The 72089-nt window shown below is 39.0% G+C and overlaps 3 protein-coding genes across 5 annotated transcripts; all 3 read right to left on the bottom strand.

Annotated features, from left to right (window-relative positions):
• Positions 1–34887: 34887 nt before the first annotated feature.
• On the bottom strand, positions 34888–36469 carry LOC142163716 (uncharacterized). Its single transcript, XM_075220890.1, has 3 exons — positions 36092–36469; positions 35607–35979; positions 34888–35411 (listed from the first exon to the last, which is right to left on the bottom strand). Exons 1-3 carry the CDS (start codon positions 36467–36469, stop codon positions 34888–34890), a joined length of 1275 nt encoding a protein of 424 aa, XP_075076991.1.
• Positions 36470–40257: 3788 nt separating this feature from the next.
• On the bottom strand, positions 40258–43232 carry LOC107787363 (pentatricopeptide repeat-containing protein At4g19220, mitochondrial). Of its 2 annotated transcripts, XM_016608920.2 has the most exons (2): positions 40770–43232; positions 40258–40670 (listed from the first exon to the last, which is right to left on the bottom strand). In XM_016608920.2, the coding sequence occupies exons 1-2, from the start codon at positions 43102–43104 to the stop codon at positions 40267–40269; spliced, it is 2739 nt and encodes a 912-aa protein (XP_016464406.2). In that variant the 5' UTR covers positions 43105–43232; the 3' UTR covers positions 40258–40266. The 2 variants fall into 2 exon arrangements, with proteins under 2 accessions (XP_016464406.2, XP_075109200.1); XM_075253099.1 differs by having other exon boundaries at positions 40258–43232.
• A 784-nt stretch (positions 43233–44016) lies between these two features.
• Positions 44017–54968, bottom strand: LOC107787362 (arabinosyltransferase XEG113). 2 transcript variants are annotated; one of them, XM_016608919.2, is made up of 13 exons: positions 54498–54968; positions 52166–52462; positions 51853–52058; positions 50109–50214; positions 48474–48730; positions 48165–48300; positions 47296–47390; positions 47147–47200; positions 46722–46835; positions 45662–45760; positions 45460–45576; positions 44669–44755; positions 44017–44553 (listed from the first exon to the last, which is right to left on the bottom strand). In XM_016608919.2, the coding sequence occupies exons 1-13, from the start codon at positions 54670–54672 to the stop codon at positions 44386–44388; spliced, it is 1911 nt and encodes a 636-aa protein (XP_016464405.1). In that variant the 5' UTR covers positions 54673–54968; the 3' UTR covers positions 44017–44385. The 2 variants fall into 2 exon arrangements, with proteins under 2 accessions (XP_016464405.1, XP_075109214.1); XM_075253113.1 differs by lacking the exon at positions 47147–47200 and having other exon boundaries at positions 54498–54962.
• Positions 54969–72089: the final 17121 nt, after the last annotated feature.

The following is a 72089-nucleotide window of genomic DNA, read 5'->3' as shown; positions in this document are numbered from 1 at the left end:
CCGCAGACTCCTGAATGTACTTCGGACATGACAGCCATAGCCTGTCTAGCGTCTATGCATCTTAACAGTCCCAGGTCTGGTGTTCTCTTATACAGAACTCCTCCACTCAAGAAAAATCCACTTACCAACCGTCGAATTGTTCTCTTTTGATCCCCCGTGGCTTGCACAGGGTATATCCCCATTCTGATGTTTTCCTTGATATCGTGAAACCATGGTTCGCCATCCAGTTCTTATTCAATCATGTTACAATAAGCATGCTGATCTCGGACTTGAATATGCAAAGGATCGACATAAGCTTTGTCTAGATGGTGCAACATCGATGCTAAAGTGGCCAGAGCATCGGCGACTTCATTATGAACTCTTGGGATGTGTCTGAACTCCACTGATCGAAATCGTTTACTCAGATCAAGCAAGCATTGTCGATATGGTATGAGCTTCAAATCCCTTATTTCCCATTCACCCTGAATCTGATCAACCAGGAGGTCCGAGTCTCCTAAGACCAAGACGTCCTGGACATCCATGTCCGCAGCTAATCGTAAACACAAAATGCATGCTTCGTACTCAGCCATATTGTTGGTACAATAAAAACGAAGCTGAGCCGTAACAGGATAGTGATGCCCTATTTCAGAAATAAGCACAGCTCCTATTCTAACTCCTTTCATATTAGCAGCCCCATCAAAGAAAAGTTTACATCTTGGTTTTTAAGCATGTTCTAGTTCATCAATACGCATCACCTCTTCGTCAGGTAAATAAGTCCTTAGTGGCTCATACTCTTCATCGACCGGGTTCTCGGCCAAATGATCGGCCAATGCCTGTGCTTTCATCGCAGTCCGAGTCACATAGATTATGTCAAACTCTGTGAGCAAAATCTGCCATTTTGCAAGTCTTCCTGTCGGCATAGGCTTTTGGAAGATATACTTCAATGGATCCAAGCGTGAAATAAGGTAGGTAGTGTAGGATGACAAATAATGTTTCAACTTCTGTGCCACCCAAGTTAAGGCACAACATGTCCTTTCCAGGTGAGTGTACTTAACCTCATAAGCTATGAACTTCTTGCTAAGATAATAGATGGCCTGCTCCTTCTTGTCGGTGACGTCATTCTACCCTAGTACACATCCAAATGAATTTTCCAAGACTGTCAAGTAAAGAATAAAAGGTCTCCCTGGTTCTGCCGGAACCAACACAGGTGGGTTTGTCAAGTAACCCTTTATCTTATCGAACGCTCCTTGACACTCATCAGTCCACTTGATCGCAGCGTCCTTCTTCATCAACTTGAAAATAGGCTCACAAGTTGTCGTGAGATGAGCAATAAACCTGCTGATGTAGTTCAACCTTCCTAACAGACTCATCACTTCCGTCTTGTTCCTCGGAGGGGGAAAATCTTGTATGGCTTTGATCTTTGATGGGTCCAACTCGATGTCTCACCGTTTGACTATGAATCCCAACAGTTTTCCGGATGGAACACCAAATACACACTTGGCGGGGTTGAGCTTGAGGTTGTACCTGCGAAGCCTCTGGAAGAATTTCCTCAAATCCCTGACGTGGTCGGCCTGATGCTTTGATTTTATGATCACATCATCTACATATACCTCAATCTCCTTGTGTATCATATCATGAAACGCCGTAGTCATTTCCCTCATATAAGTTGCCCCAGCATTCTTTAAACCAAATAGCATTACCCGTTAGCAATAAGTTCCCCAAGGTGTGATGAATGTCGTCTTCTCTGCATCCTCTTCATCCATTAGAATCTGATGATACCCGCATAGCAATCCACAAAAGATTTGATCTCACACTTAGCACAATTATCGATCAAAATGTGGATGTTGGGTAGTGGGAAGTTATCCTTCGGACTTGCTTTGTTGAGATTGCGGTAATCGACGCATACTCTGATCTTTCCATCCTTCTTCGGCACAGGCACAACATTAGTCAACCAAACAGGATATCGGGTGACCCGGATAACCTTTGCATCCAACTATTTGGTAACCTCTTCTTTAATCTTCACACTCATATCAGTTTTGAATTTCCTCAACTTTTGCTTGACGGGAGGGAATGCTGGATCAGTGGGCAATTTGTGGACCACTAAATCAGTCTTAACCCTGGCATGTCGTCATATGACCACGCAAAAACATCTTTGTACTCAATGAGTGTTTTGATTAACTCCTCCCGGATTTTTGGTTCGAGGTGGACACTTATTTTAGTCTCTCGGTGTTGTCTGTGTCCCCTAAATTGACGGCTTCTGTGTCATTCAAATTGGGTTTGGGTTTTTCTTCGAAGTAAATTAACTCCTTACTAATTTCTTCGAACTCTTCATCCTCATCATCATATTCTGATTCGTAATCGCAATTTACTTCTTGAACTATCATTTCGGAATCAGATAGATTTTTAAGACTGGGCTGAGAATTCCTTATGCACGCCATGTCATTAAGACCAGTATAAAGAGAACTGTACAGAAAAAGAAAAGAAGAAAACAAAATTAAAATGAAATAAGGAATGAAGAAGAAACTTTTTATTTTATTGAATTACGGGATAACAAGGTTTCACACTTCGATGAACACAACAAAATGAAAGAAATCTGGACTACAACCCTGGAATAATCCAGAAAACGGGAAGGAAAATCAGATCCAACTACCAAGACTCCCTCCAAATGGGAAAAGGAGTAGTCATCCAATTGTTGATTTTTTCCTTTGGCCCCACAAACTGCACATCCGCCTTGCTGGACCCCTCCCCAACTTCTACCATGTTGATTTTGGTAAACAATCTCTCAAAGCCTTCATTTAAATCTCCATCTGCACCAATCAATGGCCCTGTAATCATGGACAGCAATTGCTTTTTGATGCTTGGCCTGACAAAAGATCTGGATAGGCGTGGGATTGGCTTGGGAAGGACCCAGACTCTTTTCTTCAACTTGCGGGCCCGTCTCACATCCGTCACGGTAGGCTTGAAACCTAGCCCAAAGGTATCCAAATTTTTGGGCAAAGAAACCGGTTGAACAATACCCTGAAGATCAGCCCCTAAACCTTTGCCTGGCACAAACCCGTTTTTCAACATCTCCGAGGCTACCATGACAGTTGCAGCTGCTATTTTGGGAAGTGGGATACTTTCACCCTCGGGAATTTTGTCCACTGAAACCGTATCAAAAACTTGGTAGACCTACGGCCCCTTGTCATCGTCAGTCTCTATGAAGGGTGCGATGGCATCACTTACGGCACTTGTATTGTCTTCCCCATGTACTACGATCTCTTGCCTATCCCACTCGAACTTGATTATCTGATGTAATGTAGAAGGCACTGCTTTGGCGGCGTGGATCCAGGGTCGCCCCAACAGAAGATTATATGACACTGCCACGTCCAGCACTTGAAACTCCATGGTGAACTCGACCGGACCAATTGTTAATTCAAGTACGATGTCACCCACTGTGTCTGTACCACCACCATCAAACCCTCGAACATAGATGTTGTTCTTGTGAATTCTGTCACCATCGACCTTCAATTTGTTCAAGGTGGTCAATGGACAGATATTTGCACTGGAACCATTATCAATCAGTACTCGAGTGACTACCGAGTCTTCACACTTCACAGTCAAATAGAGGGCCCTATTATGTTCTGTACCTTCCACGGGCAACTCATCGTCTGAAAAAGTGACCCTGTTGACCTCAAAAATCTTGTTTGCTACTTTCTCCAGATGGTTCACAGAGATCTTATCCGGGACGTGGGCTTCGTTCAGAATTTTCATCAAGACCTGCCGATGCTCATCTGAATGGATCAACAAGGATAACAATGAGATCTGTGCCGGGGTCTTTCTCAACTGCTCCGCAATGGAGTAATCTTGTGCCTTCATTTTCTTTAAGAATTCTTCCGCCTCTTCCTCGGTAACTGGATTCTTTGTTGCTATTGGATTGGCCCTTCTTAACTCTGCGGGAGCAAAACACCTCCCCGAACGAGTTAGACCTTGGGCTTCACACACTTCTCCTTTGACTTCTTTCCCTTTGTATATCACCGTCGCTCGTTCATAATTCCAAGGAACAACTTTGTTGTTGATCACTGGAAGCTGAGTTACCGGTTTTATAATAACATGCTATGTGCGAGCACCCTTCACAACCACAACAGGTTTACTTGCAACCCCTGATACTACCACTTTAGCTTTCTCTGGTTTCACTGCAACACTGCTTGATGACCCCCTCTCAGCTACCACAGCTGGCTTATCATCTACCCCTTTCAACTGGACCGCGGACTTCCCACTCGTTATTTTTTCCTTTGAGCTGGTTTTGCTGGAACAGATCATCATTACCGTCTGTGAGGGCTTCCTGGGCTCCCCCTCTTTGTGTATCAACTCAATCATGTGTGTCTCATGGTGAGTTGGTAGTGGATTCTGATTAATATTCGGTGCTTCTGGTGCTTGAACCTCGATCTGATGAGTATCGATAAGCTCTTGCACAACTGTTTTCAGCTTCCAACATTTCTCTGTATCATGCCCTGGGGCCCCTGAATAGTACTCACAACTCACCGAATGGTCAAGATTTCTAGGGGGAGGATTTGGAATTTTGGGCTCAACTGGACTTAACATGCCCAACTGCCTCAATCTGTGGAAAATACTGGTATATGATTCCCCCAGTGGAGTGAAAGTCTTTTGCTTCTGTGACCTCTCATTCTTGAGGGCTGGGTTTGGTCGAAAACTTGTCCCGGGGGGATTTCTGTAGGCCCTTAGGGGTGGATATGTGTTTTGTGGAGCTAGGTATGGATTTTGTGGAGCCGGCGTACGCCATTGTGCATGTGTTGGGGTTTGGGTATAGGCTTGTGCATGATGGACGGAAAAATGGGAATCTAGCGGTAGATAGTAGTGCTGTGGAGGGATATATGAAGTGTGGGGGTAATTTTGGTGGTAGGGTCGTGATTGGCTATAGTAGGGTGACGGGCCTCTAGATCCGAACTAGTCTCCGGACTCAACAGTCGTGACATCTTCTTTCTTCTTCTTCCCAAGTACACCCCAGTGCCGCTTTGAATGGCCTGAGTGGTTGCCTTGATCGCTGAATAGCTCATGATTTTGTTGGACTTAAGCCCCTCCTCGACCATGCCTCCCATTTTCACAACCTCATTAAAAGATTTGCCAATTGCGGACACCAAATGACCAAAGTAAGTCGGCTCCAGAGCCTGCAAAAAGTAATTGACCATCTCGCTCTCTTTCATTGGGGGATCTACCCTTGCTGCTTTCTCCCTCCACCGGAAACCATATTCTCTAAAGCTTCCACTGTGCTTCTTTTCCAGTTTGGTCAGGGACAGTCAGTCCGAAATGATCTCAAGATTATATTGAAAGTGACAAGCGAATTCTTGGGCCAAATCGTCCCATGTGTACCACCTGTTATGCTCTTGCCTGGTGTACCATTCTAGCACTGATCCACTCATACTTTGGTTGAAATATGCCATCAGTAATTCATCTCTTCCGCCCGCTCCCCTCATCTTGCTACAAAAACCTCTAAGATTAGCCACCGGATCGTCGTGTCCGTTGTACAAGTCGAACTTGGGCATTTTGAACCCTGCCTGTAGTTGTACATTCGGGAATAAACACAGATATTTGTAAGCCACGCTTACCTGACCTCCTAGCCCTCTCATATCCCTGAAGGATTGCTCTATGCTTTTCATTTTTCTGAACATCTCTTCCTGTTCAGGATTTCTGGCCGATTTTTCTGCTTTCTCCGGTAGGTCAGAATGTGGATCATGTAGGTAAGCTCCAGGCGCTTTGAAGATAAGCTCTGGGGGATAATACTGGTTGTCCTATGCTTGGAACAAAGTTTCACTCGAGGATTTATGGAGTGCAATTGGTGGAGATGTCACAAAGACAAGGGTGATTGGCTGAGGAGGGTATAGGACTGATTTTGGTGGTGGAGCTTATGGCGTATGAGAAGTAGTGCCATGGTAGTGCTGATAAATGGGAAAACCTGGATCGGTGGCGGGAGGATCCTGAGACTGAGCTAATGGTGGGGTAAGAGTCGGGTTGGCAGGGTAAGCCGGCGGTGATTGCCCCTTAGACCAGGCCTGGTACATTTCGGCCATCTGTTGCTTGAGCTTGAGCATCTCCTCTTTCATTTTGTAGACGTCCAACTCTTCTACTTCAACATTAGTATCGACATCTGGAATAGACATGTTATCCGGTATTGGTCCCTTCGATCTGGTTTGGTAATGGTAATGTGCCAGTATCCTCTAAATAAACTAACTGCTTGAATTCTCTGGAAATCAACAAACTTGTTAGTTTTCAGAGTTTAACACATATGCGATTACATGTTGGGATGCAATGCATCTAGTTAATTAACCATTTCTATCATGCATTTGCTTCGGTTGCATGCGTCATTCCAGCCTCTCATAATTGTGCCCCTTTTTTAAGCTTCCTTTATTCTATCCTTCTTTATTCATTTTCATTTTCCCTTCTTTTTTCTTTTTTAGTGGTGGTCGAATCCTATAGAGATTGCCTACGTATCATGTCCCCGCATGAATCAGACCGGGCGTAGTTCTGCCCTACAAGTGCGAAAAGCAAAAAAAATTTGGAAATTTTCGATTTTTCATTAATAAATATTCTATTACAAACCAGACGCTTTTTGGAAAGGAAAATAACAGACTCGAAACCAAACCAAGTACGAACTCGATAACTACTGACAGACTCTGACGCGAAAGAAAGACAGACTTTAACAGACAACAGGCTCTAGGAAAGAAAGAAAAATGCAGATTCAAACTATGAACACATTAAAGTTTTAAATTTGGGTGCCCGCGGGGCGTCATTCGGCCTCGCCACGGGTTTAGGTGTGAGGTTCCTTTCCAGCTGTTCCAATTCATGCATGATTTGCTTCACAAATATCATCACCGCCAAGAAGAAAGTAGTGCGGGTCATGTTTTCACACACCCGGCATTTCCTGGTAATGGCGTGAGCAATAGTCAGAATCTTGTCCCTGGTTCAGTCTTTCTCCAAGAGTAGGCGTTCTACCTGATACCCTCTAACCTTCAAAACCCGAGAGTCATGCAGATGTTGTTTCTGTAACTGCTGTATTTCATCTTCCATCGAGGCCATTAGATTATAGCAGTGTTTACTTTCGGTTTCAAAAGCCTTGGCTTGTTTAGCCGCCTTGCTCTCTAGGGTGGTTACCTCTCTTTTTAGACCGGCAATGATCTTTTCATAATCCTTCCTCGCCTGCTGTAATTACTGTGTGCGCTCTTTAGTTCTTCTTGCCCATTGCGCCTGGAGTTGTGCTATGGTACCCTCGGATTGCTTCAAATCATTTCGACATTCACTGATTTCTTTTTTCAACCCTTTTATTAATCGTTCATCCGATCGACTTCTTTGTTGGTTGTTAGCGTCTATCCTCATTTGTCAGATTTGGGCTTTCAGCGCCTCATTTTCTTGGGCCAATTTTTTCTTTTCTCCCTGATCGGCGTCAACTTGCAGACTATTTTCAAATCCCAGCTTTTTAATCTGTTGCTTTAGCTGGCCTATTTCTGCCCTGTAACTCTCTTCTTTAACCAACCAATCCCACTGTTCTTGTGATGCCTTGACGAACTCCTGGAGATGGGGTTTTTTAGCCGGCCTTTCATGCTCAAGTTCTCTCCTGTACCAAGCAAGGTATCCTGGTGCCACTTCGCTTTTGGCCCGATCCCGCACGTAAGTATCCGCTTTTAAATATTGGCATTCACTCCATATTTGACGGACTCTTGCTTCAGGGAACTGTCCGTCAGGGCTAATCTTAATTACTTGAGCACTAAGATCTTCCTCCTGTGGCACTGTTTGGCATCTCCCGAGTTGTCTCAAAACCTGATATGGCACGTAAGGCTGAATGCTCTTAAGCCTCATCAATAGAAAGTGGGTTCTAGCTGCCGGCATATGGATGAACTCGTCAACGGGCAACCATCCTAGTGTCCATTGTATTTGGCTGGCGGTGAGGGTCCGAAAGAATGATGTCCATGCCGTAACTCCCTCGGGTAGACTGACCTCCTTGATTCTTTTGTAGAACTCTTCTATGCAAGTTTTCTTCGAGGAACCATAACTCAAGAGCTGGGAACGGTGGAAGAGATGCTCAGTTTTCCATATTTGTAGCAACAAGTTACACCCCTCGAAAAAGTTCCCTCTGGCTTTGCAGGCTGTGAAAGCTCGGAAGATATTAGATACTATCATAGGCGAAAGAGTGCTTTCGGCTTGAATGAGCAAGGTACTAACGACCCCGGCTATTTTCAGATCAATGTTTCCGTCCTTCCTTGGAAATACCAAAAGGCCCAAAAAGGTTATCATAAAAGCCACTCGTCTATGCTCATCCCATTTCTGACGGTTACTTTTGTTGTATAACTTGTCACCCGGGTTGTTGAATCCTCCAACATGACCGTATCTGTCGTATATGAAGCGCGGATTACAAAACCCTGCGGCCAAATCTGGGTTATGGACCATCCTGGGTATCTTTAACGAATCTAAAAACTGATGCACAGTGATAGCTCTTGGAGCAACCAGGTATTTTTTCCTCAACGGAACTTCAGCATTTCCGACGTACCCTGCTATTTCCTCCAAAGTCGGGGTGAGTTCAAAATCGGAGAAGTGGAAGACATTGTGTGCCGGGTCCCAGCAGGTGACCAAAGCTCTTATGATATCCCCCCGAGGTTGGATTTCTAATAAACCCGTAAGACCTTTTAGATATTTCTTGACCTCATCTTGCCCTTCACCACCTAAATCATCCCACTATAGTCGCAACTTGAAAGGGATTTTAGTCATCATTGAAAAAGGTTCATTTTGCATCGTGTTCATCCTGCACATTTATTTAAGGTGATTTGAGCAAAAAATAAAATTTATTTGACTCAACCAATTGGCTATATTTTTTTTTAATTTTTCACAGATTAAAAGAAAGATCCGGCTCCGCACACGGCTTTTCAGCACTTCGGGAACGAAGATTTTAAAGCTGGGTGAGTCAACCGGTCAAAAATCCAAAAATGACTAAAAGTGGCCGTTTATGCAAAGTTAGCCTTCCGGCGTCCCTTTCGAGAACATTCGGCTATTCCTGCCAAAAACGGCGTCACCCGACTTATTTATGACGAAACTTAAAATTTTTGACATTTTCTGGGTATTTGCAAAAAGGGAAGTTGGACCCGATGAGGGTTGCCTATGTATCTCACACCCGGTGAGAATCAAACTGGCGTAGTTCGGGTCGATAAAACAAAATTCTTTTTGAAAACCAGACTCTTTTCATTGGTAGATAAAACTATATATTTTTTATATATATATATTTTCCCTTTTTTCTTCATTTTCTCAAAAATTCGGCAGAGTTTCGACACTATTTGGACATTGGTTTTTTTCCAAAATAAGCGATTAACTCTCTTTAACCCTCATAAAAATATTCAAAAGTCGGTCAGCATGCAAGTCCGAAGCAAATGAATGCATAAGTAGCAAGTAGGATGCATCAGGATGGTCTTTTCATTTTTGATACACCTGTCCTAGACAGACCCAACCCCTGTGTTGAGCCTCCAAAGTTAAATGCACGTGATGCAAACGAACGTTCCTACTAGGGATCCGGCATGAAGCTGAGTTATTCTAGGTTTATAACCTGGGTATTTGTTCTAGACTGTGTACCCGAGCAGACAACTCGAGTCGAGGAGGGGGCTACGTACCGGGGACCCGCGGGATCGTCCGGCTTTGTAACTTGTCTGTCCTCTTTCTTATTTCAAGGTATGACACTAATAGAATAGGGAGTCTCGACCAGCGAGCTCATCCCCGAAGGTAAGAGGAGAAGGGTTTCGGCACAGTTTATATACAGTTCAGATAATATCAAAGCGGTAAAAGCAGCATTTAGCACATTAGGCCCAAACATGTAACAAAAATCAGATAAAACCAAATACAACAATTTATCTAAGCTTGAATTCTAAACCCTGAACCAGAGGTTCTGGGCTGATCCCCAGCAGAGTCGCCAGAGCTGTCACACCTCCTTCTTCGGTTGTACCCCACAAAGGGGCGTAAAGGGAGTTTTTCCAATTAAAGTACAATCGAAACGGGATTTTATTTAAAGATTCAGAGTTGCCACTTGGGAGATTTGTGGTGTCCCAAGTCACCGGTTTAATCCCGAATCGAGGAAAAGATTAACTCTGTTTAACAGTCTGCGCACCAGAAATCTGGATAAGGAATTATGTTAACCCGGGAGAAGGTGTTAGGCATTCCCGAGTTCCGTGGTTCTAGCACGGTCGCTCAACTGTCATATTCGGCTTAATTATCCGATTTTTATACAATTATGAACTTATGTGCAAATTTTAACTTTTAACCGCTTTTATCATCATCAGTATTATTTTAACAGAGAATTGCAACGTTGCGAAAATGTATCTCGAGCCACGTCACATCAATGTACCCGTGGTTATCGACACATGTTGACTCTGTTGAGATTCAGATTTGGGCCACATAAATGTACACCCGAGTTTAAGAAAGTAAATTATTAAAGGCGCGCCTAAAACGACTAGCGTATCGTCATTTTGGGGAAGGCCGTGAACCTTTGCTAAACGACCCATCCCGAAGTCTAAGGACTTTTACAAATACTTATAGAGGGCCCCGCAGCTTATGTATTTCGTTTGTCGGGGCTCGTCTCATTCATTATTAAAAAAAAGAATTGCAACGTCATGGAAATGCATCTCGAATCACGTCACAATCAATGTACCCGTGATTGTCGACATATTTCGACTTCATTGAAATTTGGATTTGGGTCACATAAATGTGCACCCGGGTTTAAGGAGGTAATGTTATTAAAATGTGCGCCTAAAGAGGCTAACGCGTGATTATTTTGGGGAAGACCACGAAATTCACTAAATGGCTCGCCCCGAAATCTAAGTATTTCAATTATACATTTGAAGAGGGCCCCACGACTTATGTGTTCTATTTATCGAGGCTCGTCTCATTTATTATTTAAAAGGTAAACCTAAAAGCGACTATGATTTTCTATTTAATATCATTGTCTCTAATAATAAAAAAACTTAGTTAATTTATGAATTACTATATTAAAATAAACCTGCGTGTTTAAAAATGCCCAATTTTGGGGCCTTTGATCAAAGCATCGGGCTAGCAAGCATGTTAGAGGCCTAAGGGGGAATGGGGTTGTTACCAAATTCGAATGATCCATACAATTGGGTCATGGTATGGCCCAGATTGCTCATATTAACTTAAACGATCCTGAATGACGTTTCTAAGCCATTAGTTTAATACCAATTCACTAATTCATTACCTATTGTAATTAAAACGAGTCAATAATGCACTGAAAGCAGGTAAACAACTCGCAAAATGATTTATATTTCTAAAACATGCAATTGACACCCCAACTTTGTTTTTAACTAATGGACCAGCCAACGTTTTATACCACTGCCATCCTAACATCTAGTTCGACATTTACATGCCTACTATTAACAATTTGAACAACGGCCCTTAATGCAAACACAATATCACAGGTTCCAAAACAGAATGCTAATTCCAGTTATTTCTAGCTTTAAATGTTTAAACTGAACACACGCACTAAACTAGCTATAGCTAATGCCTACAATCGGCGCTTTAACCGAATTCTGATACTATTTACATTCTACACTTTCCTTTTCCTTTTAATTGATGTGGTACTTTCCAGAATTAGCCATTGGCATAAAAACTGACATTCAGACTTAGTCGAACAGAATCCAATGATCCAGTAATCTAATAGTCACAGTCCCAATTAATTTAACAGTCCATCAAGCTCATTTTTAACTACAAGGATTAGTTACCATATGCTAACATGTTTCAGTATGAACTATATTAAAAAAATTCTCATACAACTCCATTTTAGTCCACTTACTACATACCAACAGGGATCTATATACTAACAGCAGTGACTGACTAATTTAAATACATCAGTCATATAGAAACCAAAATAAAATTTCAACTCTTCACGTATATTCGAACTCCATGTTTTCAGCTTACAAATGTCAGAGTTACAGTTGTGTACCTGGAAATCAGTTACAATGGAAGAAGAAGAAGAAGAGATCAGCCACAGCAATACAACAGCAGCAACAACAAACAAGGCCAAGCTCAAGACCAAACCACAATCAAAGCCCAGGAAGAAAGAAGCTTAACCCAAAACACTGAATCTACTAGGAATTAGACTAGACAGTAATAGAACACCTTTCAACAATCAGACAATACCCAGCAACCCTCAAATAAATCACCAAATTCCTTCAAGTGTCTTGAACACCCAAGTACAGAATAGGAACAGAGAGATTTGAACTATTTCTGCTCTTGCAATTAATGTAACAGCGTGAGCTAATTGTCTAAAGCACTCTCTCAAGCTCTTAAGGTTCTAAAGTGTAGAAGAATTCAGTTTTAAAAGCTCTCAAGACAACTGATCCTCAAATCTTTCTTTGAGTTCCAGTTCTCAGAAAATGATTCAAAAAACGAAACTCTCTCCAGATTTTTTCCAATCTAAGGTTTCTCCCCAGATTTTCAGAAATTATCCTATTCTCCGGTGTAAAAAAAACATCCCCCAACTCTTTCCTAAGTGACTCTATTTATAACCAACTGACCCTGCCCATGATATTCCCTTACAGCCCATTATCAAGTGTTTTGTGCCCAAAGGTATGGGCAGCCCATAATATTCAATTAATCCCCCATGCTTTTATGTTTTGTTCCCCACTAATACTAAATAATTTATTAGTTTAATGGTACTCTAATACTTAGTGGACAGAACACTCAAACTACCTATTTCTTTCTGTTTTCAATTCCCAAATTACCCCCTAAAGTCCTGAAATTACTGTCCTAACCACTCCCTTTCAATTTGTACCTAATCCATCAGCTATAACCAATTCAATTCGAATTCAAATGACCGTTCAAACTAGCATTTAAATCAGATCAAATGGCATCAACAGAAGAACCATGATTCAGTCAGAATTGAAGCAGTACGAATCACATTATTATCAAGTTATTTAATCGGAATTGAAGCATGTAAAAACTAATCGACGACACTTATTCAATCGACTACACGAATTACAACACATACAATCACTACCAAATAAGAATTGAACATGCACACAGGTGATTCGAATTGTATTGATGGAGACAGGGATTCATAATAAAACTTAACTAATCGACGACACTTATTCAAATCGACTATATAGTTTTATCACATTCATTAACCATGACCAGAAAAAGTTTGACCAAATAAAGAGTCATTGAAGATGGGCAGAATCAGTCGACAAAAGAAATTGAAAAACCAATAAAACTAAACTGAACAAATAAAACTGAACAAATAAACACAAAAATGGAAACAAACAGGAAAAGGGAAAATACCTTAAGAACTCAGAAACTGGACGACCCTGACTTGGACTCTGACTCGGACCTTTAATTGAGGTCGAACGGACCTTAATCGAGTGTTCTCAACTGAGAACACTTCGACTAAGGTCCACTAGACACCCAATTTCCTTTAATTTGGACAGATTTCAGCCTTTGGTTTTCTAGGGTTCTTGGGGGGTTCAATTTGGGGTTTGAACGGTTCTGGTCAGATTTGAACCAAACCAAGTGTGTTTTGGGCATGAGGGAGGTCAGGCACATGTCCGGTATGAGTTTGGGACTGGTTGGGGTAGATCTAGGTCCGGCTCAAATCTTCGATTGAAGATTCGAGAAGCTGGAGGTTGATTCGATGCAAGCGGTTAACAGATTTGTAACGAGGGTGGTCAGAGGGTGTCTTGGTGTGAGTTTGGGACTGGTTCGGGTGGGTTTCAAGTTTGCTCGAATCTTCGATTGAAGATTCGAGAAGCTACAGTCTGATTCGAGCAAAACGGTTAAGGGATTCGTGGAGAGGATGGTTAGGTGCCCTAGGGGTGTTAGTTTCAAAGTCATCGGCGTCATTGCTACTGGCTTTCAGGCGAAGGGGTTTCAAGGCGGCTAGGGTTTGGAGGGTTGTTTGGCTTGGTCTCTGAAGGAGACAATGAACAGGGGTGTGGCTCATACTCTTCATCGACCGGGTTCTCGGCCAAATGATCGGCCAATGCCTGTGCTTTCATCGCAGTCCGAGTCACATAGATTATGTCAAACTCTGTGAGCAAAATCTGCCATTTTGCAAGTCTTCCTGTCGGCATAGGCTTTTGGAAGATATACTTCAATGGATCCAAGCGTGAAATAAGGTAGGTAGTGTAGGATGACAAATAATGTTTCAACTTCTGTGCCACCCAAGTTAAGGCACAACATGTCCTTTCCAGGTGAGTGTACTTAACCTCATAAGCTATGAACTTCTTGCTAAGATAATAGATGGCCTGCTCCTTCTTGTCGGTGACGTCATTCTACCCTAGTACACATCCAAATGAATTTTCCAAGACTGTCAAGTAAAGAATCAAAGGTCTCCCTGGTTCTGCCGGAACCAACACAGGTGGGTTTGTCAAGTAACCCTTTATCTTATCGAACGCTCCTTGACACTCATCAGTCCACTTGATCGCAGCGTCCTTCCTCAAAAACTTGAAAATAGGCTCACAAGTTGTCGTGAGATGAGCAATAAACCTGCTTATGTAGTTCAACCTTCCTAACAGACTCATCACTTCCGTCTTGTTCCTCGGAGGGGGAAAATCTTGTATGGCTTTGATCTTTGATGGGTCCAACTCGATGTCACACCGACTGACTATGAATCCCAACAGTTTTCCGGATGGAACACCAAATGCACACTTGGCGGGGTTGAGCTTGAGGTTGTACCTGCGAAGCCTCTGGAAGAATTTCCTCAAATCCCTGACGTGGACGGCCTGATGCTTTGATTTTATGATCACATCATCTACATATACCTCAATCTCCTTGTGTATCATATCATGAAACACCGTAGTCATTTCCCTCATATAAGTTGCCCCAGCATTCTTTAAACCAAATAGCATTACCCGTTAGCAATAAGTTCCCCAAGGTGTGATGAATGTCGTCTTCTCTGCATCCTCTTCATCCATTAGAATCTGATGATACCCGCATAGCAATCCACAAAAGATTCGATCTCACACTTAGCACAATTATCGATCAAAATGTGGATGTTGGGTAGTGGGAAGTTATCCTTCGGACTTGCTTTGTTGAGATTGCGGTAATCGACGCATACTCTGATCTTTCCATCCTTCTTCGGCACAGGCACAACATTAGCCAACCAAACAGGATATCGGGTGACCCGGATAACCTTTGCATCCAACTGTTTGGTAACCTCTTCTTTAATCTTCACACTCATATCAGTTTTGAATTTCCTCAACTTTTGCTTGACGGGAGGGAATGCTGGATCAGTGGGCAATTTGTGGACCACTAAATCAGTGCTTAACCCTGGCATGTCGTCATATGACCACGCAAAAACATCTTTGTACTCAATGAGTGTTTTGATTAACTCCTCCCGGATTTTTGGTTCGAGGTGGACACTTATTTTAGTCTCTCGGTGTTGTCTGTGTCCCCTAAATTGACGGCTTCTGTGTCATTCAAATTGGGTTTGGGTTTTTCTTCGAAGTAAATTAACTCCTTACTAATTTCTTCGAACGCTTCATCCTCATCATCATATTCTGATTCGTAATCGCAATTTACTTCTTGAACTATCATTTCGGAATCAGATAGATTTTTAAGACTGGGCTGAGAATTCCTTATGCACGCCATGTCATTAAGACCAGTATAAAGAGAACTGTACAGAAAAAGAAAAGAAGAAAACAAAATTAAAATGAAATAAGGAATGAAGAAGAAACTTTTTATTTTATTGAATTACGGGATAACAAGGTTTCACACTTCGATGAACACAACAAAATGAAAGAAATCTGGACTACAACCCTGGAATAATCCAGAAAACGGGAAGGAAAATCAGATCCAACTACCAAGACTCCCTCCAAATGGGAAAAGGAGTAGTCATCCAATTGTTGATTTTTTCCTTTGGCCCCACAAACTGCACATCCGCCTTGCTGAACCCCTCCCCAACTTCTACCATGTTGATTTTGGTAAACAATCTCTCAAAGCCTTCATTTAAATCTCCATCTGCACCAATCAATGGCCCTGTAATCTTGGACAGCAATTGCTTTTTGATGCTTGGCCTGACAAAAGATCTGGATAGGCGTGGGATTGGCTTGGGAAGGACCCAGACTCTTTTCTTCAACTTGCGGGCCCGTCTCACATCCGTCACGGTAGGCTTGAACCCTAGCCCAAAGGTATCCAGATTTTTGGACAAAGAAACCGGTTGAACAATACCCTGAAGATCAGCCCCTAAACCTTTGCCTGGCACAAACCCGTTTTTCAACATCTCCGAGGCTACCATGACAGTTGCAGCTGCTATTTTGGGAAGTGGGATACTTTCACCCTCGGGAATTTTGTCCGCTGAAACCGTATCGAAAACTTGGTAGACCTACGGCCCCTTGTCATCGTTAGTCTCTATGAAGGGTGCGATGGCATCACTTACGGCACTTGTATTGTCTTCCCCATGTACTACGATCTCTTGCCTATCCCACTCGAACTTGATCATCTGATGTAATGTAGAAGGCACTGCTTTGGCGGCGTGGATCCAGGGTCGCCCCAACAGAAGATTATATGACACTGCCACGTCCAGCACTTGAAACTCCATGGTGAACTCGACCGGACCAATTGTTAATTCAAGTACGATGTCACCCACTGTGTCTGTACCACCACCATCAAACCCTCGAACATAGATGTTGTTCTTGTGAATTCTGTCACCATCGACCTTCAGTTTGTTCAAGGTGGTCAATGGACAGATATTTGCACTGGAACCATTATCAATCAGTACTCGAGTGACTACCGAGTCTTCACATTTCACAGTCAAATAGAGGGCCCTATTATGTTCTGTACCTTCCACGGGCAACTCATCGTCTGAAAAAGTGACCCTGTTGACCTCAAAAAACTTGTTTGCTACTTTCTCCAGATGGTTCACAGAGATCTTATCCGGGACGTGGGCTTCGTTCAGAATTTTCATCAATACCTGCCGATGCTCATCTGAATGGATCAACAAGGATAACAATGAGATCTGTGTCGGGGTCTTTCTCAACTGCTCCGCAATGGAGTAATCTTGTGCCTTCATTTTCTTTAAGAATTCTTCCGCCTCTTCCTCGGTAACTGGATTCTTTGTTGCTATTGGATTGGCCCTTCTTAACTCTGCGGGAGCAAAACACCTCCCCGAACGAGTTAGACCTTGGGCTTCACACACTTCTCCTTTGACTTCTTTCCCTTTGTATATCATCGTCGCTCGTTCATAATTCCAAGGAACAACTTTGTTGTTGATCACTGGAAGCTGAGTTACCGGTTTTATAATGACAGGCTATGTGCGAGCACCCTTCACAACCACAACAGGTTTACTTGCAACCCCTGATACTACCACTTTAGCTTTCTCTGGTTTCACTGCAACACTGCTTGATGACCCCCTCTCAGCTACCATAGCTGGCTTATCATCTACCCCTTTCAACTGGACCGCAGACTTCCCACTCGTTACTTTTTCCTTTGAGCTAGTTTTGCTGGAACAGATCATCATTACCGTCTGTGAGGGCTTCCTAGGCTCCCCCTCTTTGTGTATCAACTCAATCATGTGTGTCTCATGGTGAGTTGGTAGTGGATTCTGATTAATATTTGGTGCTTCTGGTGTTTGAACCTCGATCTGATGAGTATCGATAAGCTCTTGCACAACTGTTTTCAGCTTCCAACATTTCTCTGTATCATGCCTTGGGGCCCCTGAATAGTACTCACAACTCACCGAATGGTCAAGATTTCTAGGAGGAGGATTTGGAATTTTGGGCTCAACTGGACTTAACATGCCCAACTGCCTCAATCTGTGGAAAATACTGGTATATGATTCCCCCAGTGGAGTGAAAGTCTTTTGCTTCTGTGACCTCTCATTCTTGAGGGCTGGGTTTGGTCGAAAACTTGTCCCGGGGGGATTTCTGTAGGCCCTTAGAGGTGGATATGTTTTTTGTGGAGCTAGGTATGGATTTTGTGGAGCCGGCGTACGCCATTGTGCATGTGTTGGGGTTTGGGTATAGGCTTGTGCATGATGGACGGAAAAATGGGAATCTAGCGGTAGATAGTAGTGCTGTGGAGGGATATATGAAGTGTGGGGGTAATTTTGGTGGTAGGGTCGTGATTGGCTATAGTAGGGTGACGGGCCTCTAGATCCGAACTAGTCTCCGGACTCAACAGTCGTGACATCTTCTTTCTTCTTCTTCCCAAGTACACCCCAGTGCCGCTTTGAATGGCCTGAGTGGTTGCCTTGATCGCTGAATAGCTCATGATTTTGTTGGACTTAAGCCCCTCCTCGACCATGCCTCCCATTTTCACAACCTCATTAAAAGATTTGCCAATTGCGGACACCAAATGACCAAAGTAAGTCGGCTCCAGAGCCTGCAAAAAGTAATCGACCATCTCGCTCTCTTTCATTGGGGGATCTACCCTTGCTGCTTGCTCCCTCCACCGAAAACCATATTCTCTAAAGCTTTCACTGTGCTTCTTTTCCAGTTTGGTCAGGGACAGTCGGTCCGAAATGATCTCAAGATTATATTGAAAGTGACAAGCGAATGCTTGGGCCAAATCGTCCCATGTGTACCACCTGTTATGCTCTTGCCTGGTGTACCATTCTAGCACTGATCCACTCATACTTTGGTTGAAATATGCCATCAGTAATTCATCTCTTCCGCCCGCTCCCCTCATCTTGCTACAAAAACCTCTAAGATTAGCCACCGGATCGTCGTGTCCGTTGTACAAGTCGAACTTGGGCATTTTGAACCCTGCCTGTAGTTGTACATTCGGGAATAAACACAGATATTTGTAAGCCACGCTTACCTGACCTCCTAGCCCTCTCATATCCCTGAAGGATTGCTCTATGCTTTTCATTTTTCTGAACATCTCTTCCTGTTCAGGATTTCTGGCCGATTTTTCTGCTTTCTCCGGTAGGTCAGAATGTGGATCATGTAGGTAAGCTCCAGGCGCTTTGAAGGTAAGCTCTGGGGGATAATACTGGTTGTCCTGTGCTTGGAACAAAGGTTCACTCGGGGATTTATGGAGTGCAATTGGTGGAGATGTCACAAAGACAAGGGTGATTGGCTGAGGAGGGTATAGGACTGATTTTGGTGGTGGAGCTTATGGCGTATGAGAAGTAGTGCCATGGTAGTGCTGATAAATGGGAAAACCTGGATCGGTGGCGGGAGGATCCTGAGACTGAGCTAATGGTGGGGTAAGAGTCGGGTTGGCAGGGTAAGCCGGCGGTGATTGCCCCTTAGACCAGGCCTGGTACATTTCGGCCATCTGTTGCTTGAGCTTGAGCATCTCCTCTTTCATTTTGTAGATGTCCAACTCTTCTACTTCAACACTAGTATCGACATCTGGAATAGACATGTTATCCGGTATTGGTCCCTTCGATCTGGTTTGGTAATGGTAATGTGCCAGTATCCTCTAAATAAACTAACTGCTTGAATTCTCTGGAAATCAACAAACTTGTTAGTTTTCAGAGTTTAACACATATGCGATTACACGTTGGGATGCAATGCATCTAGGTAATTAACCATTTCTATCATGCATTTGCTTCGGTTGCATGCGTCATTCCAGCCTCTCATAATTGTGCCCCTTTTTTAAGCTTCCTTTATTCTATCCTTCTTTATTCATTTTCATTTTCCCTTCTTTTTTCTTTTTTAGTGGTGGTCGAATCCTATAGAGATTGCCTACGTATCATGTCCCCGCATGAATCAGACCGGGCGTAGTTCTGCCCTACAAGTGCGAAAAGCAAAAAAAATTTGGAAATTTTCGATTTTTCATTAATAAATATTCTATTACAAACCAGACGCTTTTTGGAAAGGAAAATAACAGACTCGAAACCAAACCAAGTACGAACTCGATAACTACTGACAGACTCTGACGCGAAAGAAAGACAGACTTTAACAGACAACAGGCTCTAGGAAAGAAAGAAAAATGCAGATTCAAACTATGAACACATTAAAATTTTAAATTTGGGTGCCCGCGGGGCGTCATTCGGCCTCGCCACGGGTTTAGGTGTGAGGTTCCTTTCCAGCTGTTCCAATTCATGCATGATTTGCTTCACAAATATCATCACCGCCAAGAAGAAAGTAGTGCGGGTCATGTTTTCACACACCCGGCATTTCCTGGTAATGGCGTGAGCAATAGTCAGAATCTTGTCCCTGGTTCAGTCTTTCTCCAAGAGAAGGCGTTCTACCTGATCCCCTCTAACCTTCAAAACCCGAGAGTCATGCAGATGTTGTTTCTGTAACTGCTGTATTTCATCTTCCATCGAGGCCATTAGATTATAGCAGTGTTTACTTTCGGTTTCAAAAGCCTTGGCTTGTTTAGCCGCCTTGCTCTCTAGGGTGGTTACCTCTCTTTTTAGACCGGCAATGATCTTTTCATAATCCTTCCTCGCCTGTTGTAAGTACTGTGTGCGCTCTTTGGTTCTTCTTGCCCATTGCGCCTGGAGTTGTGCTATGGTACCCTCGGATTGCTTCAAATCATTTCGACATTCACTGATTTCTTTTTTCAACCCTTTTATTAATCGTTCATCCGATCGACTTCTTTGTTGGTTGTTAGCGTCTATCCTCATTTGTCAGATTTGGGCTTTCAGCGCCTCATTTTCTTGGGCCAATTTTTTCTTTTCTCCCTGATCGGCGTCAACTTGCAGACTATTTTCAAATCCCAGGTTTTTAATCTGTTGCTTTAGCTGGCCTATTTCTGCCCTGTAACTCTCTTCTTTAACCAACCAATCCCACTGTTCTTGCGATGCCTTGACGAACTCCTGGAGATGGGGTTTTTTAGCCGGCCTTTCATGCTCAAGTTCTCTCCTGTACCAAGCAAGGTATCCTGGTGCCACTTCGCTTTTGGCCCGATCCCGCACGTAAGTATCCGCTTTTAAATATTGGCATTCACTCCATATTTGACGGACTCTTGCTTCAGGGAACTGTCCGTCAGGGCTAATCTCAATTACTTGAGCACTAAGATCTTCCTCCTGTGGCACTGTTTGGCATCTCCCGAGTTGTCTCAAAACCTGATATGGCACGTAAGGCTGAATGCTCTTAAGCCTCATCAATAGAAAGTGGGTTCTAGCTGCCGGCATATGGATGACCTCGTCAACGGGCAACCATCCTAGTGTCCACTGTATTTGGCTGGCGGTGAGGGTCCGAAAGAATGATGTCCATGCCGTAACTCCCTCGGGTAGACTGACCCCCTTGATTCTTGTGTAGAACTCTTCTATGCAAGTTTTCTTCGAGGAACCATAACTCAAGAGCTGGGAACGGTGGCAGAGATGCTCAGTTATCCATATTTGTAGCAACAAGTTACACCCCTCGAAAAAGTTCCCTCTGGCTTTGCAGGCTGTGAAAGCTCGGAAGATATTAGATACTATCATAGGCGAAAGAGTGCTTTCGGCTTGAATGAGCAAGGTACTAACGACCCCGGCTATTTTCAGATCAATGTTTCCGTCCTTCCTTGGAAATACCAAAAGGCCCAAAAAGGTTATCATAAAAGCCACTCGTCTATGCTCATCCCATTTCTGACGGATACTTTTGCTGCATAACTTGTTACCCGGGTTGTTGAATCCTCCAACATGACCGTATCTGTCGTATATGAAGCGCGGATTACAAAACCCTGCGGCCAAATCTGGGTTATGGACCGTCCTGGGTATCTTTAACGAATCTAAAAACTGATGCACAGTGACAGCTCTTGGAGCAACCAGGTATTTTTTCCTCAACGGAACTTCAGCATTTCCGACGTACCCTGCTATTTCCTCCAAAGTCGGGGTGAGTTCAAAATCGGAGAAGTGGAAGACATTGTGTGCCGGGTCCCAGCAGGTGACCAAAGCTCTTATGATATCCCCCCGAGGTTGGATTTCTAATAAACCCGTAAGACCTTTTAGATATTTCTTGACCTCATCTTGCCCTTCACCACCTAAATCATCCCACCATAGTCGCAACTTGAAAGGGATTTTAGTCATTATTGAAAAAGGTTCATTTTGCATCGTGTTCATCCTGCACATTTATTTAAGGTGATTTGAGCAAAAAATAAAATTTATTTGACTCAACCAATTGGCTATATTTTTTTTTAATTTTTCACAGATTAAAAGAAAGATCCGGCTCCGCACACGGCTTTTCAGCACTTCGGGAACGAAGATTTTAAAGCTGGGTGAGTCAACCGGTCAAAAATCCAAAAATGACTAAAAGTGGCCGTTTATGCAAAGTCAGCCTTCCGGCGTCCCTTTCGAGAACATTCGGCTATTCCTGCCAAAAACGGCGTCACCCGACTTATTTATGACGAAACTTAAAATTTTTGACATTTTCTGGGTATTTGCAAAAAGGGGAAGTTGGACCCGATGAGGGTTGCCTATGTATCTCACACCCGGTGAGAATCAAACTGGCGTAGTTCGGGTCAATAAAACAAAATTCTTTTTGAAAACCAGACTCTTTTCATTGGTAGATAAAACTATATATTTTATATATATATATATATATATATATATATATATATATATATATATATATATATTTTCCCTTTTTTCTTCATTTTCTCAAAAATTCGGCAGAGTTTCGACACTATTTGGACATTGGTTTTTTCCAAAATAAGCGATTAACTCTCTTTAACCCTCATAAAAATATTCAAAAGTCGGTCAGCATGCAAGTCCGAAGCAAATGAATGCATAAGTAGCAAGTAGGATGCATCAGGATGGTCTTTTCATTTTTGATACACCTGTCCTAGACAGACCCAACCCCTGTGTTGAGCCTCCAAAGTTAAATGCACGTGATGCAAACGAACGTTCCTACTAGGGATCCGGCATGAAGCTGAGTTATTCTAGGTTTATAACCTGGGTATTTGTTCTAGACTGTGTACCCGAGCAGACAACTCGAGTCGAGGAGGGGGCTACGTACCGGGGACCCGCGGGATCGTCCGGCTTTGTAACTTGTCTGTCCTCTTTCTTATTTCAAGGTATGACACTAATAGAATAGGGAGTCTCGACCAGCGAGCTCATCCCCGAAGGTAAGAGGAGAAGGGTTTCGGCACAGTTTATATACAGTTCAGATAATATCAAAGCGGTAAAAGCAGCATTTAGCACATTAGGCCCAAACATGTAACAAAAATCAGATAAAACCAAATACAACAATTTATCTAAGCTTGAATTCTAAACCCTGAACCAGAGGTTCTGGGCTGATCCCCAGCAGAGTCGCCAGAGCTGTCACACCTCCTTTTTCGGCTGTACCCCACAAAGGGGCGTAAAGGGAGTTTTTCCAATTAAAGTACAATCGAAACGGGATTTTATTTAAAGATTCAGAGTTGCCACTTGGGAGATTTGTGGTGTCCCAAGTCACCGGTTTAATCCCGAATCGAGGAAAAGATTAACTCTGTTTAACAGTCTGCGCACCAGAAATCTGGATAAGGAATTATGTTAACCCGGGAGAAGGTGTTAGGCATTCCCGAGTTCCGTGGTTCTAGCACGGTCGCTCAACTGTCATATTCGGCTTAATTATCCGATTTTTATACAATTATGAACTTATGTGCAAATTTTAACTTTTAACCGCTTTTATCATCATCAGTATTATTTTAACAGAGAATTGCAACGTTGCGAAAATGTATCTCGAGCCACGTCACATCAATGTACCCGTGGTTATCGACACATGTTGACTCCGTTGAGATTCGGATTTGGGCCACATAAATGTACACCCGAGTTTAAGAAAGTAAATTATTAAAGGCGCGCCTAAAGCGACTAGCGTATCGTCATTTTGGGGAAGGCCGTGAACCTTTGCTAAACGACCCATCCCGAAGTCTAAGGACTTTTACAAATACTTATAGAGGGCCCCGCAGCTTATGTATTTCGTTTGTCGGGGCTCGTCTCATTCATTATTAAAAAAAAGAATTGCAACGTCATGGAAATGCATCTCGAATCACGTCACAATCAATGTACCCGTGATTGTCGACATATTTCGACTTCATTGAAATTTGGATTTGGGTCACATAAATGTGCACCCGGGTTTAAGGAGGTAATGTTATTAAAATGTGCGCCTAAAGAGGCTAACGCGTGATTATTTTGGGGAAGACCATGAAATTCACTAAATGGCTCGCCCCGAAATCTAAGTATTTCAATTATACATTTGAAGAGGGCCCCGCGACTTATGTGTTCTATTTATCGAGGCTCGTCTCATTTATTATTTAAAAGGTAAACCTAAAAGCGACTATGATTTTCTATTTAATATCATTGTCTCTAATAATAAAAAAACTTAGTTAATTTATGAATTACTATATTAAAATAAACTTGTGTGTTTAAAAATGCCCAATTTTGGGGCCTTTGATCAAAGCATCGGGCTAGCAAGCATGTTAGAGGCCTAAGGGGGAATGGGCTTGTTACCAAATTCGAATGATCCATACAATTGGGCCATGGTATGGCCCAGATTGCTCATATTAACTTAAACGATCCTGAATGACGTTTCTAAGCCATTAGTTTAATACCAATTCACTAATTCATTACCTATTGTAATTAAAACGAGTCAATAATGCACTGAAAGCAGGTAAACAACTCGCAAAATGATTTATATTTCTAAAACATGCAATTGACACCCCAACTTTGTTTTTAACTAATGGACCAGCCAACGTCTTATACCACTGCCATCCTAACATCTAGTTCGACATTTACATGCCTACTATTACCAATTTGAACAACGGACCTTAATGCAAACACAATATCACAGGTTCCAAAACAGAATGCTAATTCCAGTTATTTCTAGCTTTAAATGTTTAAACTGAACACACGCACTAAACTAGCTATAGCTAATGCCTACAATCGGCGTTTTAATCGAATTCTGATACTATTTACCAAATTCTGATACTATTTGCATTCTACACTTTCCTTTTCCTTTTAATTGATGTGGTACTTTCCAGAATTAGCCATTGGCATAAAAACTGACATTCAGACTTAGTCGAACAGAATCCAATGATCCAGTAATCTAACAGTCACAGTCCCAATTAATTTAACAGTCCATCAAGCTCATTTTTAACTACAAGGATCAGTTACCATATGCTAACATGTTTCAGTATGAACTATATTAAAAAAATTCTCGTACAACTCCATTTTAGTCCACTTACTACATACCAACAGGGATCTATATACTAACAGCAGTGACTGACTAATTTAAATACATCAGTCATATAGAAACCAAAACAAAATTTCAACTCTTCACGTATATTCGAACTCCATGTTTTCAGCTTACAAATGCCAGAGTTACAGTTGTGTACTTGGAAATCAGTTACAATGGAAGAAGAAGAAGAAGAAGAAGAGATCAGCCACAGCAATACAACAGCAGCAACAACAAACAAGGCCAAGCTCAAGACCAAACCACAATCAAAGCCCAGGAAGAAAGAAGCTTAACCCAAAACACTGAATCTACTAGGAATTAGACTAGACAGTAATAGAACACCTTTCAACAATCAGATAATACCCAGCAACCCTCAAATAAATCACCAAATTCCTTCAAGTGTCTTGAACACCCAAGTACAGAACAGGAACAGAGAGATTTGAACTATTTCTGCTCTTGCAATTAATGTAACAGCGTGAGCTGATTGTCTAAAGCACTCTCTCAAGCTCTTAAGGTTCTAAAGTGTAGAAGAATTCAGTTTTAAAAGCTCTCAAGACAACTGATCCTCAAATCTTTCTTTGAGTTCCAGTTCTCAGAAAATGATTCAAAAAACGAAACTCTCTCTAGATTTTTTCCAATCTAAGGTTTCTCCCCAGATTTTTAGAAATTATCCTATTCTCCGGTGTAAAAAAAACATCCCCCAACTCTTTCCTAAGTGACTCTATTTATAACCAACTGACCCTGCCCATGATATTCCCTTACAGCCCATTATCAAGTGTTTTGTGCCCAAAGGTATGGGCAGCCCATAATATTCAATTAATCCCCCATGCTTTTATGTTTTGTTCCCCACTAATACTAAATAATTTATTAGTTTAATGGTACTCTAATACTTAGTGGACAGAACACTCAAACTACCTATTTCTTTCTGTTTTCAATTCCCAAATTACCCCCTAAAGTCCTGAAATTACTGTCCTACCCACTCCCTTTCAATTTGTACCTAATCCATCAGCTATAACCAATTCAATTCGAATTCAAATGACCGTTCAAACTAGCATTTAAATCAGATCAAATGGCATCAACAGAAGAACCATGATTCAGTCAGAATTGAAGCAGTACGAATCACATTATTATCAGGTTATTTAATCGGAATTGAAGCATGTAAAAACTAATCGACGACACTTATTCAATCGACTACACGAATTACAACACATACAATCACTACCAAATAAGAATTGAACATGCACACAGGTGATTCGAATTGTATTGATGGAGACAGGGATTCATAATAAAACTTAACTAATCGACGACACTTATTCAAATCGACTATATAGTTTTATCACATTCATTAACCATGACCAGAAAAAGTTTGACCAAATAAAGAGTCATTGAAGATGGGCAGAATCAGTCGACAAAAGAAATTGAAAAACCAATAAAACTAAACTGAACAAATAAAACTGAACAAATAAACACAAAAATGGAAACAAACAGGAAAAGGGAAAATACCTTAAGAACTCAGAAACTGGACGACCCTGACTTGGACTCTGACTCGGACCTTTAATTGAGGTCGAACGGACCTTAATCGAGTGTTCTCAACTGAGAACACTTCGACTAAGGTCCACTAGACACCCAATTTCCTTTAACTTGGACAGATTTCAGCCTTTGGTTTTCTAGGGTTCTTGGGGGGTTCGATTTGGGGTTTGAACGGTTCTGGTCAGATTCGAACCAAACCAAGTGTGTTTTGGGCATGAGGGAGGTCAGGGACATGTCCGGTATGAGTTTGGGACTGGTTGGGGTAGATCTAGGTCCGGCTCGAATCTTCGATTGAAGATTCGAGAAGCTGGAGGTTGATTCGAGGCAAGCGGTTAACAGATCTATAACGAGGGTGGTCAGGGGGTGTCTTGGTGTGAGTTTGGGACTGGTTCGGGTGGGTTTCAAGTTTGCTCGAATCTTCGATTGAAGATTCGAGAAGCTACAGTCTGATTCGAGCAAAACGGTTAAGGGATTCGTGGAGAGGATGGTTAGGTGCCCTAGGGGTGTTAGTTTCAAAGTCATCGGCGTCATTGCTACTGGCTTTCAGGCGAAGGGGTTTCAAGGCGGCTAGGGTTTGGAGGGTTGTTTGGCTTGGTCTCTGAAGGAGACGATGAACAGGGGTGTGGCTTAGGGAGGGTGTGAGGTGAGAGGTTGGGTTTATATACGGAGGGGGTAGTCTGGCCTTGGTCGTTGGATCAGGCACGATCAATGGCCTGGATCAATTCATTTAAAAGAGACAGTGTCGTTTTAAGATAGTGCTGGGGCGGGGTCAATCCGGGGGAAAGTGGGTCGGGTTGTGGGGATTGTTCTGAAGCGTTGGATCAAATGAAATGGGTGGTCTGGATCTATCGGCTATATACGACGTCGTTTGGACATATCTGGGGATTGACTGGACCGTTCGATCAAGTGAGATCAATGGCCCATATTTTTCATGCCAAAACGGCGTCGTTCCATCTGCCCTCAAGGTTGGTTGGGTTGGACCGGGTCAGAGGATATTTGGACTGGGCCTGGACTCTCTTTTACGATTGGCCCAGTCCGATTTTCTCTTGTTTTTCTTCTTTTTCTTCTATTTTCTTTTTAATTCAAAATTCCTAAATTGAATTGAAAAACCAAGATTATTTAAAAAGATATTAATTAACCCTTAAAAACAATTAACACACAAAATCGAAAAATAAAATCGCACAATTTAAACAATAAAATGACAAACTACCGGAATTCATATTTTTTGTGATTTTCATTCTTTAAAATAGGACGTGGTTTAATTAATTCCAAAATGCATAATTAAATCCTAAATGCATATGCAACACATATTTTTGTATTTTTCTCATTTAAAGTAGAAAGAAACATGCGCAGACAGAAACACAAATAAATTGCAAACAACACAAAACCATTTTGTTTTGAATTTTTGGGAGTAGTTCTCATAGGGCAAAAATCGCGTGCTCACAATTACTGCCTATTACACGCGAATGAAAATATTATGGGAAGAATTGAGCAATCTAAGTGCAAAATCTCAGTGCACTTGTGTTTGTACGTGTGGGTCAAAGGATAATATGCATAAGGCAGAGCAGGACAGGCGACTTATTCAATTTCTGATGGGCTTGAATGAAGTGTGCACAACAATGCGGGGAAGCATTTTGATGATGAAACCTTTGCCATCATTGGCGCAAGCCTTCTCTTTATTGGTGCAAGAGGAAAAGTAAATGGAGTTCAAACCAAACAGTCAATTGAACCTGGAGTCTACCTCACTTCATGTGAATGTTGCACCTTCACAACATCAGAATCCCTTTGGAGCTCGAAATTTCAAGACACATTATACAACCAACTCAAGCCAATTCAAGGGCCGACTATTCTGTGACTACTGCAAGAGGCCAGGCCATACAAAAGACAAATGTTACAAATTACATGGATATCCCCAGAGCAATTCCTATAATAATCAAAGCTCAAATCGTACTAACACTCAACAGTTCAATTAGGGAAACAACTCAGGTCAAACTCAAGGTCACAAATTCAACAGAGGTAAAGGAGCTGCAGCAAATATGCATGGAACTCCTGCTGATCTGATGCGGGATAAGGAAGATGAGTCAATCCCACACAATGAAAATCAGAATGTCAGCTTGACAAAAGAGCAATATGGGCAAATAATGAATCTGCTACAACATTTTCAGACAGGAGGACCTTCCAGCAATGCCAACATTACCAATGGTGCTATTAACTTTGCAGGTATTGTGGTCTGCACTTCTTTTATTGATTTTGACAAACCATCGTGCAAATATTTCGAATCTAAGATTGACTTTTGGATCATAGACTCAGGAGCCTTTAATCACATGACTTTCAATAAAAAATGCTCTTGGTAACATAACAATACTACCATACCCTGTTTTAATAAGCTTACCAAATGGATACAAGGTGAATGTGCTTCAATTTGGGGATGTGATACTTAACTCTAAGATTATTCTACGCAAAGTCCTCCATGTCCCATCCTTTAAGTACAACCTAATTTCTGTAAATTCTCTTGCAACACATCTCAGGTGCATTGTGTTATTCACTGATACACTATGTCTGTTGCAGGCTCCTTCAGTGAAGAGGCCTCAGGTGATTGGTAGTAGCAGAGAGGGATTATACTACCTCTGTTCTAGGTGTCTAAAGTGTAAAAGTTCTGTTTCAGATACTAGTCTTCCAATTTCTTGTTGCAATTGTTCTGTTTCTGCTGGTATAAGTAGTGGAGTCTTTAGTAGTCCTCTTCATTCACAGCCTTGTTCAATAGATGTAAATACTTCCATTCACAATAATAAGAGTGACTTTTTGAATACTTTAGATAAACATGAAGCAGATACTTTGTGGCATAATAGGCTTGGCCATGTTCCCTTTGTCAAAATGAGAAAGATATCCTCAATACCTGTAAACTCCTCACCCAAACAACCTTTCATTTGCTCCATTTGTCCCATGGCTAGACCAGTCAGACTTCCATTTTCACAAAGAACCGGCACCTCAAACCACATTTTCCAATTGATACATGTTGATATATGGGGCCCCTATCATGTTGCTACACACAATAATTACAAATATTTCCTTACCTTGGTGGATGATTTCAGTAGGTCCACTTGGACTCATTTGTTAAGCAACAAAAGCAATGCCCTACAAACACTTAAAGCCTTCATAAATATGATTGAGAACCAATTTAACACTACTGTAAAAACCATCAGATCTGATAATGGATTGGAGTTCACCAGTCATGAAGCCACTTCCTTCTATCAAACTAAAGGAATCATTCACCAGAAAACTTGCCCTTATACCCCACAATAAAAGGGGTAGTGGAAAGAAAACACAAGTATCTCCTTGAAACATCTAGGGCACTTATGTTTCAATCCAAACTCCCAACTAACTATTGGGGAGAATGCACTTTGACAACAACTTACTTAATCAACAGACTACCTACTACCTACCTAAACAACAAGTATCTTTTTGAAATTTTATACCACAAGAAACCCAACTACTCTCATTTGAGAAGCTTTGGATGTCTCTGTTATCCTACTGTACCTAAGGTGTACATGGACAAACTTGAACCCAGAACTACCCCTCATGTGTTTGTGGGCTATCCTTTTGGGACAAAGGGTTACAAAGTGTTAAGCCTAGCCACTAAGAAGATTCATGTTTCTAGAGATGTAATATTTCATGAAAGTGTCTTTCCCTTCTCTTTAAAGTCCAAGAATGTCTCTCTATATAACAGTCTTAAGTCAGTCTCCCTTCCAGTCTGTTCTCAGAATGACAATCCACACTACAATACACAAAATCCTACTAGTATCACATCTCCAGGTGTGCCTCAATCCCATGTATCCTCACCTGCTATTGATACTACAATGTAGACATCAAACATCCCGTCTTTTAACCATTCCCCTATCCCTGCAACTTTACATGAAGTTCTCAGTCCTCATTTACCAACATCTGCTCAATCAGATTCACCTCCTTTAAGAAGAACCAATAGAACTCATAAAACCCCTACATACCTTCAGGATTATATCTACACTCTACCTAAAATATCACATCCTAGTGTTCCTCAGGATTCATCCTCTTTGAGTGCTCCTTTCTTCAATCACAACCATGTTTCACTAGATGTTCTATGTCCTGAAAGTCAACATTTAGTGATAAATATTTTTTTTCATGATAGTGAGCCATCATCATATGGAGAGGCAACTCTCAGTCCTGCATGGCAAGCAGCCATGACCCAGGAGTTTGAGGCCCTCTATGCAAATAACACTTGGGACTTAGTCCCTTTGCCAGCTGGAAAGCAGGCAATAGGCTGTAAATGGGTATATAAAATTAAACACAATGCAGAAGGTAGCATAGAAAGGTTTAAGGCTAGACTAGTGGTAAAGGGGTATACCCAACAAGTAGGGATTGGCTATACAGAGACCTTCTCCCCTGTTGTGAAAATGACAATAGTTAGAGTTTTGGTCACTGTTGCTATGAAGAAAGGCTAGGATATATTCCAGTTTGATGTAAATAATGCATTCCTTCATGGTGACTTATATGAAGAAGTGTATATGGAGGTACCACCAGGTCTCTTAATTGACCAGACAGGTTCACAAAAGGTGGTTTGCAAACTCAACAAGTTATTGTATGGGCTAAAGCAAGCCAGTAGACAATGGTATTCCAAGTTGACTGAAGCCCTATCATCAATGGGGTATAGACATTCTGAGAATGACTATTCACTCTTTTCCAAGAAGACTTCTTCTCATATTATATTTGTAGTTGTATATGTTGATGATGTTATCATTACTGGGGATGATTCAGTTGAGATAGCCAATTTGAAATCATTTCTTGATAAGCAATTCAGAATCAAGTATCTTGGGAAACTCCATTACTTCTTGGATCTAGAGGTTCTCTACAAAGCAGATGGTGTCATCATGTCTCAAAGGAAGTTCACCCTAGATTTGCTGAAGGAATATGATTGTTTTGACTACAGTAGTTTGTCCTCTCCTCTTGACCCTATTGTGAAGTTAAAAGCTAATGAGGGCACTCCTCTTCTAGATCCTACCTATTACAGAAAGTTAGTGGGAAAACTGAATTTTCTCACTAACACACGACTTGACATAGCCTACAGTGTACAACTTCTTAGCCAGTTCATGCAAGCACCTAGAGATACACATTTGACAGCAGCATTTCATCTCCTCGGGTATCTCAAGAGTGATCCCACACTTTCCATATTCTTTTCCAACAACACTGATTGTTCCATCAGTGCCTGCTGTGACTCTGACTGGGCATCATGCCCTGACTCTAGAAAATTTGTTACTGGGTACATTGTTTTGGTTGGAGACAATCCTATTAGTTGGAAATCAAAGAAGCAGGAAACCATTTCCTTATCCTCAGTTGAGGCAGAATACAGGTCCCTCAAGAAGGTGGTAGGAGAACTGGTATGGTTGAACATATTATTTGAAGAGTTTAATGTTCCATAGTCCAGCCCCATTGCTGTCTTTTGTGACAGTCAATCTGCCATCCACATTGCTCACAATCCAGTTTTTCATGAAAGGACAAAATACATCGAAGTTGATTGTCATTTTGTACGGAACAAACTTCAGGAAGGCTTGATTTCTCTCCACCATGTGGCCACCAATGATCAATTAGCTGATATACTTACCAAGGCACTCACTGGGGTTAAACATCATGCTGTACGTGGCAAGTTGGTTGTGAGATCCTCCCATCCACCTTGAGGGGGGGGGGGGTACTGAGATATGTTTAGTTAATAGTTAATCTCTAGATCTTTAGTTATTGCTAGATATTGGTTAGTAGTTAGATACAGTACTGTCATATTAGCTATTAGCTATTAGTTAGCTAAGTTAATTGTATAGCTGGCAACAGTACGTGTACATATACATAGATGTTGTAATAGTGGAAATAAGATGAGAGTCATTTTTCACATCTTTATTTTCCTCTGCTCTCCTCTCAGATATTTTCTTCTCTCTTTCGAACATTCTAGATCCTCCATTGAAGCTCTTGTAAGAGCTTCATCTTAGCTCAGAGTAAGAAGCTTAATAGACACCTTTTGTCATAAAATTACATAATGTAAATAAATAGGTAAAAAAATTTATGTGTTGAATCTTCTTGACTGCTTCGTCTACTTATTTCTTTATATTCTGATTTTCTTTGGTAAAAATTCTCTAACGCTGCCATTGCTAATGAATATATATATATATATGATGCAATCAGTGGCAAAGCCAGAAATTTCATCTTGGGTGTTCAAACTTGAATGAAGTAAAAGAAATACCCAATAAAGAGTGTCAATATATATTATATACCACTAAAATCTAATATTCTACATATATATACAGTAGGGGTGTACATGGACCGGGTTGGTTCGGTTTTTATCAAAACCAAATCAAACCAACTATATCGGTTTGGATTGGTTCAGTTTTGTCGGATTTTTTCGGGTTTTTAGGTTTTTTTTGTTACATGAATATTATTTCAATCTTATTTTGTTAAAATTATGGATAAAGCTTTGATAAGTGAATATATGTTTAGTAAATATGGAAAAAATTGACAAACATATGATCTATTAAAATATTCTAATGGGAGAATTTTTTTAGTAATACGTGATAGTTATTTTCTTAGTCATCTAAGAATAATTTTTCGTTAATTTACGCTTTCAAGGTTAATACATGAGAGGATCCCAAATATTTCTACGTTTTCTAAAGAAAATTCACTATAAAGTCTTAAAAATATAAATAAAATTTATATATTTATATGTCGGTTTGGTTCGGATTTTTTTTTACTCAATACCAAACCAAGTCAAACCAAACTTAGTCGGGTTTTTTAATCAGTTTGATTTTATTTTTCGATTTGGTGCGGTTTTCCGGTTCGATTTGAACACCCCTAATATACAGTTTAATTTTTCGACAAAGGGTGGTGACCACCCTTAGTTCTATGTAGCTTCGCCCCTGGATGCAACAGGTTATACACCATCAGTAGCACCGTGCCAGGCAACAGTAAATTGCAATATTAACTGCGGCAAAGGAGGTTCTCCAATTTGCGTCCACAACACCTGCTTGTGCTAACGATGCACCTTATTCTTCCCTCCTCTTCCAACTGAATCTTTTGTAAGCCAAGAATGCACAAATTCCAGTTGTAAAATTTAAGCTTGCACCCTCATACAAACAGTATTGAAAAAGAGATTACCCTTAGTATCAATGTTCTCTTAGAAGTTATTACAACTTCTATCGTCTTCTAGAGATTTGGTGCAAGTATTTTTAAGGATCAATGACAAAGTTGAGGGTGTAAAAGAAGTTAAATTTCTTTGAATATATTAACGCCATATGACATAAAACTTGATTTTGGTATTAAGCATATTTGAGGATCAAAAATGAAATTTTCCTTTCACTATAAAATGAAGAAATACCGAAAAGATGTTTCACTTATATATTTGCAATAAGTTATACAACAAGAAAAGATATCAAACAAGGAATTTTGACCTCTTAGAGTCAGTGGCAGAGTCAGGATTCAGTGGCGAAGCCAGGAATTTCATCTTGAGTGTTCAAACTTGAATGAAGTAAAAGAAATACTCAATAAAGAGTGTTCAATATATATTATATACCACTAAAATCTAATATTCTACTTATATATACAGTAGGGGTGTACATGGACCGGGTTGGTTCGGTTATTATCAAAACCAAATCAAACCAACTATATCGGTTTGGATTGGTTCGGTTTCGTCGGATTTTTCAGGTTTTCGGGTTTTTTTTGTTACATGAATATTATTTCAATTTTACTTTGTTAAAATTATAGATAAAGCTTTGATAAGTGAATATATGTTTAGTAAATATGGAAAAAATTGACAAACATATGATCTATTAAAATATTCTAATGGGAGAATTTTTTTAGTAATACGTGATAGTTATTTTCTTAGTCATCTAAGAATAATTTTTCGTTAATTTACGCTTTCAAGGTTAATACATGAGAGGATCCCAAATATTTCTACGTTTTCTAAAGAAAATTCACTATAAAGTCTTAAAAATATAAATAAAATTTATATATTTATATGTCAGTTTGGTTCGGGTTTTTTTACTCAATACCAAACCAAGTCAAACCAAACCTAGTCGGGTTTTTTAATCGGTTTGATTTGGTTTTTTGGTTTGGTGCGGTTTTCCGGTTCGATTTGAACACCCCTAATATATAGTGTAATTTTTCGACAAAGGGTGGTCAGTTGACCACCCTTAGTTCTATGTAGCTTCGCCCCTGCCAGGATTTATATAAAGGGGTGTCAAAATCTAAAGAAGAAGCCAAGAAAAATAATTCTACTATTGATAGCAAAATAATATTACATTATTACAAGCATACTCGACGGGGTTTTATTTCTTGAAATGTTTTTACAATATCTATCATTAGAAATAGTACTAAATACATCTTTCTCTACGTAAGGCACCAAGCAACCACTCAAAAGTTCATCATTCATTCGATTCTGCATGCCATTCTTGATAAACTTCATTGCCGAAAAAGCTCTTTCAACTGATGCAGTTGCAACTGGCAAAAGCAAAGCAAATTTTACCAAGCAGAATACAAGAGGGAAGTTTAAATGCTTCTTTGTCTCAACTAATTTTCTTGAAAGATCACAAAATCCGTTCAAATTGGAGAACCTTTCATCAATATCACGGACATCAGTAATGGATGTCGCAAGTTGATTCTCAAGAGCACCCATACTAACTTCATCAAAGTCATCAGGATATAATTTAGCCATTTTCATGATCTTCTTGATGTCAAAACTAGAAAATGAGTCAATTGGATTCAAACAAGCAACTCCATGAAGCAAATTAGTAGTCACTTCGTCAAAACGGCCATTGAATTCTTGAATTTTCCAATCAATAATATTACAGAATACACCAACATAATAATGATGGAAAATAGTATGATCGGCAGATTTATGTCATGATCTTAAAGAGTTAACGTGTGTCACATCAAAATTAGGTACTAAAATGCCATACTTGATACAAAATGTAGATACTTTTTCAATAAGTGAATCTCAATCATCTTCTCTTAAACTTTGCAACCTTCTCTTTGCTACTTCTATAAGTAGCATGGCATTTGTAATATCTTGCTCCTTTTTTTGTAAGAATTCATTTAGTTCATTTGTGATTGCTAAAACATCTGTCATTAAATGCAACATGAATGCAACCTCAAATGTTTGACAAGCTCTGAGGTATCCCATTGCCTTGGCTCTCTCATCCATCAAACGTGCATCAACAACAAGTGCTTCAAGAACATGAAGAATAGAGCCAAACATAAGAATAAAATTTTTAAAAGATTTGTAATGAGAACCCCAACGAGTATCAAAAGCCCTTGAAAGACCAAGTTCTTGATTCAAGCCTCTACCGGTTTTAAGCTCACTCATATCTAATGCCTCTTCAATTCTTTGCTTTTGAGATTCTCAAAATTCATCCATACGCTTAAAAGAAGATCCCAACACATTCAAAATATTTGAGACCCAAAACTACAAGTTCTCCTACTTGAATATATTTTTTTGAAACCGTAAGAAGAGATAACTGAAGTTGATGAGCAAAACAATGAATAGAATGAGCCGATCTACTTTCCTGCTTAATCAACATTTTAAGGCCAATAAGCTCACCTTGCATATTGTTTGCTCCATCATAGTATTGGCCACGAACATATGATAGACTTAAGGAATGTTTAGCAAGTAAATCAACAATTGCCTCCTTTAAAGATGAAGCACAAGTATCTTTGACATGAACAATATCAATAAGTCGCTCCACCACAAATCTCATTCTATCAACATATCGTAAGACAATAGCCATTTGCTCCTTTCGCGACACATCAAAAGATTCATCAACTAATAAGGCAAAGCAGTCACCATTTAATTCTTTAATGATAGCTTTGATTGTTTCCATCTAATTACATGCGGTCACGATATCTTTTTGAATCATGGGAGAAGTCATCTGATCATTTTGAGGAGCATATTCCAATACATAATCCTGAATTTTATCACATACCTTTGCATAGCATGAGAGAATTTCAAGAAAATTACCCCTGTTAAATGATGTTTTAGATTCATCATGACCCCGAAATGTAAATTCTTGTTTCAAAAGAAGTCTCACTGCATTAATTAAAGCAGTTAAGCGAATCTTGTAATCATGCTTAACTTGATCAGATTGCCTCTCAAATGCAATTATGGAATGTTGTTGTTGTAGTAGATCTATACATTTCCTTTTTGCGTGATTATGATTGCTACTTGGCCCACCAACATGCTTATCAAATTAAAGCTCTTCTTTTTGTTCCAACTCTTAAACCCTATGCTAGAAAATACATCACCTCCACCTTGATGAATATTATCGTCTTTAAACAAATAAAAACTCAAACAATATGCTGCATCGTTACTTATACTATACTCCAACCACTCATGATAATCATCAAACCATCTAGGATTGAAACGGCGCATTACTCCATAAAAATTTGTTTGAGGAAAGTTATGTTCTCGAGGTTGACAAGCACCTCTCTGAATGTATGCTCTTCTAATCTCATCGCAGAGGTTTGGATGGTAGTCCAAGATTTGAGTTCTTTCGGCCGGATCGGGGTTTAAAGTTTCAAGATTAATTTGTTGTCTTTGAGAAGAATACAGTGGTACTTCCGATTGGTTGCCATCTTCGTTCAAGTTAGATTGATTATTAGTGGCCAAATTTGATTTTGGTACTACATCTTCCAACTCAGATTCATTATGAGGAGCGGCCAAACTTGATTTTGGTACTTTGGAAAAAAACTGCTTCATTGATTTTTGATTCTGAGTTATAAAATAAAATTTAATTAGAAAAAATACAAATAATATTTTTTATAAAATATCCACCTTGATGAATATTATCGTCTTTAAACAAATAAAAACTCAAACAATATGCTGCATCGTTACTTATACTATACTCCAACCACTCATGATAATCATCAAACCATCTAGGATTGAAACGGCGCATTACTCCATAAAAATTTGTTTGAGCAAAGTTATGTTCTCGAAGTTGACAAGCACCTCTCTGAATGTATGCTCTTCTAATCTCATCGCAGAGGTTTGGATGGTAGTCCAAGATTTGAGTTCTTTCGGCCGGATCGGGGTTTAAAGTTTCAAGATTAATTTGTTGTCTTTGAGAAGAATACAGTGGTACTTCCGATTGGTTGTCATCTTCGTTCAAGTTAGATTGAATATTAGTGGCCAAATTTGATTTTGGTACTACATCTTCCAACTCAGATTCATTATGAGGAGCGGCCAAACATGATTTTGGTACTTTGGAAAAAAACTGCTTCATTGATTTTTGATTCTGAGTTATAAAATAAAATTTAATTAGAAAAAATACAAATAATATTTTTTATAAAATATCACAATCCACAATTATAACAACTGTCAAGTTTGTCAAGGTTTCTTGACTTTTGGTACATGAATTTTCACTTTAAAATAAAGAAACAATTAAAGTCCAAGATGCTCACTTAAAGGTAAAGAAAACATTCAAAAAGTCCAAGATGCTCACATGAATTAAAAGTAGCCATTGAAAGTAAATGAGAAACTGGAAGGAACGACACAAGAAACATAGTAAAGGAACTTACCGTGGCTGCCATGATAGGCAAAAATAGACCAGCCATTTGCAATTGCAAAGAGGACCAACGTCGAACGACGGTGACAACAAGGGCACTTGAGCAATTTTGAGAATGAGAGCACCACGTCGTTTGAAGTTTACGCTGCGACCGGGAATGGAACTTGCGACCTTCCATCACTTTTGACACCCCTTGACCATTGCACTGGGAGCTTGTCTTGTGTCAAGGGTTGTCAAATATCAACCCATTGTATATATTCAAAAAAAAATTAAAAATACCTATCGACCCAGTGTTATTTTTCGGCGAAGAGGTGTTAGTTGACCCCCCTCGGACAAGGGCAGCTCCGCCCCTGCCTATAGCAAAACTTAACACCTTATTTATTTTAAATAAATACCATTTTAAAAAATTATATTCTATACCTACCTTTTAATGTTTATAAAAAAATATCTATTTATGGTTAACTCATATACTTAAGCCACTGTATACGCTATTATTTTTCTCTCTCCTTTTGCAGATTTTTCTCTCACATAATTACCGTATTTGATGTAAATTTCTCTCTCCACGTTCTCTCTAATTTGATGCACGTCATTATCTTCCCTAGAAAACACGATTCTGCAACTGAAATTCTTTCTCACCCGCATCGTCTTTTATTGTTTTTATCAATGCATATGTTTCAATCTTGTAATGTTGCTGTAACAGTAATTTGCGAAAGTTAGGCGGCAAAGATGGAAACAAAGTGTTAGACACAAATCGATGGAAAATCTCCATTGAAAGTTAGGCGGCAAAGATGAAACAAAGTGTTCGTGCCTTTCCTCCATTGAAAATCTCCGGCGATCAAAGCAATTTCGTTTCACCGGTTATCGATGGAAACAAAGTGAAAATTCGTCGAAACCTGCTATCAACGAGACGACATTAGGTTATTCTTGAACAAAGACGACATAGTTTTGGTGCTGAGCAACTTGAAGAGTCTGTTACCTTTTTTCATTGTATTTCAATGTATTTTGTTGTATTCGGAGTTTTGCGGCTGAGCAACTCGAAGAGTCTGTTATCGTTTTTTTAATTGTATTTCAATGTATCTCGATGTGTTATATGTATTTCATTGTATTCATTGTTTTTTTTTCATTGTATTTCAATGTATCTCGTTGTATTCCATGTATTTCATTGTATTCACTGTCTCGCTATATTCCATGAATGTATTCATTTTTTAAAATTATTATAATTTATGTATTCAGATGGCTTTATGTATTAAGACATATAATTGAGTTAGTTGGGTTATATTAGGAGTTTATTGTGTTAATTGATTCACTTTCCGTTTAAAATCAGCTGAATAGACCACGATTTGCGCTATTTACGTTACTGTATTCACAATTACATATCGTGAGACTGTTAAATACAATATCTGTCTAGCTGTAATCCCCTGTTTCACGCCGTGAATACAGTCGAATACAAAAATCTGTCCAGCTGTAGCTTAAATACATCGAATACACTCTAAAAAACCTGAAAACATAGCTATAGAAAGTAATATAGTAAATGGTAGCTACAACTAGCTAATAACCACTAAAACATAGTGGTTTCTGAAAGTTCACCTGCTCCTCATTGTCGCTTATACAAATCCTCGACATCTATTTCACTCTAATCAGGCTCGTTTCATTTTAGTCTTGGTAAATAATAAATCTTTTAAAGCTTTAAATCTCACATTCATCCTACACTGACCTAAGTCTCTCACCAGACTAAGGGGAAAGAACAACTATCGAACCTCAATCCCAAACTAGTTGGATCGGCTATATGAATCCTCACCATCACAAGTGCTCTGTTTAATGTTTATGTCCAATCAGACAAAGAGGGGAAAAGAAATATTTTGGAAAATTTTGTATTAACACGGATCATCAAGTTCTACCAGCAACAAGGGCCAATAGAAGCTAGATAATTTCTTTAAGATGCTCGACAAAATGTTCTGTTAGCTGCTTTGCTCCACTAAACCAGAACTTTCTACACCACGCCCAGTCCTCCAAAGGTGAGCAGGTTGACTGCCTGAACACTTAGAAAATAGACTCAGGCTGGCTTCGTGGCAGTTCAGAAGATAAACTCTTTGCATGAGGTCTTGATGATGTTTAATTCAGCTGGAGCCAACATCAATAAGACTGTAACCAGCAGATTTCTTTAACCCTTTTAGATGAACAATGTCTCTCAACTCTCCAGCCTCCTTCCAGCTTCCACTAGCAACATATATGTTGGACAGTGCAAGATGATACCCGACATTCTCAGGTTTCAACAAAAGGAGTATGCTTGCTACTTGTTTCCCCAGTTGAAGATCACCATGATAGTTGCAAGCGCTGAGCAAAGCACCCCAGATTCCTGGATCAGGTTGACTGGGAAGGTCTTTGATAAAATTATACGCTTGCTGCAGCTTCCCTGATCGGCCTAACATATCAACTACACAGACATGATGCTCTGTGGAAGGTTGAACTCCGAACTCATCAAGCATACGAGTGTAATACCAGTACCCCTGGTCAACAAGCCCTGTGTGACTGCAAGCTGTTAATAAGTTGATAAATGTGACTTTTGATGGAGTAAGACCTGAATCAATCATCTCATGAAAGATTTCAATTGCTTTCTGACCTTTGCTGTGGAAGCCATATGCAGAAATCATGGAATTCCAAGCAGCAACAGATCTCTCTGCTGAATTCTGAAACACTCGACTTGCAATGTCTAGCCTGCCACAGCTGCTATACATATCCACAAGAGCAGCTGCTACAAACGCATTTTTATAAAAACCATATCTGATGAGGTATGCATGGATCTGTTTCCCATGTCTAATAAGTCCAAGTTGTCGAAACGCTGAAAGAACGGTAGCCATGGTGATCTCATTTGGTTCAAACTTGAGTAAACAGAAAAATTCTATTGCTTCTTTAGCATTATTGTTCTGAGCTAAAGCAGATATCATGCAGTTCCATGAGCATAAGTTATGATGAAAACAAAGTTCAAACACTAATCTTGCACTTTCCACGTCACTCAGTTTTCCATACATAGTAATGAGAGCATTCTGCACACGAATATCTTGACCAGCTGAGGTCTTTAAAGCTAGGGCATGAATTGACTTTCCTTCACATGTCAATTCAAGATTTCCACATGCTGGTATGACATTGACTAGAGTAATAGTATCATTGTTGATATTGAACTTGAGCCTCATTAACTGGAAAGCATTTAAAGCTTCAGAGAAGTGGCATTTCTGTGTGCATCCCGAGATCATGGTATTCCAGCTATCCACATCAGCAATATAAGCTATCTCCTCCAGCAATTTGAAAGAAGCTACTAGATCTCCACAAGAAATATACATGCAAATCAGGGAATTTACTATGATGATATTATTTACAAATCCCAACTTCACCTCCCATGAGTGGATCAACCTTCCAAATTGGATTGAGATGGGGGAATCACAAGCAGGAAGAATTCCCAGAAGAGTTGACAAGCTGCATTCTGAGTTCCAACTATGGAACTTCTTAAGCAAAGACTGAGCTTCTCTACACAGGCCATTCTGGGAATACCCAGATATTATGGTATTCCATGAAATTAGATCTTTCGTTGCCATATTTAAGAAGAGATGCTCAGCGTCCTTGACCCTTTTGCACTTAAAATACATATCCATGAGACCATTCATCACCGACAGTTCTGCTCCCATCTCTCTCCGGATGGTGAAACCATGAATAGCTCTCCCTTTTCTCAATAGCATGAATTCTGCAGCTAGTGGAATAATGGAAATTAATGTCACAGCATCAGGTTTTAGGGTTCTTGTGAACTGCATTTCATGAAGAGCATCACACGCTTCACCGACTTTTCCATTCAAAGAGAATCCACTTATCATCGAATTCCACGTTATTATATCCTTCTGCTTCATTATATTAAAGACATATTCAGCAGCATCAATGTTCCCAGACTGGGAATACAATGAAATGAGAGAATTTGCTACTGAAAGGTGGCAGCTTTCCTCATACCCTAGCTTTATTCCCCATCCTTGAATAACCTGACCACAACTAAACTCATCTAAACAAGCAGAAGCCGCAATAGCACAAGAAAGACTCACACTATCAGTGCCTTTTTCCAAATTCGCCATCTGCTTGAAGTACCACAATGACTTCTCAGGATGACCATTATAAATACAACCACTAATTATTGAATTCCATGAAACAATATCTTTACATTCTACTTCTCCAAAAACACATTCCGATGAGCTCAAATCACTACATTTTGCATAAAAATCAATAAGAGCATTTCCCAAAAGCGAATCTGAAAACATTCCCATTTTCACACTTGAACAATGAACAATCATCCCCTTTCTCAAATCTCTCATATTAGACAAGGCAGAAACGACAATCACAAGCGTGGCAGAATCAAACTCCTTTCCTTCGTTCACCATTTCAGCAAAGAATTTCACTGCAAATTCGAAAAACTTATTCTTTATGCATGCTGTCATGATAGCATTCCATGTTACCACATCTTTACTCATAATTTCAGCAAAGAGAGCCAATGAAGAGCTAAAATGTTTGGTACTTGAGTAGATGATGAGGAGAGTAGTTACAGTGGGCAAATGAGCAAGCATGCCAGCTTTAAGCGCTAAGCCATGTGCTTGTGAAGTACTTAAGATATCAGGGTTTTCTTTAACCAACTTAACAAGTTGAAATATTTCATGGCCTTTGGCATTCTTGAAATCTTGAACTCTTCTATGCGGCATTTTATCAAACAGTTGGGTGGCAAGATAAGTGTGAGCACGAACTTGTAAATTCCGAGATGTAATAGAAGTGCATTTAATGTGCAAAAGGGTATGCGTAAATATGGGTTTTTGGTAAAGATTACGAAAAAGGAAGTGCAAAGGTGGTGGTACATGTTGAGGGAATCTGTTTGGCAATGATCTCCAGAGGAAAGAGGCTTTATATCCATTGCAGGACAGCTTTTTCATGAGTCATGACATGTCCATCTCAGTTTCTCAGATACGTTCTTTGCAATATTTCCGGTTGTTGTTTAGTACTAGCTGCTAACTGCGTTTGGTGTTTTGGCTCTTTGGCAAGGTTGAGTTTGTGAGAATGTTTTTTGTTTTTGCTTTGGTGTGCTATTTAGAAATGGAAAAAGTATTACGTAAGATAAAATTTAAAGTTACTTGGTTTTAAATTAATAATTTGTATATATTCATTGAATTTTTTAATATAAATATAGGATTTGAACAAAAGTTATTGGGTTCGGACGAACCCGCAACCAACATTGTGACTCTGCCTTGCTTGGTGTGCTATTTACAAATGGAAAAAGTATTACATAAGATAAAATTGAGAAGTAGAATGTTAAGATTGACACATCTTAAATAAAGGGAAGAATTTCTTAAAATCTAAATTAAATTTTCTTATTATAACTTTTTGAATAGTTGGAAATTATGTCTATTTGCTAAGATAATGTTAGGTCATTGAGTAGTTGTTGTTGTTGTTATTATTAATATTATTATAAAAAGCAGAAATGCACGAAGGGACGTTTTCAACTCACAGTACAAGTTATAACCTAACTATTGAAAAGAAAATTTTGTGAGGCGTATAAAACAGTCAATTTAAAGCATAAAGTGTTCAAGGGATGGTCTTGGAAAAACATAAAGGCGCATTAAATAACTTTTTTGTATGGTAGCATAATAAGTTAGGAAAGTAGACTATTTTATGAGATGGGTTAAAATGAAGATTCTTTTTCTCCCCACTGCCATGGTTGAACTGCTGATTTGTTGTTTTGTTTCAACAGTATAAACCCCACTGCATCAGCAGTAACAAAAGTATGTTCTCTCTAACTATTTTCATTTTTTAGATGAGATAATCACATAATTCAACATGGATAGCACTTTTTAGCCTATAAAACAGAAATCTTATAGCCTGAGAAAAATGTTACAGAAAAATTTACACTGCTAACTTCTGAGTTCTCAGGAAGGAAAATTGCTCAGATCAGGATCATACATTCATCTTATTGTACTTCCTATGTCTGAACAATCAAAATTTCTTGCTTGTACACAAAAATAAAAAAAAGCAAATATTTCCATCCTAATCAAGGACTGATCCTCCATACCAAGCCTATGAAATAAAACGTACATTCTCTATGAAACATTGTTACAGCCCTCTCGAAGTGCAAGATGTTAAGAGGCATTGGAACAGAATTTTACACAGTTCTGAGGATGGTATTACTCATGGAGTCCAAGCTTGATGGTCAAGAAGCCTCACCAAGGCGGATGATCATCTTCCGTAGAGTTGGGAGCTGCTGCTTTCCAACCAGGTTTCTCATCCCAATACATATCATAGTATATATGACCTGGTGTGTGATTCTCCACACAACACCAAATGCCTACATACCTCTTGACACGGTTCCTGAATCGTTCTTCCCTTGTCTGTTACAAATTCATTACACATTATTGTTGGTTTCATTTCATCAAAAACTAATATATAAAGACTGAAAGGGAGGGAGAAAGGTGGGGGAAGGAGACAAGAATGAGGGGATATTACCTTGTCCGTGAAACCATCAAAGGCATCTTGCATTGATGAGAACTGGATTACTTTCATATCGTTAAACTTGGAGAATACCGTCTTCAACTGTTTATAATAAACAAAGTTTAGAACTTAAATGGCTATTTCTCTTTGGTGATACTAATACTTTCTAAAAGCACACGAGGAGCTCATTGAAGTGTAAAGTTTTAGAAGACTAACATTTTTTTTAACGGTTAGAAGACTATAACATTATGTTGCTGTTTCTACCCTCCCCTCCTTTTCCCGAGTACAATGAATGAGGTTCCGGGGAAGGCCAAAATAAAGGGAAAGGGAAATGTATTTCTTGGTAAGAATTGAATCACTGGCTACTCTAGGGTGGGTGAAGTTGCCAGCCATTGAACCAGATGAAATTCCTAGTTGTTACTATTCAAACTTTCTAGGCATCAGGTATTACTCGTCACTTATATGCCAGTTATTTTTTGGGGTGTCTTCTCATTTATGCTTCAGTAGACATGTTTCATTTCTATGGTAGTACTTGGTTTTGTAGCAATGGGAAAATATCTAATCCATCACCAACTAGTTCAGGTTTTACTGAAAGGAGCAAATTTACGGCATCGATTTGTAAGCACTGTTGTCAACTACTTTGTGAAAGTTTGTCTTCTTGCCAATAGTAGTAATCTGTTTCCGATAAGAAATCAGAATTACTAAGACAAGAGAGGGTTGATCCAGTTATAGAGCCCTCCAAAAAGTGGTATAAGGGGATGGGTTGACCTGGTCCAAGAAAAAGGGAAGAGATAAATCAGAATTACCGTTTCTTCATTAGTGTGTCTGGGAAGTTTGAGAACCCCAGTTTGACTAGTACTGTTAACCTGACAGCCCAGTGACCCTTCTTGGCAGAGATGTACATCAAGCCACGACCTTTTCACCTGAAAGAATAACAAGAGAGAATTAATCTATTTAGTGTATGATGCAAGCTTCTAGAGTAAACAAGGTACGAAGCTAATGGAACACCTCCTGTGGCATTGATGGATTCTCGAATAATGAGTACTCCCTAATACTGATTCCAGGTCCAAATTCCTCATCTGGCATTTCCTTCAACATCACATTAATCTGTACCAAAAGATAGAAGATCAAGAAAGGTGAAGACTCATCAGTATCCATCTCATCGTTGACCTTTATAAAACTTCTGGACAGTGAATTAGAATGCAGAGAAGTGCACTTCAGGTCATAAATGCAAACATCAAAAGAATAACTGCTTTCTCCTTTAGAAATAGTAAGCTCTAGAGGAGAAAAGAAAAGTTCATAGCAATGACATCAAATGATATTTTACTGCGATACGATTTACACAGTTGACATTTGGAAGGAGTATGTTAGTAAAGATATACAGACAATAATGACCCAAAAACTACTGAAAGAAAACTGAACTAGAAAAATATTGACATATCAGAACACGAGGAACCTTCATTAACCTTTGGTTATTTTGGCAGATTTTATATATTCTTTAACCTTTGGTCAAAGAAGATAAAATTTGCTAATATCTGACAACACTATTTTATGGTATCCATGAAATTGGACCTATAGAAACTTAATAGTCCTAGAGAGAAATTGACAACTGTTAAAATCTCGTGAATATTCTAGAATATTGTAAATATAGTTTAAAGCTTGATTTGCTCCCAGTGACTATATGGTGTAATTATGTATTGATTTTCTTTCCTTCCTTGGGGCATGTAAACATAGTTAAACCCCATGAGGGAATAATCAAGCTATGTTCTCTCTCAAATTCTCTTCTTTCTCGTAACAACATTATATTCTGGACTATTGACATATTTCCTTTACTCAATGGAGAACGATCGAACAGACGTTGAACTTCTATTCAAGCCACAGGTATCAAAACTCCAGAAACTCCACATTCACATCTCAATGTGATCTCACGCACACAAAAACGAATGTGAAAGTAATTCATCGCACAGAACTATTTTTCCTTTTAGTAATTTCTTTGCTTTAGTCACAATTTTCTTGTCATCAGGTGAGGACATTTAAATAGTCCCAGTTTAAAAAATGAAATATGTACCTCAAAAACATGATCCAAAGGACAAACAAAAGGTTGCCTTGTCAAAGAACCGTCCAGAATACCAGGATGTCCAAACCACAACCTATCCAACCTGCACCACAGCGGGGGCATTACCTAAAATCACAAAGAACAACATAAATCACAGTTTATGCTTTTTGCGTAACAATGAAAGAAAAGGTAATTGAACAGCCTTAATGGTTAAAGGAACAAGGACGTCGGATCATGTCAAAACGCATCCAAAGTTCAGAGATGCTTCTGCCATGCTTATTGGCCAACGTATTGTAATTCATTGCATGAAGTATCCATATAAAGGACAAATCTTTTATCTTCTCATCTTATAGCTCACTATACGTGGCAGAAATGCAAAGTTCACAAATACATGAAGCATGTAAGCTAATAAGTAAATGATCAGGGTAGTATCTCACCAAGGTACGATTTAGCACCGAAGCAACAGCAAGCGCAGTCCTTATTTGTTTCATCTAGGGGATAATAATTCAATAATCATACTTCAAACATGCAACACAGTCCATAAAATTGTAGATAAAACAGCAGAGTGGGGTTGGCTACTGCTTACCTGATAATTAACAAGAGCAAAGTGTGTATCTATGGAGTGCACTCCATCCAGTAACAAGTTCTTGGGGATTGAAGGCTTAAAAGTCAAAAGCCCTCCTGCACAAAGGATTAATTAACACACACCAAAGCATACTTATTTATTTACTAAAAAAAGGGAATTATTACACCAAATTCATTGTTAGTAAAATTTGGGATATATTTCCAATAAATACTGATCTTGATCTAAGCAATATGATTTATTCATTTAAAACACAATTACTTCTTTCAACATTAAGGGGAAAAATTTATTTGGAAGCTCACTTGTCTAAGCTTCATTTTCAAGATTGGAAAGTGTACCAACTTCTAAGGCCAAAAGGAACCTCATTCTTGATCAAATTTTGCTTAAAACTACAGTCAAGTAGCGGTTTGTCATCCAAAATATGTTGTAATTTACTAATGTGAAAAACGTAGAATATGGGTCTAAGATGAACTTAATTGGAGCAGCACGGTCAGTGAGGATTCATAGCCAACCCCAACTTGCTTGGGATTGAGGTATAGTTATTATCGTTGTTGTACAAAGATATAGGCATAACTGCATCTGTCCAGTCAGATATTGGTTCATGACTTTCGACAGCTTCCATCATCTCAAAGTGGTTGTTGGATTCGTATGGGATCTAAAGCCAGGTTGGAAGTAAGCTATTCACTTTTTCTTCAAGTTACACTAGTTAGAAAGTCCAATGAGCAGGCATAGAAGATGCAAAAGCTAAAGAGAGACATCTCCGAGGGAGACTAGAAACTTGCAAAAAGAAAGAAGAGGAAAATTGAATGCTGAGCCACTGCTAGAGATATAAGAAAAAAGGAGATTAGAATGCTAATATGGGTAAAGAAAACCTGGTGGATCATAGTATTCGGGTGGATCATAGAACACCATGGCTTCACGCAATCGGTGACGCTTTCCTTCAGTTCCAGCATATTGGAATGTTGTATGTACAGCATAAGGCTGCAATCTTAGATGTTGAAACATAGCCTGCAACAGCAAAAGGAGCATTAGGAACATTCTGCAGTTACCATAGTCAAAATTCAGGAGTAAGCAGCTATTTCTGAGAAAAACTTAAGAAAGATTAACATTTTCATCAAAGTAAACAGGATTTTAATATCAGGATGAGAAAAGAAATAAAAAATCTCGAAGTGAGGAATTACCTGGACGAAATAGGTGTGCCCACTACAAAAAATACTTGCTGGGAGAAGACCAAGCTTGAGATTTCCATCATAAGCATAGACGAGCCCACTGTCATCATCAACAGAAGGTCCCAACTGTCTGCGCACAAGTTCATTGAAACCATTCTGATCCCATATCTTGTCGTCAGCTAAAATCATTTCTTTCCATTCCCTGGCCAGTTTCTTAGAAGACTCAGTGGCCCGCCAGTGGAAGATTCCAATATTATAAGCAGCGCCAACTATGCAAGGAACACATAAACTTCTTATTTAACAGAATGACTGATGAAGACGTCCTAATGCCCAAATAAAGGAAGAACAGTAGGTTCCCAGACCGTGGATATATAAAACAACAAATAACTGTTTAATGACCCATCAACTATAACAGTAACTATGATGTGCCCAGGAGAAGTGAAGTATCGCAGACTGCAGAGAGATTAGTTAACACGTAATGTTAAGCGTACTAAGAATTCTTTTTCGGTAGGAGTCCAATTCTCTAATTCATTTTAAGGAGTCCGATTCTCTAACTCCATGCATATGGCTTCACCCTACCAATAGACTTCCCCACAGACAAAAAAATAAATTCACAGTTTAGAAAATGTTTGGAGACAAGGTCTCCCAAGCAAATGTTTGGAGAAAAAACACGGACCTCCATTAAAATGTGGAGACAAAAATCACGATTGACACTAAAGATTTGTATCTCTCCATGTCTACAAATTAGTCCAAGCTCACTAAAGCTTTTCGCCTTCGCTTACAAGATCTCGGAACCGGCTTTAGAACAATGATCTTTGCACGCAGTTGCATTTAAAGATCATTCTATGCAATTCCATCCAACGTACAGGATAGTACCATTTATAGAATCCCAAAGCCACAACTTGAAAACAAACAATGAAATCTAAGCATCTCAGGAAACTATAATTTCTTGTGCATCAAAAGATCATTATGAGTCTGTTGTGATGCATAAAGTGGAGCATAAGACACGTTATGAGTTTCGCACTGAAGCCTTATAAGAACCACAGACCGACAGTAGTCAGAACATATTCAGATTTCAAGTGGCTTGCTCTCTAAGCTTCCTTAATTGCACTCAGCAAGACTAATCACCTTTATACACAATATCCCTCTATAATGAATAGGTCAATGATTTCAGTGGATGCCAAATCAAAAGCAAAAGCTACATCTTCCACGTTGAAAAGGAAGGATGCTGCTTCATTTAGCTATGGAGCAGTATAGAAGTGTAATGTCACTGGTGATCAAACACTTGTATTCCATAGCTAATAAGATATCAATCACATACTAATAATCCACTTTAAAATACATGATCTGCTTCATATTTTACTCAATGTAATAGTGATGAACAGGAAAGGTCTAGACAGTAAGTAAGCACACACTTTGGATAAAAACAGAACAAAGCTGTTCTCCATCACAAGTAACACCCTCGTGATTAGTGAGCTCCATTAAATCTAAAATCTAATATTACGCCAAGCATGAAAATGTCTTGGAACCAACTTATCTCCATATAACCAAAGAAGTTACAGATAATAAAGGATGACATAAGAACAATTTGAAGTCATATGGTGATTCACCATCCTTTGAAAACCTTTGTTTCCATCGAAGTCTTACCTTGTTGCCACATGTCCAATCTGTCATCGGTAACTGTTGGTACAACTTGATCAGTAGAGGTCAATACATCTGCTTCAGGGAAACGTGCAATATAAGGAAGAGGATTCTGTTCATTGAACATAGCATGCAGAATTTGGCATTAGAATTGGCAAGTTGAAGATAAAGCAACACGAAAATCCAACTTATCAAAAGAATTTACAAAAAATTAAAATAAAAAGAGCGCAAAACAAGAATTCCTCAAAGCACCTAGAGAGAGATACAAGCTAAGCAGTCAATAACTTAACAGCAAGAAAATATGAGAGGATGCAACAATAGGAAAACACTTAAGAAATTTTTTTTTTTGATGACCGAGAAATCCGTCCGGGGCCGATCCTTTGGACCAACCGCAGCCTTCGAAATTCGGTGGATAATGGGCCCGTCCCTCTACCCTTCTCCACTTAAATACCAGGCTTTGCTTTGCATGGTGTGGGGGCTTGAACCTGTGACCTAAGACACAAATCCACCACCCTTTGCCACTTGAGCTAGGCCCTGGGGGCAAACACTTAAGAAATTAGTGTACAGATAAAATAGAGAAGACGTTAACAGCTTGAGTAGAAATAGTACACGAAGTTAGATTCCACAGGTAATGAAGGTTCTGGTACATGGACTCAGAAACACCAACTTCTCCCCTCTTACACCAAATTACACCAGCATTCCCCAACAAACATATAGTAAGAAAGAAGGTCATTCAGTTAACTGGAAAAGTGCTAGCTGAATAAATTGATTATTCTCCCCATATTTAGATGACATGCCACTAATAATGCACTAAAAAGCAAAGAATCAATATATTTGCAGACAAATTTATATCCATATAAGGAATGACTGCTGATGCTGGAAGTATGCAAGGAAAGAGCGAGTATCTTGTCTTCTAGAATTTGAGGTCTCTTATATTCACTAGACTTCCTAACACAGCTAGTCTGATCTAGCCTAACTTTACCAAGTTATAAATCATTAGATGTAAGAAATAATTTTTTTGAGTTTACAAAGCTTTGCAGTGTTCAACAAGTTTTCTATTTTCTTACTTCATCTGGAAGGTTAATAAACTTGCAACTAAAAATACTGATAAGTTGCTTTCAATTTGGTCTGCTCCAATATTCATACAAAAAAGGAGGTGGTAAGTATAAGGTATCCGTGTTCTTTTCCAATTAAATGATGGAGATCATTTTTCTTCTATTGATATATTATGGTAGAGTATTATCAGTTGATCATCATGAATATTAGGTTTTCATCTTGATTTCATATGGTGCCTGAGGCAATGTCATTTTCGTGTTTCACCTAATGATATTCAGTGCAACTCCGAAACTGCATTTCTATTTATTTATTTTTTTGGGATTAAGTATTGCCTTTTCTGCTTCTTGTCCCACTCCTTTTCTTTGCAAGAGAGGGAAAGAATGAAATCCTATACTTTTGAACACAAAAATAGTCTTTTTTTTTTTATGCACCAACCCTGAACTCTTCAAATTGAAGTACTACCCCATCTAGTTAAACAATTAACAACTCATAATAAGACCTAAACTTTCAATTATCCAGAAGTTCTCATATATCAGCTGGTTTTCAAAAGATGGGTGAGTAGATAAGCAAATCATTAACTTTAACTACACCAATTAAATAGTCATAATAAGACCTAAATATGCTATCAATAACCAGAAACCCTCAAAAATCAGCTAGGATTGAAAAGACAAGGAGTAGATAGCCAAGGCATTACCTTTAACCACACCATATCGGTATCACACATTAGGAGTTCAAAGCCAAAAGGTAAGATAGAATCTATGAGTACAACTTTCTCTCTCCCCATTTTGTGAAATGTTGGTGAACCCCATCCAACATCTACAGTGCTCATATGGCTACCCATATCAAAAACTGGTACTCCTTTCCAATAAAGAGCCTCTAATAGCTTTGTATCCATTGCACCTGACAATCACAGACTTAGTGGTTTTTTCACAAATCAAGGGATCAAAATATTACCCTCTCTATCAACAAACAGAGTTTATCGAAAGACAAATACATTTATCACTTACCGACGAGAAGGTTTTCAACACCCATATCCGTCAAATGTTTAACCCACGTCAAGATAAAATCCATGAAAGCATAGTTACCAAAGGTCACAACTACAACATTGCCTATAACTCTTTCCTGAACCAGTTCTTTTGATAATCTGAAACTTTCTAAATCTGGCATCTTTGAACCCGCTGGGGGAACTGTCCAAATTGCCTTCAATAATTTGCTTTGAAGCTGGGGATTCAGTGGTGTTGAATGACCATCTGCTTGTAGACGAGAAAAATTTGATGCTTGACTAGAAGGTTCTGCTTCTGCATCTGGAACAGAAATTCATTGCTTTGATTTTCTTTTGTACAGTAGAAAAAACTAAAAATAGGCAGAGGAGAGGAAGAAGAAGGAAATACAGATTAAACTCGTTATAAACATATCTAGCACAGACAAAACACACACATGTTAATGGAAGGTAAATTGAAGAGAACAGCAAAATTCAGGCATTTGAGGTGCTCTTATCTCTTGTTGCCTTCTGGAGATGATTCTCCAGAAACCTCAGTCATATGATTGGCAGTCATATGTTTCCCCCTTTTTCCTTATAAACACAAAGAATAGACTTCAAAGTTAATCAAATAAGCAAGCCTACTAGCCATTACCCTTGTAGGAATGCGGACAATTGCTGGACGACAATCACCACTAGAGGACCGCAATTCAAAGCAAGCCAAACTACTACAGAGTAAGGAATGAAATACTCATAGCAATAGGCTCCAATTGGATTAACAAATTTGGAATCTATTGCTTGCAACTCTTCTCCACATATGCATCTCACAAGAGTTCCAAATGTGAATGGTCTTCGTAAGGCTATCGCCGAGAAGTCATGCATCATTTATACAATACAAATTTAGTACTTGGAAACTAATAGAATCCATCTGCATGCTAACACTGTATTTGGTTAGGATAGAAAAGAGAAGGAGCTGGCGAATGGAAGTAGAAGTAATGGGTACAGGTCACTTCCTCCTATGTTAAGGAAGTAAAAGACAAGGTGAAGTAAAAGAAAAAGGGTTGAGTACCCTTCCACATCAACTTCTACAATCTGTCCAAAACTAAACGAAAAGGAGGAAGTATATTACTCTTCTTCCCTTCTCAGACATACAAAAAATCATAAGTAATCATCAATGCTTCACCTCAGGGAAACAAATCAGTTACTTTCTCTCTCCCTGCACTCCCCCTCCCATTATAGGAACCAAACAATGGTAGAAGACGAAATTGATGAGACAGGCTTCGACCTCAATGTACACACTTTTCATACCCAAGTCAACTTGCATGACAAAAAAGCCAATGCCAAATTAAGATAGGTGAAAAAATGAACCAACCCTCCATACTCATTAGTGAAGCAGTGACATAAATCAGTCACAGGAAAGCTCAAAATTGAAGCATCAAATGCTGCTTGGATACAAAAGCTAATCCAAACCAATTCGTCCAACACAGACATAAAACACTGTCACGATGTTCCATTTCTTGATCCAACATTGTGTCCTCTTCTTCCTTCTTATTTCTTTATATTCAGCTCCACGAGTGCAAATAATTTGCTATCATACTTCAAGATGTTGGGACTAGTTCTCATAAACATTCTACCTTCTCTAAATATCTTCACACAAAGAAGACAGAAACCAAGGGAAAGAATAATGCTCGTGAATGTACAAATTTCAGAATCTAATAAAAGTAGAAAAGAACATCTTTTTTCAAGACATAACCAATGTTAACAAATTAGGTAAACCATTGCTAAAATGAAAAGGCAGTGCAAAAATGCAAGCTTCTTTTTTTTTTTTCTCTAGACACCCTGATACACCTATAAACAAACACAAACATACAAGTATTGTAGAAAGAAATCCGAACGCAGATATCTATTCTTAAGTACAATGATCACCAACCAACTCGAATGTCAAACACCCCACTGCACCACGCCCCACCCCACCCAAAAGAAGAAAAAAAAGCTCATAAAAGCAAACCTCAAAATCTTATAAAGTAGAAGGGGAAAAAACCATTCTCATGACATAAGCAGCTAATTAACAAAGTTAATGAACCATTAATGGGTTAAGTATATACAAAGTTATAGAGTGTAAAGATTTTTTTACACTATCAATGAATTTTAACATATGATAGCAGGTCAGTTAATATTTTTGTTAGATTACCAACTAATGCTTACGAAGAGATTTACCTGTAATTAACAATAAGTGGCCTGATTATCTAGATAATTTTACACCGTTAGTGCATAGAACTTAAACTCATAGAGATATACGCGTAACTAAATTAGAAAAGCATGAACCCAAATGCAGATATGTATATTGTTGAAGTAAGTACCTGAAGAAGCAGAAGGAGCAATAGAGAGAGAGAAGGTGGAGGAATGAGGAGAAGAGTAAATGGCTGAAAACACATAAACAGAAGAGAATACTATCCCGATCAACACCGTTGCATAGATCGTCATGAACAATGGCTTGGAATTCGCCATTTCCTTAAATGGATTGTTCCAAGCCATAGTTTTTTCACTATTTCTTTGAAAATCCCCCAATCCTCCTACTTTATACCATTTTTGTCTGATAAAACAAACTGAGGAAAAGAAATATATGTTTGAATTATCAATCTAGCTGTGTAGCAGAGTGTGGCAGCCAGCCTTCAAAGTCAACCGCCACCAGGCTGTCTGAAACCCGAATCTGTTTGAATGAAAAGAACTTTAATTTGGAAAAATGAAATTGGAAATGTATAGATTGATTGATTGATTAAGTAGTGATAATTGGATTAAGTAGAAATCGTGCTGCTAGTGGACTTGTACCTGGATCTGTGGCTTTTTTCATTTATATTTTTTTTATTATGACAGATATAACAAAAAACAAAATTGACCACAGCAAGTGGCGATGACAGACTTTTCTTTTTTGGAAAGAGAAGGTGAGACTTAGCTAGTGTTTGGACATAGTTGAAACTTAGAAAAAATAATTTTTGAAGTAGTTTTGAAAAATAATTTTTGAAGTAGTTTTGAAAAATTTTGGACATGCATTTTATTTGAAAAAAAATTGAAGTTTTATGAGTAAGAACTTGATTTTCACCCAAAATCTACCATAAATTAGATTTTGAAAACTTAAAAAATATTTTCAGAAATTTTTCAAAAACAGATCACTAATCTATGGACAAACAATGTTTTCAAAAAAAAATTGAAAAAAACTTGCCAAAATATATGGCCAAGCGGGGGCTTAAAACATGGGTGGTTTATACTTTTAAGAGAAATTTAGGAGATAAAAAGTGAAAAAGATAGGGAAAAGAGAAAAATACCAAATGAAAAGCTATAGCATATTTCGCCAAGCTAAAAAATAAGCAACTTTGAGAAGTGCTTTTCTCAAAAATACTTTTTAATGAGAATTAATTTGTGTTTGGCTAATTAATTTGAAAAACACTTTTGAGCAGTAATTAGTGTTTGGCTAAACTTTTAAAAAGTGCCTCTAAAAACCCGTTTGACCAAGATACCAAAATGTATTTTTTTTGAACAGTACTTTTTTTAGCATTACTTTTTTCAAAAGTGCTTTTGAAAAAAAAACAGTTTGTATTTGACCAATTCATTTAAGAAGTACTTTTTGCAATATTTGGTAAACAAATTGTGTTTGGCCAATCTTTTTAAAAGTGCTTTTGAGTGTCAAATTACCAAAAAAGATAGTACCAAGGTCTTCTAATTTTTTAAAGAGAAAAATGAACTAAAATATTTATCATAGGAGTTTTATTATTTTTCATTTTATTTAATTAAAATATAAAATATAAAGTAAACAACATATTAAAGATTTAAATCAATTTTACATATATAGTCATACCAAAGCATATAATATTATCTAGTATAATTACTTATTCTTACATGATGATTTGAATAATCAAAATACATCATTCAATATGAATTAGAAATCTATTCGACAAATCACTATATATTGATAATCTACCATGAAATAATAAGTAAAACCACTCACACATGATAATATTTCTCAATAATTTTATCACTACTTCTGTCACACAACGCCTTCATATTAGTAGAAGACTTGCCTTGCATTTCTAAAGAAATATCAGAAGGCCCATTTCCTTCCTCGATCTTTGTAGTAATGTCTACATTAGCATAATAGTTGAATTCCTTATCCACAGAAGAATGTCGTCGGATAAAATTATGTATAGTCATGGTAGTTGTAACTAGATGATTCTATGTATCAAACTTCAAAGATGGCATTGAGCGTAAAATAAAAATAATTTTAAATATATAAAATAAAAAAATTCATAAAAAAAAATTGTTAAGTATGTTTAAATTCAAATTCAAAAAGAGTAACTAATTATTAACAAAATATAATGTATAATTTAATTTTAAAAAAATTAAATTTAAAAAGACACTAATTATTACCTAACCTTACTAACTTTGTCCTAAATGGCCAAGTGGCCTATTGTGAGACTGCCACTTGGCTTAATGTGGATGTTTTTTCTTCATCTTTTAATAATATTATATATATATATATATATATATATATATATATATATATATATATATTATGCAATGCAATTGTAAATTTATTACCTATTTGTAGGTAATTTTTACAAATTAGATTGATAATTGTTTTAAAGATTCGGGAACTAATAGCAAGAAATTATAAATAATTATTTATAAGAAGAGAATTGATAATCCAAAGAAGGATGTAGATAATTTACTTTAGTGTGAAAAAAGAAGAAGATAATTTGAAAAGTAACAACACATTACACAAAGAAACAATCAAAAACAAGAAAAGTCAATAAAGAATTTGGAAAGTTATAATATGATTCATGTATATAATATCGTTAATTTTAAAAGAATGGTAAAAACTAGAAATAAAAATGAAAAGAAAAAACATAAATTGGGAAGGGATAATTTGAAAAATATAAATTAATGGTAAGGATAATTTTGTCTTGAATAAAATAATTTTCTACTTCTGCTTCTCGGAAGAAGCTAGAATTTTCTATTTCTTCCCAAAGTAGAAAAACTACATCTGCTGTTGGCCAAAAGTACTTCTCTGTATTGGCCAAATAACTTAATTTTTTTTAAAAGTACATTTGGCTTCTCAGAAGCTTGGCCAAACAAGATCTAAGTGTATTTTCTCAAAAGTAGTACTTTTATGGAGAAGCTACAAATTTCTGCTACTTCAAAATTACTTCTGCTTTCACTCAAAAGTACTTTTTTCTTCTAAAAGTTTGGCCAAACAATTCAACTTTCTTTTTGATTTGGAGAAGCTTGGCCAAACAGGCTAACTTTGCATTCCGGACATCCATTCCAAGCTAACTTTTCATCCCGGACATCCATTCAATTATGAGTCCAACCATACCGAAATCATCCAATTCCGAACTCAAATCGACCTTTAAACAAAAAGCTTCCAAAAAAAACCCCACTTCTTCACTTTAATTCACTAATTAGATGCTAAAAACAAAGATGGAATCATAAAATAATAACAAATCCAAATAAAAAATACTTACCCCGATCAAAATCTTGAAAATTCCTCCAAAATCGTCCAAAATCGAGCTCTACAACTCAAAATATGAAATAATAACTCTAACCCTCGATGTGGATTTTTAACAATCTGCCCAGTTCTTTCTTTTTCGCGAATGCGGAAGGTTCCTCACGTTCGCGAAGCACAAATCTCCCCAGCTGCCAATTCCTCCTTTGAGAACGCGATGACCCTATCGCGAATGCGATGACTATTGATCCAATGCCTACGTGAACGCAATCCCTCTCCCACGAATGAGAAGGCTAAATTCCTGATGCCCCCAAGCCAGTCTTCCTTCTACGCGAATGCGGCTCCCTTCTCGCGATCGCGATGCACATCCTCCTCAAGCCTTCGCGAACGCGACCCTTGTGTCGCGAACGCGAAGAGAAAAAATCCACGTGCCATCAATAACACTACACGAACGCGAATGCGAACGTGACCCCTATGACGCGAATGGAAAGAAGAGTACACCAGATATTAGATCATCAGTTCTTTAAGTCCAAAATGAAGCCAAACTTTGTCTGAATCACACCCGAATCCCCTGGGGCCCTTTCCAAATATACCAACAAGTCCTAAAATACGATACGAACTTAGTCGAAGCCTCAAATCACATCAAACAACATCCAAATCACGAATCGTATCCCAATTCAAGCATAATGAACTTCCAACTTCTAAAACTAATGTTGAATCATACCAAACCAACTTTCGATTGACCTTAAATTTTGCACACAAGTCATGAATGACAATACGGACCTACTCCAAATCCAAAACTAAAATTCAAACCCGATATTAATAAAGTCAACTCTTGGTCAAACCTCTCAACCTTCCAAACCTTCAACTTTTCAATTTTTGCCAATTCAAGACAAAAATGACCTACGGACCTCGAAATTAATATTCGGGCATACTTCTAAGTCTAAAATTATCATACGAAGATATCGGAACCATCAAAACTTTATTCTGGAGTCGTCTACACAAAAGTCAAACTCCGGTCAATTTTGACAACTTAAGCCTCCAACCTTAGGACTAAGTGTCCCAATTCACTCCGAATCATCCCTAGAACCAAACCAACCACCCCAGAATGTTACATAACAACAAATGAATATAGAAGAATAGATAAATGGGGGAACGGGGATACAATACTCAAAACGACCGTCCATGTCATCACATTCTCCCATCTTAAACAAACGTTCGCCCACGAACGTGTCTAGAATCATACCTAGAGTCTCAAATAGGTGTGGAGCTGCTCTGTATCTCCCGCTCGATCTCCCAAGTATCCTCCTCGACTGACTAGTGTTGCTCCCTAACGCACACACAAGTATACGTAGTCGTACAAGTAATATAGGATTGTAAGTTCAGATATCATACTCATAGGGACTTGCGATTAACTATCTACTAAATGACACCCAAACAATCAATCTATTCAAGCGAATCCTAAAGTGTGAATATTTAACTAAAACTAATCTAGAATAACAAACTAAGAAATTAAAAGAAACAATTTGGCGAATAGTAGAGACGAATTCAATAAGAGATGATATTCTAGAGCTATGGGTTAGCTGACAATCCCGTTGAGTTTTTCACTTAAATTGACCAATTAATTTATCTGATTTATTGATTGACATGGTTAATATTACTCGTAGCCTTCTCCCGAAGTACTACTCGCCTATTATAGCCAACCTAACGCCTATATTCGTATGAAATTAAGATTAACAAGAACACATTAATAATTCATGTATAGTAAACAAGCAAGGCGATTAGGTATATTCCTATCCTAATTGCAAATCCGTTCCCCGTGCTGAGGTTCAAGATCTCGTTATACTCAATCTTATATGCAGTTCTAAAATTCTCTCTCTGGAGTTCAATCCTAGATCGTAAATAGTAGGTGATCAAGCAATCAAATAATTAAGTGCAAGTTGAATAAATAAACCAATATAATAAAATAATAAGAGCAATTCAAGTTTCAAACTACAACGGTCATGTAGCACCCAACAACTGTAGAACAAATAAAATATGAATTAAAGAAAGAGAAGAGAAGAAAAAATAGTTAGAAGCCTCCTCCAAGCATGATGTGTGTTCCCCAACGTGTATTCTTCTTCAAAGTGTGTTCGATCCCCTTCAAATTCTGTTTAGAACACCTCTTATATGAGTTGGGGCCGTGTAGGGTTGAAATAATATTGTCCCAAACGAAATAGGAAAACGCATACACGCAGCGTCCAGACCAGCGCGGGACGCTGGCCCTAGCGCCGAATCTAGTGCATTTTCACGTTCAATTCCTTCGTTGTGTTACTTTCATCATTTGCATTCCAAATGAAATTGAATTATATGTCCTTTTTCTTTTCTTCCACTTGGGGGACAAAACCCAAAGGGTGTCCCCCCTTTTTTATTCTTTTAATTTTTTTTTCTTTTTCTTTCGCGTTTTATCTAATTTTGCTTCAAATCACTTCATCTTCATACCACTTTATTCTTACACAGTTAAAATATAGCATTAAGCATAAAGTAATATAATTAATACTCAAAAGATGATTAAAAGTATTAGAATATGAGGCAACAATGAGAAAATATATGCATTTTTGGCCGAATATCAGCTGGCCTCTCCACTAAAATTTCACTGAAGTTATATTCTTTGATCTCAACTTTCAAACCTGCCGATCCAAAATGGCCACCGGCTCTACATCATAAGTGAAATCCCCATCTAACTGAGAAGTGCTGAAGTCCAAAACATGAGACGGATCACCATAATACTTCCGGAGCATAGAACATGAAATACTGGCTGAACACCCGATAGACTAGGTGGCAATGCAAGTTTGTATGCCACATCTCCAATCCTCTTAAGCACCTCAAAAGGTCCATTATACCGAGGGCTCAACTTGCCCTTCTTCCCGAACCTCATCACACCCTTCATGGGTGAAACTCTAAGCAATACCTTCTCTCCACCATATATGCAACATCACGAACTTTCCGATCAGCGTAACTCTTCTGTCTATGTTGTGCTATACGAAGCTGATCCTGAATCAGCTTGACTTTCTCCAAGGCATCCCGAATCAAATCAGTATCCAACAACTTAGCCTCTCCCGGCTCAAACCTACCAAATGGAGAACAACACTGCCTCCCATATAAGGCCTCATAAGGAGCCATCTGAATACTCGATTGGTAGCTGTTGTCATAGGCAAACTTTGCAAGCAGTAGAAACTGATCACACGAACCCCCGAAATCCATAACACAACAGCATATCCTCCAAGATCTGAATGGTGCTCTCAGGCTGTCCGCCGTCTGGGGGTGAAATATTGTACTCAACTCAATCTGTGTGCCCAACTCTCGCTGCACTGCTCTCCAAAATTGCTATGGGAACTATGTGCCTCGATTAGGAATAATAGACACCGGCACGCCATGAAGACGAACAATCTCGCGGATATAGATCTCAGCCAGTCGCTCTGAAGAATAGGTAGTCACAACTGGAATGAAATGTGCAGATTTAGTCAACCGGTCCACAATTACCCAAACTACATCAAATTTCTTTGAAGACTGTGGGAGTCCTAAAACGAAGTTCATGGTAACACGCTCCTATTTCCACTCGGGAATCTCAAGTCTCTGAAGCAAACTGCCCAGCCTCTGATGCTCGTACTTCACTTGCTGACAGTTCAAGCACTAAGCCACATACTCTACTATATTTTTTTCATTCTTCTCCGCCAATAGTGTTGCCTGAAGTCCTGATACATCTTGGCGGTATCTAGATGAATGGAATACTGCGAACTGTGGTCCTCCTCAAGAATCAACACACATAACCCATCCACATTGGGCACACAAATTCGACCTTATATCTGCAACACCCCATTATCTCTAATAGAAACCTCTTTAGCATTACCGTGCTGCATCATGTCCTTAAGGACAAGCAAATAGGGGTCGTCATACTGACGCTCTATGATGTGCTCATATAAAGAAGACCGAGAAACCATGCAAGCAAGAACCCTGCTAGGCTCTGAAACATCTAATCTCATGAACTGATTGGCCAAAGCCTGAACATCTGATGCTAGCGATCACTCACCAATTAGAATATATGCAAGGCTACCCATACTCACAGCTTTTCTACTCAAAGGCATAGGCCATCATATTAGCCTTCTCGAGATGATACAAAATGGTGATATCATAGTCTTTTAACAGTTCTAACCACCTCTGCTGCCTTAAGCTTAGATCCTTTTGCTTAAACAAGTGTTGTAGACTTCGATGATCTGTGAACACCTCAAGACACACCATAAAGGTAGTGTCTCCAAATCTTCAATGCATGAACAATGGTTGCCAACTCTAAGTCATGAACATGGTAGTTCTTCTCATGGGGCTTCAACTGGTGTGAAGCATATGCAATCACCCTACCTTCCTGCATCAAGACACAACCAATACCAATCTGAGAAGTATCACAATAAACCATTTTTGAAAGAAAAAACTAGAATTGGAGTTGTGGTCAAGGCAGTCTTGAGCTTCTAAAAGCTCTCCTCACACTCATCAGACCACCTGAATGGGACAACCTTTTGGGTCAATCTAGTCAAAGGTGTAGCAATGGATGAGAAACTCTCCACAAAATGGCGATAATATTCGTCCAAGCCAAGAAAACTCTGAATTTCAGTTGCTGAAGATAGTTTAGGCCAACTCTAAACTGCCTCAATATTCTTCAGATCAACCTTGATCCCCTCATTGGACACCATATGCCCCAAGAATGCCACAAAATCAAGCCAAAACTCACACTTGGAGAATTTAGTATATAGCTTCTTCTCCCTCAACGTTTGGAGTACAATCCTCAAATGATGCTCATGATCCTCCTGACTGCGTGAGTATACCAGTATATCCTCAATGAATACTATGACAAAAAATTAAGATATGGCCAGAATACACTATTCATAAGATGCATAAATATTGTTGGGGTATTGGTCAGCCCAAAAGACATCAGAAGAAACTTGTAGTGACCATAGCGGGTCCTGAATGTCGTCTTTAGAATATCTAAATCTTCAACTAATGATACCCAGACCTCAAATCAATCTTCAAAAACACTCTAGCAACCTGAAGCTGGTCAAATAAGTCATTAATGTGCGGTAGTGGGTACTTGTTCTTAATTGTGACTTTGTTCAACTACCTATAATCAATGCACATCCGCATAGTAGTATCATTCTTCTTAAAAAACCAGTGCACCCAAGGCAACATACTAAGCCTAATGAATTCCTTATCAAGTAGCTCTTAAAGTTGTTCTTTCAATTCTTTCAACTTTGCTGGTGCCATACGATACGGAGAAATAGAGATGGGTTGAGTGCCAGGCACCAGGTCAATACCAAAATTAATGTCCCTGTCGAATGACATGCCCGACAAGTCTACAGGAGACACATTTGAAAAGTCTCTCACTATCGAAACAGACTCAATTGTAGGAGTATCAGCACTAACATCCCTCACAAATGCCAAATATGCCAAACATCCCTTATCAACCATCCGTTAAGCCTTCAAATATGAAATCACTCTACTGGGAACATGATCCAGGGAACCTCTACACTCAATCCTAGGCAATCCCGGCATTTCCAATGTCATGGTATTAACGTGACAATACATATCAAGTGACAACCAATACATGCCCAAAATCACGTCAAAATCAACCATACTAAGTAGTAAAATATCAACTCTCATCTCTAATCCCCCAATAGTCACCACACACGACCGATACACATGGTCTATTATCTCATCTCTAATCCCCTAATAGTCACCACATACGACCGATGCACACGGTCCACAATAATAGAATCACTTACCGGTGTAGATACATGAACAAGCATAACTAAAGAATCACGGGGCATATCCAAATAGTGAGCAAAGTACGATGATACATATAAATAATTGGAACCAGGGTCAAATAATATGGAAGCATCCTTGTGGCATACTAAAACAATACCTATGATCACTACGTCTGAAGCAACTGCCTCTGGCTTGGGGGGAAAAGCATAGCATCGAGACTGACCACCACCTGATCGACCTCTCTATCTAAGGCGACCTCGAGCTGCCTGAGTCCCACCCTGAGCTGGTTGTGCGTGTGGTGAAGGTACTGGTGTGGAAGTTATAGCCTGACCTCTCTACTGAACTGGACCTCCTATAAGACGGGGCAATAACTACTTACATTCCCCAACTCTCTACACTCATCACAACCTCGATCTACAAATGACGATAGGGACAAAACTGGACCCCGAGAAACAGAATATCCACTAGAAGAACTAGGTACTAACGAACCTTAAACTGATGGATCACAGGATGAACTCTGAGCTGGGAGAGCACTTAAAGATTACTGATCTGGATGAGAACTCTATGAACCATGGCTAGATGATGCACCATGATGATCCGGACGAGCCATCTGAGCGGCCTATAAGGACGACCCCTGATGTGATGGGATTGTCCTCCAGATGCGGCGCTACTAAAACCACCTCAACTACGAGGCCTCTTGGCCTCCCACTCCTCACTTTACTTACTGCGAACTAGCTCTAAGCGTCTAGCAATATCAACTACCTAGTTAAATCTCGCACTCGTTACCACCTCCCGAGCCATAATGAAGCATAATCCATAGTTGAGGACATCAATGAACCTCCTAATATTCTCTCTTTTAGTGGTAACCAACCATACCACGTGACGAGCCAACTCTGTAAACCTTATCTCATACTGAGTCACGATCATACCATCCTGGCGTAGCTGCTCAAACTGCCTATGCAACTCCTCTTTATGAGTCAGTGGGACAAACTTCTCTAAGAAGATAATCGAGAACGCATGCCATATAAGAGGTGCTGCATCAGTTGGCCTTCCCAGATCATTGTCCTCCCACCATCTGTAGGCTACCCCTATCAGCGGAAAAGTAGTAGAATAAACTCCACTGGTCTCCAAAACACCCGTTGTGTAAAGGATCCACTGGCACCTGTGTATAAAATCCAGATTATCCTTTGACTCTGCCCCACTAAACTATGGAGCCTTAAGACTCCTAAAGTGCTCCAATCTCTTTTGCCCCTCATCACTCATATATGGGCCAACTTGGGCCCGAGCTACAGCAACCGGTTGGGCTGGTAGTACCCCCAGTGTCTGGAATCCCTGAGCTACCTGCTCTAGAGTACGGGCAGTGGGAGTCTGAGCACCTCCTCCAGCCTATGAAGTGGATGGTGCAGCTGGAACTGAGATTGCTTGAGCCAGGCTCGTGCACATAGTCAAAATCTAGGCTAAGGCCTCTTGAAGGCCTGGGATCACAATGGGCACAACTGGTGCTTGAGCTGGTCCCACCAGCTCAACAACATTTGGTATCTGCTCTATAGCTGGAGCAATTGGTGGCTCTACAGGTGTTGCTCTAGCTGTAGACGCACCTTGACCTCTACCTCGGTCCCGGCCTCTCGCAGCCCTAGCTGATGGTACTGGTGGCCGTCTGCCTAATTCGATTGTACGTGTCCTCACCATCTATGAGAAAATAGAAGAATAGAAGTTCAGATTCTAGAGTTAACAAATCTACATGACAAGAATACAAGAAAGTGAAATTTCCTAACGATTCGGTAGCCTTTAAAGTTCAATAATTAAAGCCCAGCACTGATAAGAATATGCCAAGTACCACTAGGATGAGGAATGGTACATTCTATGCCTACATGTCATTATGCATGTCAAATGTACGATTTTACAGTGATATTCCTAGGTACTCACACTCTCAGAGTACACAATCTGTCTGTCTCAAATGCCCACTCATCACATACACAATCACTTAGCATTATATGGGTTCCTGACATCAATGCCCCTTACCAAGCACATGTATAAATCAATGTGCTTGCGTTCACTACTAGTATGTTAGACTCCAGAGGGGCGGATCCTGCCCAAGCGCTAATATAAAGCCTACAAGGCCTGTTGCGGCGTGCAACCTGATCCACAATAATAAATAGGCTAATAAGGCTTGTTGCAGCATCAAGGGCTCACAGATCTCGTATCACTCAGCCTAAACAATGATAATATGTAATGTAACAGTGAATAATAACAGAGACTGAGATATGATATGCAAATGAAGAATCATGACTGAGTACATAATTGTAGTTAAAGCAGATAACCAAAAATAGTATAAATAACGTTATTGGGTCATAACTAAATAAGCACATAGCCTAATATGATTTCTAACTTGAATTACAGCCAAATTACTCTAACAAATAGGGATTACATGGATAAAATAAGACTTGATATTAACTCAGTACAAAAATCCACCCTGATCATGGTTACCACGGTGCATGCCCACACCCCCGTCACCTAGCTGTGTCACCCCAACACAACACAAATAACATGTTTTCAAGGGATAATTACCCTCAACTCTATGTTTAGAAATGTTACTTACCTCAAAGCGTGCAACTCAATGCTCCAACAAGCCCTTGCCTCGCGAATCGGCCTCCCAACGACTCAAATCTAACTACGAACAACTTAATAAAATTAATACAAGCTATAGGAATCGATTCCATATGATAAAGCTAAGATATTTAACCAAAATCAAAAAGTCAACCTTGGGAGCGTACCACGGAACCTGGCAAAATTCACATTCCGGACACTCATTCGATTAGGAGTCCGACCATACCAAATTTATCCGATTCTGACCTTAAATCGACCTTCATACCTCCATTTTTCATTTTTGAAAAGTTTCCACAAAATCCCCCATTTCTTCACTTTAATTCACTAATTAGATGCTAAATACAAAGATGGAATCATGAAATAATTACAAATCCGAGTCAAAAACACTTACCCCGATCCAAAATCTTGAAATCCCCTTCAGAATCGCCAAAAATCGAGCTATATAACTCAAAATATGAAATAATAACCCTAACCCTTGATTTGGGTTTTAACAATCTACCCAGTGCTTTTCTTCTTTGCAAATACGGAAGGTTCCTCACGTTCGCAAAGCACAAATCTCCCCAACTACCAATTCCTCCTTCATGAACGCGATAACCCTATCGCGAACGCGATGACCATTGATCCCATGTCTACGCAAATGTGACCCCTCTCCCGTGAACACGAAGGCTTAATGCCTGATGCCCCCAAGCTAGTCTTCCTTCTACGCAAACACTGCTCCCTACTCGCGATTGCGATTATCACGACCCAAACCGAAGGGTCACAACAGGCACCCGGTGCCTTACTTAACCGAGTACCAACATAACATATCTTTCTTATCGTACTATCATTAGTAAGTGGGCCAACATAGCCACAACTCGTAAATGTATAGCTATAAGTGCGAAAGCACTGTATCAATGAACCATCTTTCTTAAAATATGAATACATATGGGCCGTCAAGGCCTCTGACATACTGTACAAAATAAACTTCTATCTACAAAGCCTCTAAGAGTATTTGACATCAAATGGGACAGGGTACTGGCCTACCTATAAGTCTGTAGCAAAATTCTGACATGATGACTCATAGACTCGATTGCACTCCAAATGAGGTGGAGTCTTACCAATCCTTCACTGAATGCTAACCTCGTCTACTATGAGGGCTCGTTAAACTGATTGTCTATACCTGCATGCATGAATTCAGCATCCCCAATAAAAGGATGTCAGTACGAATAATGTACCGAGTATGTAAGGCACATAATTAAGTATATAAAAGACATGGAAGAAACATGGAGTAAATGACTTAACCTGTAAGTCTGGATAACTCTGTAAATCAGGAAATACTTATAGTGTCATGCATATGCATATGAATGTCATGTCGTGAATAGGTACATGTGTTCATAACATCATCACGCCTCTAAGGGCATTCCATCTTATCATCTCAGCCACTGTGGGCAAAATCATCAACGTATACCAGCTGATTAGGTGGTGGTGCGTATATCCCCCATATATATAATGTCATCGGTTATGGGTCAATGTACATGTATAAATGAATGCAATGCACGAGAAGTACGTCAATAAAATTTCTCGGAGTGTCATAAGACCATTATGCCTTTAATTAATATCATGTAGTAAACTTTATCAACTTACGTATTTTCTGAGACCCATGAACAGATGATAGAATAATATGACACGTTGGGAATCAAGAACATAAGCATATTTAGTATTTCTATGAATAGAGTTATTTATGAAATTTGTGCATTTTCTCGTTTCGTTTGTATCGTACGGATCATGCCAAAAAGAAAGAAGATAGCCTTAGCATACCTGAGTCGATTCTCTTGACAATCCTTCCAACACACGTCAATTGCGAAACATGTAACGGCGGATCAAAGTAGGAGAAAATCCGTGTGATATTCTTGAGAAAGATTGTACCGTGCTCCCTTAGAATGTGCAAATTCCGTTGCTATTATGCAGTATAACTTCGTATGAAATTCTTGAAGGAAATTACGTTGCCATAAGCATTGTAAAGGATTCATTATGAAGTCTTGAATTCCATCCATTACTACATGTAGTAATAAGCCTCAATTTTATGGTTTTAAGAGGCTTTTTATATAAGTGGTTGTGGGCCCCATACTTTGTATGACTAAGCCACATAATCTCACAAATTTTGCCACCTTAAAGAATGATTTAAGAGTCATGTTTTGTGACTTTGTTGGCTGTCACGTTAAGGGTTAATCCTTATCCAACAATTATCCAGTTAACTCCTTAATTAGTTTGTTAATCTCCCAATAATAAATAATTATCTAATTATCCACATAATTAGGAATTATCTCAAATTACTTAAAATACTATTCACCTTTAATATACTTTGTACACCTTACTATTATCGTCATGTGGTACTTTGTATGACACTAGTCCATAAATACCGGGTATTATAGCTCGAACCGTATTTTATCCCAAAATGTCACACTTCGACGAAACTCATTTTCTTCGATTAGTTTACCCTTTCACCTTCACGAATTTACTTATCACTTGTTTTGAATTAGCATAATACTGATAATCTCAAAATAATCTCATTCCCTGACTTACATCAGTTAACTTACGATGAAACTTTAACGTACGAAAATGCGGGATGTAACATCTCATTTCCGAGCATTCATCAATTTACTTATGGCGTACTTTCACGTACAAAAACATGGGGTGTAACATCATTCCCCCTTCGAAACATTCGTCTTCAAATGTTGACTGATGCACTTATCATTTTCATAACTTATGTCTTTCGAATACTTTAGTAATCTCCTTGCCATCTAGGCAACTGCTCTGTGAATAAATCTAAAGGCCAGGGTATTCCCCCCTTTAGATCTCTTTCTTACACCATGACTTGTGGTTGGAATCCTTCCAATCTCGTGACTGTTGCTACCTTCTATCATGCAGCCTGTACTATTCTGACCTTGTAGGTGCGCATATGCGACTCTTCTTTCCTTTTTCCTCCAATTTTTTTTGCCAATCTCTATGTTGAGATTGACAATTTATCCCTCTAGGCATATATAGGTATACTGAAGTTCTTTACTCGGTACTTTGTCGAACTTACGAATATTGCTATATCATATTTCATAAGCCCGGTTATCTATCCGCATGACTTTACTGCATCTAAGTAGGTCATACTATACCATAACTCTTACCTCGATTTATCATTACTGAGGTCTGCTACCAAACTCCAGGTTACATTCGTTGCTTATTTAATGCTTCCTCATTACTGTTCATCTTAAGAATGACAGTCTAATCTCATCTCATACTTTGTGACTTTTGTCCATCCATTATTGATTTGCCTCAATATTTATCTACAATCTACCACTGATAACTTGAAACCTCTTACATAATCACTAGGGTTCACGTTGTATCATGGAACATTTGAAGTTATTTTATTGATCCACCTAGGGGCGATACGATACTATACTTCCATAATCGTATTTCATAGCATCCTATTGTGATTCTCCTTACGTGGGTATTTTAATCATGTACAATTCATCAAATCATTACTCAATCAAAGGCCCAAACGTCATCCTTTATTTATCGTAATTATACCCTCATTCTACTACCGGGGCAACATTCTATCTCTCCTAAATACTATTAGTCTTAGACTCCTTTGAGTTCATTCATGCTATACCGAGCTTTCTTAACTTAGAGAAACCATTAGCTCTCTTGTTTTCATGGGCTTAATCCTAAGGACTTATCCATTTCTCGTCACCTTTTCACTCGCCCTTTCTTATCCTTACTCTTGTCATAAAACCTTGTTGCTTTACTATGCTTTAGCTTGCGACCTATACGTATCTATTTATACTACTCGCAACATTCCTTCAACTTGCTTGCACCATAGATTTTCTTATGTTATTCTGGAACATCAAGCGAGATATCACATCATCTCAAACTGTTCTTTACTCTTTTAGCTAGGCCTCTCGATATCTAAAAACCATAGGTTGGAAGATATGCCACTGACGACACCGCTATTATTCCTGGATACTGACCCAACTTCTAGCATTCTATCTGAAGTATAGATTATTCACAACCTTTTGCACCTGAGTATCTCGTACGTTGTTCACCTTTACCTTACTTACCTTAAATCTCACATCACATCTTCTATCTCTTTCATGTCTTCCCTTCCACATAGGTACAATTCACATCCGCAACTCGAAGCTCTATTATAATACTTGCACCTCTGGTGCATACACAATCCGGTGGGAGCTTCATACTGACTTCTCATGAGGCTGGTATTCTTCTAACTGGCTTTATCGTAGATCTGTTATAGAATATGGCTACTGTACTATATCTTGTACCTATGATATTAAGAGTGATTATGCAATATTCTCAATCACAATTTCTATAATATTTTTGGTCCAATAATTAGATCCTAATTTACTTCGTCGATGTAACTCTTCAGTTTCCTCTTCCTTCCGATCACCCTTCATATAGGCTTAAGCTATCTTTCGATCTGCGGCTCATGGTATTACTTTAGCCTTTCATGGATGGTATGTAATATCCAGGATACAATCTTCTAACAATTCAATCCTTTGTCTATAACCTAGACTCAATTCTTTCTTTCAACTTATACCAGAGTCTTCTACGGCTGTATGATTGTCAACATATATGCTGCATGGGTAATCCTCCGAAATCTTAGGTGCATTCATAATGTAATTATCTCTGGATCATTGATAGAATAATTCCTTTTGTCCCTTCTCAGCTTTCTTTAAATGTAAGCAATTACTTTTTCTGGTCATATTGCCACTTGTTGTATGAATACTTGGCTTATCTTAGTGCCCACACATATTGGAATTCCATACAAACTATATGATCTTGAATATCACCCTTTTGATTTATTTTTTCTCGACCATTAACCACGATAGGTGCCACTTTCTTATGGAGTGCATGCAATGTTATTATGAGACTATTTACATGACCATTTCTTTTTCGAGTTACTATGCTTAGGTTGAAACCTTCTTCCTTATTTCCTCAGCTAGTCTTTCACTGAAGTACTTAGGGAAGACCCTCTAACTCTTGTAAAGCTGCGAGCTTATTACATCGTATACCCAATGAAATTTTTGATGTTCGTACTCACCTATAATTATCCTTAGTTACTCACCTCCACACTCATTCGCTCGTATAGTTGCTTCTAAACTGAAGTTTTGACTGTCTTTCCAGTGAGACTCTCTTTTATTTTTGTAACATTCATACGGTACCTTTAACTAGCCCAACTCCTATCTGAATATTTCTCAAGGGTCACGATGTTATATCTGCGAGACTAAATTCCCCATGTTGTGGTTTACTATGTTCATCTTACATGATCTGTTGATTTGTTTGTATCCTCTTGTCTAGCCATAACTAGGCTCTTCCTAAATTAACTACTAACTACTCGTTGACCCATTCTCATATCACTATTCTGCATAATCTTTCTTGGGTTATTTCCTTTGTCTTAACTTACCTCTCGCACTGGCTCCTTATTTATCGATAACATCCTGGGCAGGAACCCTTACTTCCTTTCCTTGATGCCGTGCTTGCATAATGTTCTAGAATCGTAGCATATTGGTAGGATTTGGATAAGTGCAATCTCATTCCTTTCTCATTTTTATCACATTCTTCCTTTACCATTCCATAATTACTAGAACCACTTATTTCTAACTTAATGCCACATCACTCCATATTCTCCCTTTAGGAGAGTACTAAGATTTAAAGCTACGATAATCTACGTATAGATGTTTTACCTCTTCATCTTTGGCGTCTTTTCACATCATTGATGATCCTTACTTGCCTTGAGGAAACCCTTCTGTACCAAGGATAACAAAATTCCTTACTTACGAGGGTGACACCTAGTATAACTGGCACATATAGTCCCTTAAGCTTAACTTTGCTCACATTGCTTGCCTTAGGGAAGTGTCTTCCTGAATGACCTTTAAAGGGTATTCTTCTGTCCTCCATTCTATTATCGCCGGAACGCAATCTCTTAAATTTTCGTGATGCCGACTATTATAAAATCACTCAGTCCTTAATTCATGTTTAGTTTATCTTGTTCACCAGCCCATACTGA

This window comes from Nicotiana tabacum, chromosome 1, assembly GCF_000715075.1.
Source record: "Nicotiana tabacum cultivar K326 chromosome 1, ASM71507v2, whole genome shotgun sequence".
NCBI classification, from domain to species: domain Eukaryota; kingdom Viridiplantae; phylum Streptophyta; class Magnoliopsida; order Solanales; family Solanaceae; genus Nicotiana; species Nicotiana tabacum.
Note: the sequence above shows the minus strand (reverse complement) of the source record. Positions and strands in the feature narration are given on the sequence as shown.

What these genes read in the sequence shown, in the direction of transcription:
- LOC107787363 (XM_075253099.1), bottom strand. Translation starts at nt 43,104, where the DNA reads ATGAAAAAGCTGTCCTGCAATGGATATAAAGCCTCTTTCCTCTGGAGA.
- LOC142163716 (XM_075220890.1), bottom strand. Translation starts at nt 36,469, where the DNA reads ATGGAAACAATCAAAGCTATCATTAAAGAATTAAATGGTGACTGCTTT. An exon ending in TTCAGTTATCTCTTCTTACG is followed by an intron (nt 35,980 to 36,091) that starts GTTTCAAAAAAA and finishes GAATCTCAAAAG; the next exon opens with CAAAGAATTGAAGAGGCATT. An exon ending in AGCAAAGAGAAGGTTGCAAA is followed by an intron (nt 35,412 to 35,606) that starts GTTTAAGAGAAG and finishes GGAAAATTCAAG; the next exon opens with AATTCAATGGCCGTTTTGAC.
- LOC107787362 (XM_016608919.2), bottom strand. Translation starts at nt 54,672, where the DNA reads ATGGCTTGGAACAATCCATTTAAGGAAATGGCGAATTCCAAGCCATTG. An exon ending in TGCTCCTTCTGCTTCTTCAG is followed by an intron (nt 52,463 to 54,497) that starts GTACTTACTTCA and finishes TTTCTGTTCCAG; the next exon opens with ATGCAGAAGCAGAACCTTCT. An exon ending in TTGCTCTTGTTAATTATCAG is followed by an intron (nt 47,201 to 47,295) that starts GTAAGCAGTAGC and finishes ATTATCCCCTAG; the next exon opens with ATGAAACAAATAAGGACTGC.